Here is a 70,052-nt window from a genome sequence, read left to right as displayed (position 1 = left end):
CAAAGGTGAGCTATGGGAGTTCGAGCCACACAGATACAGGCATAGGTACAACCGTATTCACACACACCCGTTGAGACTCTTGGAGGAACTAGCTGTCAGAGATGCTAAAGAGGGAAACCAAAAATGCAATGGGTGGCCCCAGAACTGCTTGTCCCAGACCTAAAATCCTATTCTCTTGGGCGAGACCCCGGTTCCCTGCGGGATGCTGGGTGTAGCGCAACCGACGCGGGCCCAGACACCCGGGATGGGAGACCCCTCTGTGGGAGCGGCGAGTCTGGCCTTGCGTGGCCTGCCCCCAGCAGAGGGCGCCCAGACCGGAGCAGCCACCTCACTGCAGCCCTCGCTAAAGCTCTCACCAGGCCAGGCCTGCCTCCCGCGCGTCCTCTGCTGGCCACAGTGGGTACCGCCGCGCGGCCTCCTCCCCTGTGGCCACCAAATCAGCGAGTTCCTGCGCATCTGTGTTCCGCTGGCCACGGCCCCCGCTGAAGCTGGACTGAACCCAGACGTCCGACCCTCCAGCCAGGCCTGGCTCTAACTTTCGCTATCCCTTATCTCTGTGGAGGAGTGTCCAGCTCCTCTCCACCCCTCAGAAGTGTGGTGGATCAAAGTCCCAGGTTTCTTACCCATCTCTGCACCCACTGGAACTTGGTTAGAGTCTTTAACCACACTTATGGAGGCTTGAAATCCAACCTGCCCGCCCCCAGCTTCCTGGCCACCGCCAGATCCCAACTTGTCAGTCCTTCAGGATCCTCAGCCAGGACATGCTTCAGTCTTCTCCTTGGACCTCTGCTTACATTCTCTCCTCTGCAACTTCCATATTATCTTTCTAAAACACAGATCAGTGCAGGTCACTCTCCGACTTAAATCTCTAGTAACTCCCCACTGCCTACAAGTAAAGGTCCAGCCTCAGGCACAGGCTGTCTCCATCCTTTCTGATCTGGCCTCCAGTCTCATCAAGTTGCTTCCTTGCCTCCCTACTCACAGTTCTCCAAACACATCCTGCCCTTCCATGTCTTTGCACATACTTTTCCATTTTTACTTGGCAAAATCCTACTCATTCCTCAGATGTCCCCTCTCTGGGATTCTTTTCTCTGACACCCCCAGGCAAGCTGCTTCTGTGTGCCCATGGACTTTATACACACCTTTTTTACGGCACTTACGTTGAGGCATTATCTACTTACAAGTCGGTTTCCCCCCAAAGTACTTGAGCTCCTCTAGGGCAAGGCCTGATTCTTATTTGTCCTTGCACATACTGGCCGTCCAAAGGAGGTCTGCTCAGTGAATGACCGACCAGTGCCTCAGCCCTACACATGGAGAATCGGTGTCTTGTGTCTGCTGCTGGGACTGAAACATGGCAGAGATACCCCTGCCTGTGTAAGACTGACTGGACATGCCAATCATCTCCCTCCCTCACCACTGGGGCAGGCCTCTCCTTCCCTTCCCACCCCCCAGGAGATCAGCTGTCCCCTCTTTCTCCCAGTTAATCCCTACTGGGAGGGGTGTGCCCCAGACTCTCTAGGTTCTGGAGACTCAAGCCTAACTCCCTCCCAGGCAGAGCTTTATTTCTTGAAAGCCCAGAAACAGATGGTAGGGAGAGGCTATTCCTACCCACAGAGTCCTGGAGACACCCCACTGATTCTTGAACCCCACCCCAAGTCAGCCCACCCCCACCCCAAACTCACCCGGTCCTTGCTTGTTAGCCTGGGGCTTGGGGGCACAATCATAAATTTGGGAGACAAGAGGTGAGATAAAGATCATTTGTTGAAAATAGTGTCATCAATCATTTGCTAGAGAGAACACATCCAAGAATTCCCCAAACATGGGTGCTCAGCTACCCCCTAAGTTCCCCATTATGCTCTCCCCTCAAAAAAGTGTTCCCACCCCCACCCTGGGCTCCCCTGGTCAGCTCCTTCCAGGGCTTGAGTTTGCCTGGTCAGCTAGTTTCAGCCCTTTCCGTCTCTTTCTTAGAAAGCCCTCAGGCCCTCTCCTTCTGCTACCTTGGGAGGGTCTCAGGAGGGAGAAGTCCCATCCCCCACCCTTCCCTGCTCACATTAATGAGCATATTTCTGAAAGAGCCTGGAGGGGAGATTCCCAAACTCCTAGTTTCAGAGTTTCAGGCTGAGGATGAACAGATAAATAATGGCTTGCCAAATTAATTAATTATTTTATTAGCCTGAGTAATTATTAATCAGGTCATTAATCACCCAGCTGTGCACTATGAATAGTAATTGAGTGGCGGTGGAGGGGAGCAGCAGTGAGGCAGGTTATGGCTGTAAGGTCTGGCAGCGTCTGGACCATCTCCGGGTCCTGGCAAGATTTGGAAGGTGTATACGTCCCGTTTTGCCCTCCAGATCACACCCCTGCTTAGAGGTCAGGAATACAGCAGGACCCACCTGGTGCCTTTGCCAGGGCAGGCACCAAGTTCCTCCTTCTCCTTACTTCCAGGCTTTAAACGGAAGGGTTACTTCCAGGATGTGGAAATCGGGACATGGACACAGGTGAAAGAAAAATGAAGGGGACTTGCACTTGTGAGTGTGTCTGTCTGTGTGCGTGTGTGGACAGGGTGAGGACAGGGAGCAACTCAGCGGGGAGAAGCAGAGACACAGACAAGTCCCAAATGTGCCCGATTCGCCACAATCTCCGTCTGTTGATATATGAATGGTGCTGGGATCGACTCAGTTTTGCCTTTAAACCTGAGGCTTTAGGATGGTGTGGATGCCACTGGAGAGGAGGAGACATAGAGGGGTAGAGACCAGAGGAGGGGGAAGGGCAAGGTGAAATGGAGTAGGGAGAGGAGAGGAGGAAGGAGGGAAGGATGGACAGGACTCTTCATCTTTGGATTTGGGGCCCTGCCAGCTCAAGGATTCTGTATTTTTGTCTTGCTGGGGTGTCTGATGATTCCCTCTGCGCCCTCTTTCCCCCACACAACCCACCCTCAGGACCTCCTATGTCCTGAGGTTTGCAGTGGGCCTCAGTTTCTGCATCTTTCCTCTTAGCTATTTCCTAGGACTCTGTCCATTGCCCCGTGGGGTTGGAGGGGGGAGATGTGAGGACAAAAGGAGAAGGTGAAGTGGTGGCAGATTACACTTGCCCTTGACACAAGGAAGTCATTCTGTGAGTCTCATCTCCATCCCTCTTGCTATTTGGAGATCCCATGAGCTCATATCCTTGTAATAAGTTCTTGTCCCTCATGCTGCCCCTGTCCCCAGGCCTCCTTTTCTCTGGGCCAGGTGCTCTCAGGTCTCTTTTCTTTACTGCTTACATGGGGGGGGGGGTCAGTGATCATGTTTTAACCACCCTGGTCCCTCTGTTACAGCCCTTTCACTTTCTGTTTACAGGGAATTTCATTCTTTGTTTACAGTAGGTCCTGCTTTGTTTATGACCTGCTTGGGGTCAGTTTCATGTATCTCCGGTTCTTCTCCCATGCACTGTGTGTTTATTCCTCCTCTTGGCGCCCTCTTTGCAGGCTCTTGGCGCCCTCTTTGCATTCTCAGGGGCACAGGGGAGGGGAGGTCCTGGGTCTGAGAACCTGCGACCTGCAGCTTGAGCAGATGTTGGGCTGAGAGGGGGCTTGGGGTGGTGGTGGTGGCTCCACTCCTGGTCTGGGGAGGCTGAATGCAGGGATAACTACCCAGGGAGAGGAACGAGCTAGAGCTTGCCCCTGCATCCTGAGGAGACTGTTCAGGAGAAGAGGCCCTCACATATGCAGCCCTACCTGTTTGGGCTCAGGCTCTGTGAGAATATGGACCCCCACACCCTTCAAGCTCCAGCCCCTGCAGGGCCTGTCCACTGGGCATCCCTGTTCAGTGTATCCTCTCAGCAGAGCTCTGGGGGCAGGGCAGGGGGTCAGATGCAGGGGCAGCTTCTGACAAGACAGAGTCTGTGCTGAGATAAACAAAAACATGGGGCCTGGAACCCAGCCTTTTGTTTGGAATTCTTGACTGCAGCTGGGCGGTTGGGGGGGGGGTATTGGGTGGTGTACGTGTGTAGGGAGAGGGCAGTTGGTGGGAAAGGGGTTGGAGGGGGGAGAACAGACCTACTAGAGGGTCTGGGGTGCAGAAAGAGAGGACCTCAGCTCTGCAGCCCTTGACATTGCTCAAGGACTTGTTGCTCATGACTTTGAGGAAAGGTCTAGCATCCAAAGTCCCCTGAGAGTGACCTACCTGCTTATGAAATCACTCCGTGGTGGCCAAGGGTCGGGGAGCAGAGGATGGGGAGATCTGGGGATTCTCAGTGTTTGAGGGTCAGGAAAGGGAACGAATGCAGCCCAGTCTCAGCCATGTACAAGTTCTTCCTCTTGTCTGACTTCTACCCTCTCTTTTTATGGGATTGGGGGAGTGCCGAGGGAGGGCATGAGAGTGGAGGAGGCCAGGTTCCTTGCTCTTCCTTCCCGATTCTCTCTGGGAGTTGTTCATCTTCAGCCAGGTTCTGAGCATTTTCTGGAAGACACTCCAGGGAACCGGCTCCAGCCCTGCCAGAGTCTTTATCTTGCCTGCAGACAGACTCAGTTAACTCCTTCCCATTCTCAGGGTGTGTGGGGGTGCCCTTCTCCTCCCCAGTGGCCCCTTTCCGTGTGTCTCTGGGGAATGACAGACATTCCTCCTTCTCCACATCCTCCCTGTCCCCAGTCTTGGTCAGGCTGGGACATCTCTGGAAAGGAGGTGTCATATTTTCTCGCACTCTCTTTCCCTGAATTCTCTCTCCCTTCTCCAAGGCTTCCTGCATCTTTCCTCTTCTATTCAGTTTCATCTGCCCAAACTTTTCCTTAGAACACAGGTGGTCCAGTCCCTGATTTCTACTCCAAAACCTCTCGGGGTCCTATTGCCCTTGGTCCTTTTATGGATTCCATAGAGCTTTTCCCAGACTCTTGGAACACTGGAGAGAATTTTCTGGCCTTCTTGGGTCCCCTCTTCTTCCAAAGCCTCAGGTTTCTAGGCCCCAAAGAAGGGAGTATGCAGTTCTTCCCACTGCCAGCAGAGGGCAACACACACAAGCCCAGGCAGAAGGACATAAAGGCTGAGGGGTCTGGGATGGGGTGACTGGTGAGAGGTGGGACAGAGGAAGCTTGTAGCATAGGTAGTTGGTTACGGGCAGAATTAGTGGAAAGTTCTAGGACCACTAACTGGGGTGGGGACCTCTAGTTCTTTGCCTTATTTACAAACTCTATAATAGCTAATAATATCGCCTACATTTCGGGGCCAGCACTTTATATATAATATGTCAAATTCTCAAAATAATCATGAGGTACTATTATTTTCATTTCACAGAAGGGTATACTGAGACTAGGGAAGGCTAAATCATGTTATGTGCCCAAGGTCACACAGCAAGGAATTGGCAGAGGTGGGATTCAGTGGTCCTTGCGAGGTGGCTGGCCTATGCCTGGGGGGTCTTCCTCCTCCTCCCAGACACTCAGTAAGGAGCCTGGAAGGGGCCCTTTCAGCGCCCACCCAGCCCCCTCCTTCCGGCGTCCAGCAGGGTTCAAAGGAGGGAGTGGGAGGCTGGGCGGGGGACCCCTGCCCCCACAAGCCTTCCTCAGCCTGGCCAGATGCCTTTGGGGCCTGGAGACAAGGGCTGGAGAATGGGGCTGCCATAAACAGTGTCCGGCAGCACCACGAGGCTGTAAAACCAGCCCAGCAGAGGCTGGAATGTGGAGGGATCCAGGAAGGATTTTCCGGCAGGGTCTGGCCTGATAGCATCTTTGGGGCCCTGGGGTCAAAGGGGAGCCCGCCTCCCTTCTGTCCCTCCCCTCCCTCTCCAGGCCATCCTGCTGCCCTCTCCTCCCCACCTTGTCTGCCCCCTCCTCTCCCATATTTCTGTAGTTGTTTCCATGTGTCTCTACTCTACTTGGTACCTCTCAGTCCCTTCCTTTCTGAGGGGTGGTATAGCCCCTATATGAGCCCATTGGCTGTGTGACTTTAGGATTTCTTCATCTCACTGCTCTCATCTGTAAAATGGGGAATCATGCTAGTACCTATCTCAGAGGCTACATGAGGTGATATTTGTACAGCATTCAGGACAGTGCCTGGCTCACATAAAGTGTTATCTAATCGTCTGTTACTATAATAAATATCAGTGTGTTTGTTTATTCCCATTTCTCTTCCCTGCCCAGGGATCCGGGCTAGCCAATGGGCTTTATTCCCCTCATTTCTTCACCTGCATCCTGGAAGGGAAGCGGCTGAGAGGGAGGGTGGCTCTAAGAAGAGGGTTCATTCTGGATGTCCTACCTCCTATTAGTCCAGGCTCCTAGGCCTGGCTCTGTAGACCAAGCAGCCATCCCTCCTCTCGCCAGCAGGGGGCAGTAGATGCCTGGACTGTGCTGCGCAGCAAGGGGCACGCCCCAGCTCACCTGGCCCTGCTGAGGGAAGGGGCTGAGGAGCATGAGAATTCAGTGGTTGTGTGTCTGTGGCAAGGCCAGGTTGATTTCCAGGTGCATCCATCCTGCCTCTGTGCCTGTGAGGGTGCGTTGGGGAGGGGAGTGTCCTGTCCTGTGGTTACCGGTGTTGTGACATATACAAGGCAGGTGAATGTTTTACAAAGCACCAGAACCACCAAAGCAGCATGTTACAGACAGGAGGGACTCAGAGATTGTCTAACAGTCCAATCTTCTTCAGATGAGACAGCCGAGGCTCAGAGAGGGCAAGATACTTGTTCAGGCTTGCACAGCAGGTTTGTGGCAGAGCTTTCAGTCTCCTACTCTGTTGCTCTTACTAGTGTGTGTCTGTGTGTCAGCATGATCTAGGTGTTTGTATGTTTCATTTGGGAGCTTGGGTTTCAGAACAAGTACCTGCTCGGTCCCCAGCCACTGCGGCTGCCTACTGGAAGTGGTCCTGTCTTCCTGTTCCCTATCTTCTCTTCCTTTGCCCTGGTCTCTTCCTCCTAGCCCAGCTGGATGAAGGAGATTTGCCTTTTTCCCTAGAATCTGGGTCTCTAGAGATCAGAGCTCTTGTAATAACAACAGTAAACACATTTGTAGAGTGGTTATTGCCACATGCATCAGATCACTTAATTACTTAACCCTTCAACAACCTAGCAAGGGAGGCCTTCTGACTAGTCTCAATCCACACATGAGGAAATGGAGGCACAGAAAGGTTAAGGGCCTTGCCTGAGATCACACAGCTGGCAGGTAACCAGGCTGTCCCAAGGAAGCTCCCCGCACTAAGCACAATGTATGGAGCAATGGTGCGGGTAACCACTCTGAGTGCTTACTGAGTGCTTACCACGTGTGAATACTGCTCCTCCACATGGGCTCTAATCCTCAGGATAGCCTTGAGAAGTAGGTTTTATTGTCGCTTTGCGCACAAGGGAACGGAAGCTTGGTTAGTAAGCAGAGGAGCCAGGCCTCTGTCAATGCTCCGTGTAAAACCCACACCCTTAGCCATCTGCTGGCTTGGTGTTCTTGTTAAAACGCAGGTTCTGGTCCAGTCGCTCTGGGGCAGGGCCTGGGATGCGGCATTTCCATAAGCTCCTTGTGGGGGTGCCGATGCTGCTGTGCACGGATCCTGCTTTGAGCACTAAGGGTCTATGGCTCCTCCCCGTCCCCGCACGAGGGGTTTTCTCTGGGCCTCAGTGTCCCCATCTGTAAAATAAGAGGATCCCATGAGTCTGGATTCTCAGTTCAGGCTGCTTTCCACCCCCCGCCACTGCCTTATACTCTCTCTAAGCACTTGGCTTCATGGTCTCTCAGAGTGGAGGAGGGAGAGGGGATCTTAAATACCTCCTGGGGTGCCCTCTGGTTTTTAACAGCTGGGAAAACTAAGACCCTGGGGGGGGCGATCTGTTCTCAAAATGACAAAGCACATTTTTGGTAGATAAGGAACTGGAACCCCCATTCCTGACTACCAGTCAGGTGCCCTACGTTCTTCCTGAAAGGGCTTTGGGTACTATAGGAATCCACAGGGAGGCCCGGCCCCTAGGTAGTGGGAGGGCTGGGGGCTCCCATGAGAGGCTGCATGATGAGTTCTTGTTATGGGCAATAACGTCAAAGGGGAAATTGAGGCACCTGCAAGTGAGCTGCCCTCCTTGGGTTGGCACCATCCTGTCTGTCTTGGTTTCTCTCTCCTCCCCTCCCTTCGGTGCTTCTTGCTGTCCCTGCTCGCTCTGCCCTGGCATCTGTCCCCATCTCTAGTCCAATCTGGTTGATCCTATCTCACCTGTTCCCAGCCTGCCAGCATTCAGTCACAGGTGTGACTTTGAATGGCATTGACCAATTTGCATGGATAGCTCCACTCTCCCTTTTCCCCACTCAGTCTGATCTTCCCATGATCTGTGCCCTCCTGGTGTTCTGCGGCAGGAGCGCTTTGGAGTGGACAACCCTCCTGAGGCTAACAGAGGGGGGCCTGCCTGTCTGGGAGGGCCTAGAGCAGGAAGGTGGGTCCCACCCAGGTTGGGGGTGGAGCTCCTGCGGGAGCGAGGCTGGATGGTGCCCCCCCACTCCCACCTCACCCTGCATCCAGCAGCAGTGTTCAGGTTGATCTCTCTCCTGGCCTTCTTTAGCTGGGGGTGCAATGGAGCACCTATGACCCTTGATCATTTCATGCCACCGACACTGCCTGGCCTCCAGAGGGCTCTGCTGACCTCACGTGTTTACCTGGAGGATAAGTAAACCAGCAGCTCACCAAGGAAGCCCCTAGCAGAGCTGGGTCCTGCTGCTCTCCTGGCCCCAGGTGGGGCTGGCTGAGGAAGGAGTAGAAGGGAAGGCATCCAGGTCCCAGCTCCCTACGATGCAGACTGGAGGGAACAGGAGCAAGCAGCATTCCTCCTGGCCTTCTCCTAGGGACTCTAGGGAAGTTCCTGGCTCCTGGGTAGAGACCAGGAGGGACAGAGTGATGGAGTCATTCATTCTACAGATGCCTATAGAACATTTCCCTGGGGCTGGGATGGACGTCAGATGCTCAGGCCCAACTCAGGTCCTGGTGAAGAAAGAGGAGGGGTCCGTACAGGGGCCAGAGAGTGAGAGGGAGGACTCAGCCACATCAGGACTGAGAGGCAAGGCCAGGAAGACCTTTGCTGGAATTGGGGGCTGAGAAGACACAGAGCAGAAGTGAGCAGCCCTGTCTGCCTGCACGTGTGGGGTCCAGTGTGCAGATGGTGATCTAGGCAGGTTGCCCTGCCTCTCCAGCCTCATTTCCCTCCCCTGAAAAAGACAGCACGAGGCTACGTCAACAGTTCTCAGGTGCTGACACAGAATCACTGGGGGCTGGTTAGAATTCAGATTCCTGGGCCCCTCTGATCCAGGAGCTGTGGGGCAGGACTAGCCTTGTTTCCTAAGGCCTCCATGGTTCTGATGGATAGCCAGGTGACGGGTGGTGGTGCTGGACGGCTGGAGGGCCTCCTGCTCTGATTCACTTGCCCACCTCCAGTTTGCTTGACTTCTGATGGTGCCAGGCTCTGAGCTGCGTTCATTTAGACCCCAGACAGGCACTTTTACCCCCACCTTGGGAAGGAAACAAGAGCTGTTAAGTGGAGCACTCCTGAGCTGTTTCTATTTTAGGTCCCCAGCACTTCAGTTCTGGGCTTTTTTCTCCACTTGCTCTGTGTTGGTTTCTCTAATCTTTATGGATAAGGCACTTCCCTTTTTAATCTCCTCTCATCTTCCCTTCCTCTTCCTTTCCTCTCTCTTCTGTCACCCCCAGTTTCTAATAATCAAAAGTATTTTCAGAGAATGTCCTCATTAACCCTTTTGTGGGGAGTCCCCCCTGTCATCTGCCCCAAGTCCCTCTGCCAAGGGGAGCCCATATTCCCTGTTCCTTCTTCACAGATGGGGAAGAGAGAGGGTCATAAACATCACCTGTCTGACTGTCACCTGTCTTTCCTGACTCCCTCTTGCTTCCAACTCCCTCCCTGTCATCTATTGCCAGTTTTCACCCATCCTTCTTCAGGCTTCAGAATTATTTGTTTGGTTTATAATAAGGGCAAAAAGTCGGAGTAATCCCCAGGGAGAAATGATCTCTGATCCCAGCAGGGAGGATTGAGGTTAGATGCCCGGGAGATGTTCCAAATAGCCAGAGACAGCAGTCCTGAAAGGAAGGCTGTGGATCCAGGGAAGCCTGGTCTCCATCCAGGCTCATGACCCTCTTCCTCTCCCTAGTTCCTCTTCTTCACACACCCAAGCCCCTGTTAGGGTGACTCTGTACCTGTGCTCGGACCATTTCATGGATGCTGGGGGAGGGCCTGGTGATCACAGGCTCTTCGGGGACCCACTGATGCTGAAGGGTGGGCTGGGGCACCCTGCCACTTTGGCCTCTCCATGGTCCCTGCTCTGGAACCTGTGCTCTCACCACCCATTCCAACCATCCCTAAACTTCTCAGGATGGGGGTACCTAAGAGTCCGAGGGGAGCCACCTCCATCGGTGAGGAGATGTGCGTGTGTGTTGCTACATCTGTGGAGCCAGGGATGAGTGTGCCTGTGCGTGGGGTGTGTGCTCACCTGGGGGGTCCAGCATGGTTTTGCCTCAGCCCGTGTGCCAGAGCTCCAGAGGCCTTCTGGTCTCTTTCCCCACCTTGTCCCTGCGGTCAGCTGGTGGGTGTGATGAACTCGGGGCTGCCGACTGGGCTTCTCTCCAAAGGTGGGACCCCAGGGATTGTCTCTCCTGTATCAGGGCCTCCTGGCTGGCTCTGACTGCTGCGGCAGTTGGAGGAAGAGCGGCCTGTCCAGCCTCTGGGTGGCCACAAGGGGGCTCCGGGACCAGGTTTTTCTCCTTTCTGCAGGAGCTGCAAAGATTCCCAGCAGCCCTAGCACTCTGAGCTTTTCTGGAAGCGCGGGCCATACTCCTGCAGCTGCCACTGAAGGGTCTCTGCCAGGCTGGGAGGCCGCCAGAGGAAGATGCAGCCTTTGCCCTTCATAATCCTATTCCAGAAGTACCTCCCTTCTCTATAGGGAAGTCCTTCCAGCTGTCTACCCTCCATTTGTATTGCTACTAGGGGGAAGAGATGGAGCTGAGTGAGTGACCCTTTTTTTCCCTCATTAACACTCCTCCCTCCCTCCAGGCTTGAAGTGAAGTACTTATTCTCTTCCCCATCCCCTGGCCATTAGAACTCAGACTCTGCTTTCCCAAGGACTGGATCGGATGCAGCAAGAGAGATGTAAGCTAGACATTAGGAGGGACTTCCTGACAAAGAGCATCAAGAACCATTGGGTCTGGTATCTGAGGGAGGTTGAACACAGGAAAGTTGCCCGTTTATCTGGGGTGAGGCTCTGGCTCTGTGGGTTGGGGAGAGTCCTCTGCGATCCATGGCTGTCACCTGTACTTCCCTAGTGTGGGATAGAGAGGACGGCTGGGTGTGGTTACTTGCCACTGTGCATCTCTGAGCCTTGGAGACCCATGGATGTTGCTGGGTCCTTGGGCTTCAGGGATGGGGAAGAGATCTGCATGGAATCTTTCAAAGAAAAACACCTGAGCACTCTCTCCCCTGGCTGGGAGCAGTGGTAGAGGAAAGGACAGGGCAGTTTTCTGCATCCACTTAAATGTATCTTCAGAGTCCCTGTTAGGTCTCCAGATTAGGTTGCGCATCATCAACCTACTAGGCAAAGACTAAGTCAATGCGGGGTGGGGGCCCTTCCTGGAGTGGGAAATGACATCACAACTTCACACTCCTCCGTGGGGTGTGGAGGTGATTGGCCCGCCTCTGCAGCTCGACTTTCCAAGTGGGACATGAAATGTCATCTACCTCTCTTTCTGGTCTGTCTTCAATGCGGAGAGGGCCCTGGTTAGCGGAGAGAGAAGGTTTTGGAGTCAGACCCCACCTCATGGAGGCAAATGGCAGACCTGTCTGCTTCAGTCTCTACATCTGTAGGGTGGGAATAATAACTCTTACCTCTCAGGTGAACTTAATGAGATAGTGTGTGTGAAAGGACCTCAGGTCACTCACACAGCAGGTGCCTCCATCCTCTGCCCCACCCCGAGCCTCGCTTGTGCTTAGAGAAGGGGAGATGTGCTCGTTTCCCAGACAGGAGGATGGGGCAGGAATGATACTAGGCTCAACCTGGAGTCTCTGCTGGACGTGCTTGAGGATCAAAAGACTGAGCTCACTCTTCACCTCTCCGTTTCCTCCCTCCCTCTCTCCTCATCTCCCTTCTCTGACTCTTCTCCCTTCTGCTCCTCACCCTCTCTTTCTTCTTTTCCTTCTCCCTTTCAGTCTATTCCTCTGTTCCCCTTCCTTCCTTCCTTCCTTCCTTCCTTCCTTCCTTCCTTCCTTCCTTCCTTCCTTCCTTCCTTCCTTCTGCATTGAGTTAGGTGAAAGGGACTCTTTAGAAAACAAGCAATGTATGTCCTGCACTCCTGGACTCTCTCCTTGGACTTCTCCTCTTGCATATCGCCCCAACTTCTTGGTCTTCCTTCGTGACCTCTCCAATATGTGGGTACTGCTGTTCCATAGGCCTGGGTTGGGGAAGGAAGGTGGTAATGAAATCTGGTCCAGTGAAACCATGTGTGCTCTGGGGAGAGACCTGAACAGGACATGATGGTCCCTGCCCCTGGAGGGCTCATGGTTAAGGAGGGAGGCTGGGCTGTATGACACATGCTGCCTCATAGGGAGGTTTAAATATGCTGCTGGGGAGCCAGGAGGAAAATCAGGGAAGGCTTCCCCAGAGGAAGTGATAGCTGAGCTGTTTTGAGAGATGAGCTGGAGTTTTTCCCATTCATGAGGGGGTGGGAAGAAAGGCAGTCCTGTCAGAGGGACCACCATGGGCAAAGACATGTTGCTAGGAAAGAGCAAAAAGACTTCAGGAACTGCCAGTTGTTTTGTGTGGCTGGAGCCCAGGGAGCTTGCAGGAGACTAAAATCCCCCTAAATTAAGCAACAATGTCTAATGGGTGGCTCACAGACAAGACAGTCCAGAACAGGGTATTGTTCCTGGCCAAATGAATGACAAGGAAAGGGTAGGACAGGGGACATTGAGAAGAGTGCCCCCGGTACCTATTTCCTCCCTACTTACTTCCTGTACTGCCCTGGGAAACTTACTTTACTGATCCTGGGTCTCATCTATAAAATGTGGGCAGTGATGCATCATCTACCTGAAGACAGGTAAGACAAACAGTGTGGTTTCTGGAGATGCATTCCAGTATGGAGAACTGTAGTTTTATGATCACTCTGAGCTGTGTGACCCGGGGAGTCTTCAGGGAAGAGAAGGGCTTGGTGCCTGGCCTTAAAGGACGCTAATGTTGATCTAAACAGAGAGGGGTAAGGAAGGCTGGGGAAACAGGAGGACAAAGATCAGAGGCAGGACAAGTGAAAGGCATATCTAGAGGACAGTGTGTGGCTGGTACAACAGGTTGAGAGACTGGCTTTAAGGTAGGAGAGGAGGTGCCTCTAGCAGGGCAGAAATGTGACTTGTAGTGGCAGGAGGTGCAGGAGAAAGACTCTTGCACACCAGTGTGTGAACCCTCACTCCTATCCACCCTCTCTCTGCCCCCAACTCTCCTAGGGGCCAGACTGAGCTGGAGGGAGCCTAGAGTTGGAGAGGGCTGACTGGGAATCAGGGATATGCAAATGAGATGCAAATAGAGTGTAAATCAACCACTCCCCCTAGACCCACTGCCTGACGTCTGTCTTATCTGAGGTTGAGCCACAGGAGGGTGGGGCAGAGGGTCCGTTCACCTTCCCTGCCATGGATCCTCCTGCCTCATTGGCTAAGCTTGGCCAGTGTGGAGAGGCTGTCCTGCACTGCCCTTTCCCTTCTGCAGGCCTGGGAGCTGTCCCCTGAGCTAGAGCCCTTGCCCCGCCTGTCCATCCCTGCAGGATTGGCCCGATTCCTGTGGAGCCTCCCAAAGCCCACAGGAAGTGTCTGAATCTCCCTGAGAGGGAGAGTGAAGGGCAGGTCAGAAAGATGGCCTAAGACAGAAGGAGCTGCTGGGATGGGGCACAGACAGGGAAACTGATGGGTAAGGGACAGGGTATAGAGAGACCCAAGGAGAACACAAATTCCCAGGAAAATGGATAGATTCGGATCCAGTGAGCAAACAGCTCCAGAGGCCCTGAGAGACGCATTCCAGCAGAGACCCTGACTGACAGAGACAGACAGAAAGCCTTTCTCATGTGTCCAGCGCCCCTGTCGGCTTCCTCTCTCCTGTCTGCCTGTCCCTGGCTGATGGTCCCTTTGTCTGTCTAGCTCTTTGTTTGTTTGTCTCTTTGTTTGCCTGTCTCTCTCCCAGCTCCCTCTTTTTTCTCCCTCTGCTGTCTGTTGGTCCAGACTTCTCTGTCGCTGCCCTCTGCCTTGGCCATCTTTCTATAGAAAGAAAACTGGCTGCTGGGATTGAAAACTGGCCGCTCGGTCCTTGCTTCTTGGTCTTGGACAGGTTCTTGCCTTTTCTCCTCCTGAATTTGAGTCTCATTCCTCCCTTCTAGGGTGGCCCCACACTCTTTCTCCTATCATGTTTATAAGATTCAGGAGTGTGGAGAGGTGACTATATTTATGATTGCTCAGGCATTGGAACAAAGGGTTTAATTCATTTGAGAGGCAATACTGCTTTTCAACCTTCTAAGAACAAAGCAAGAAGAAAATAGTGACTGCAGCATGAGGCACAGTAGTTAGACATTCAGAGGGACTTCCCAGAAGGGAGGTGTGGGAAATATTAGTACATGCCAGCTAAAAGAGATTAAACAATCACCATCATAATCTCCTGTGGAGGAGCCCCATGGAAGGGGTGGGAGAGATGGGCAACATGACCTTCCCTAGTCTGTACAGTATAAGAAAAGGTCTTTTGATGTTGTGAGGTAGCAGGAACTTGCATGAAGAGGCTAGGATACCAATCCCTGCCATCTTCTACCCTAGGGTTCCACCTGCGACACTTCCCAGGTAGCTGGAGAGAGGGCCGAAGGGGAAAGTGGTGTGGAGGAAGTGCTATCTTTCTCCCCACCTCCACCCTATTTCCCCACCATCTTCCCAAGCTCAGGACCACCCCGCCCCCGCCCTTGCCCCCCCCCCCAATCCATGAGAGATGGCTGCTGGGGACGGAGTGATGTATGTAATGCAGATAAAATGTCAGCAATTCTAAATGGGTCCGGAGATGCAGCCGTGGGTGGGGGGGCGGTGAGGAGGGAGAGAGGGTGGAGCAGGGGGGGAGAGAAGAAGGGGAAAATGAGATGTGGGTCCTCACTGGGACCGCAGCAGGGGCAGACACCCCCCTCCCCCCAGCAAAGGCCAGAGGAGGGGTGGGCCCAGGCGACAGGAGCCCAAATGAGATTTTGAAGAGGGAGCTGGAGGGTGGGGGGGTGGAGGAGAGGAGGAGGCGGGCGGGGGGAGCGGGGCCGGAGCTGCTGATGTATAGCGGTTTCATAACTTCCTCAGTATTAAAGGCAGGTTCATGGGGAGGGCAGCGCCATTAATCACCAGGCTGAATGGGGCTGGGATTTGCTGAGAGGCGCGCTTGCTGTCTGCTGCGCCTGCCCGGCTCGGGGTGGGAGGGGGCAGGCAGGGATGCCCCTCCTGAACTAGGGCTAAGACCCCAGGAATCTATTCTGGGTGTTGGGCAAGTGGGTCCTTGCCAGTAAGGAAGGCGCACCCCCCTTCCCCGGCTGTGGACCCTGGCAGGAAGAAGGAAAAGGGTGAGGAGGGTTATGACGGGCTAGAGGAAGAGGGCTAGGGGCTGGAGGGAATGATGGGGGGCATTAGCTGAGGGGACGCTGGGGGAGAAAAACTGGGGCGGGAGGATTGTGCGTTTGAACATGAAATTGATCGCATGTAAATATAATGCAAATAACATGCAAACGAGCACAGGATTTCTCTGGGTCCATAGCTCAGGCATTCTCTTTCTTGGACTGAGAATTGGGGCCAATTTGCATCCAGTTCCATGCCCACTGCCTTGCCTCTTTATTATTAATATTTTCAGAGGGAGAACTCAAGGTCTCACTTGTTAAGGGGGTGAGAGGGCCAAGGTGGGGCTGGCTCTTTGGACTCCTTGGGAAAGGGGGAGGCCACCCCTGGAAATGGTAGCATCAGGAAAATTGACATGCCTGACTGACAGTGAGGAAGGCAAGTGGTAGGACTCTTGGGCTCTGCGCCTGAATTGATGGGGGTCAGAGAGGCAGAGGCTCAGCAGTGAGGCAGAAAGATGGAGAGAGACAGATCCCCACAGCTTCAGAGACAGACCCTGAACAGATAAGATGTGGCTGAGCCCCATGTGCTAGGAGGCAGGTCTCTTCCAGGTAAAGACTGAAATGATCCACCCAAGGTTCCGAGAGGCAATGATCTTCCTAATGTCACACCGCTGGTAAGGGGCAGGCCCCCAACTCCAAGTTTCCTTGAAAGTTCAGTGCTCTTTTCAACTCACCATAAGAGCATCTCTGAATGAGATAAACAAAAATAGAGAGCAGATATTCATGTTGTCAACAGGCATTTATTGAGCATCTAATAGGTACAAGGCAGTGGGCCTGTGCTCAGGAGAGAAAGGACTGAGCGTTGACCTCTCAAAACAGTCTAGCAGGGGCCAGAGGCATTTTAGCAATTAATGATACACTTAACAGTGGGGAACAAGGGTCACGAAGGCGGCACAAGCACCCAGAGGATCAGGGCATGTTTCTGAGGAAAGGTGGCATTTGATGTGGGCCTTGGGGGTGGGTAGGATATATTCAGTTGCAGTGATAGGGAAGGAAGAATGTTCTAAGCAAGGGAAACAAGATGGGGAGAGACATTCCCAGAGCTTCAGAGACAGACCCTGTGCAAAGGCAGGAGAGAATGAGGAAGTGGAGCTTTCCGATGTATTTTAGCACGGAGTGTGTGGAGAGGTGTGAGGGAGGTCAAGCTGAGATGGTAAGTGGGTGTCAAGATGTGAGAGGGTTGGGAGGCCAAGCCAGAGATGTGGGGTGTTACCTGGAGGTCAGCTGGAAGTAGAGAATAGGGTAAATCACTTGATCCTTCATTTGGTAAACAGACATTTATTGTACACTAACCGCACGCCAGGGCTGCCCTGGTAGCTTGGGATGCAAAGATCAGATGTGTCCCTCCTTCAGGAAGTTCAGTCAGCAGCAGTGTCCTCATCAGTAAATGGGGTACAAGAGTGGGTCCCTCACAGTGCTAGCATGAGGGTTAGATGGGAGAATCCACTCCAAGTACTTAGGGTGCTGTCTGGTGTAGAAGAAGCACTTAGTAAAGGTTAGGTATTGTTGTCATCCTTCTCTTTCTGAAAGGTGTGGAATGGAGGACAGAGGCAGGAAGAGGGTTCATCACTGCAAAGCTTGGGGAGAGATGGAGTGGGGCAGTGTGGGTGGGAAGGAGGGGACAGGTTCAAGAGGGCTGTAAGGACAAGAAAAGGCAGGTGACAGAGCCAGAGACAGGGGCAGGGAAGGTGTAGTGTGGGAGCACTGCAGGGGGAAGAGCAGGATTGGGAAGATTCGTCCTTGGTCAAGGCCCTGCTCTGTTGAGTGAGGGGCAGGGCAGGGCCTGCGTGGTGGGTCAGCTGGAAACTGGGGTTCTTGGGTTCCATTCCCACTTGGCTACTTGGCCCCCCTCCCAGAGTCATCTTGTTGACTCTTCTCAATTGCTTAATTCAGCTCAACCTATGGGCGATACCCCTCCCACTCTGCCAAACGTGTAATTTCCATCTTCCTGCTGCAGGACTTGAGGACCAGTCCAGTCCCCTTGGCTGTCTGTCTGTCTGATGTCTGTGTGGTCCCCTCAGGATAATTGCTCTGGACAACTCTAACACCACTCAGACAGATTGGTCGGCCTCCTGGCCTGACATCTCCCACCACTGCATCAAGCCAAATTATTCAGCCTCCCCCAAGCCCGGGGCTCTGGTGAAATCCGATTAGTGAGGAGAGAGCTTCGCTGAGCTGACAGCTTCTCCGATAATTGCTTCCCAAGTAAGCGATGCAAATCAGTCCATCCAGCCTGTCCCTGCATCTCTCCTTAGGACCCAGGCGTCCAGGCCCCAGAAGGAGAACACCTGAATTAGGGAGACTTAGAAGCTGTCACCTGCCTCCAGTTAAGTTTCCGTCAACTCATAAAGCTGGTCTTTGCTTCCTTGGAGCTGAGGTGGTGGTGGTGGTGTGGTGAGGATGGATCAGGGACCCCACTGGCTGTGCATTTCTGTCTTAACTGAGAGAGTGTCACTCTGCTTCTCACTCTTACCCTTTGGAGAAGAATCCTATGTACCCATTTCCCAGTAAGGTAGATGAAGGCAGAGGTACAGAAGACAGATAGACAGATGGCTGAATCTGTTAATAAACAAATAGATGAATTCACAGCCTGGCTTTCCTGGTTCTCCGGGTCTAGGATGGAGGTGGGAGTGGGACCTCTAGGACCTGCAGATAGCTTTTTCCATTTGTGAGTCTCTTCCTACCAGACTGGAGTAAAGACATTGAGGGTTAAGTTCCCACAGAGCTAGGATGGGGCTGTGATACATCTTGGGAAGCTTGAGGGGTTTGATCAAAGCCTGAGACTTTGTGCCTGTACTAAGGAGGATAGGTCCTCGGATGCAGTGGCCCTTGCTCATCCCCACACATCAGGGACCTTGCTCCACTTCCCTAAATTGGGGTCCTTTTAAAGGCCAGTTAATGCCTCTTCCTTAATGCCTTTCTTTCCTACATCTTTACCTCAAGTTCTTTATTTCTCTGACCCCCTCATCCCATCTGGTGATCTTGGAGACCTGAAAAGTACTTGCCTTGCAGTCCTGAACTTCCAGCTCCCAACCCTAGCCTTTATGGGTCATTGTCTTTGTGGAAATCGCCTGGGATGAGTTGCCCGCCCAGTCTTGTTCTCTGTGCCTGTGTGTCACATGGCCCTATGGCCTGGATCCTGGGTTCTCAGACTAGCATCTGCCTGAGACCCTGGCCACACGGTCATAACAACAAAAACCAACCTTTATTGGAGCACCAATTCTGTGCTAGACTCCATGCTAAGAACCTTATGTAATTAATTAATTTAATTATCACAAAAGACATGGATTACAATGATTATCCCATTTCACAATTGAGTTAACTGAGGCACAGAGAAGTTAAGTAACTTGCCCAAGGCCACCACTAGTAAATGGCAGAGTTGGGATTCATGTCTAAGCTATCTGGGTCCACAGCCCACACTCTAAAGGTCTCTGCTATGTCGTCTCTCTTCTCCGATGCTCTTTTCATGTTTATTGGGCTGATTGAGAGAGGGCAACTGCCTAGTGCAGTGGAGCTGGGGAACATGGCTACACTGAAAGTCAAATACAAAAACCTTCTCCAGGCCAGAGGTGGCAGGAGCTGACATGGATGATACCTGATATTTGGGGAAGGGGGAAACATGGCCATCACCTTTTCCAATCCCAAATATTTATTTCTGCACTGGATCCCGGAAGCTAGACAACTCCTCTTTCCTAGTCAAGGGAGCAAAGAGACAGGGGAAGGGCTGAAAGATCAGCCTAGAAGCCTAAGTGAGCTGGGAATCAGAGCTATGACCTAGAGAGGCCGATAGATGGCGCTCATGGCCCAACACAGCTCTGGCAGCCCTCGGAAATCAAAGGAAAACAAGCCCCAGGTTAACCCCTTACAGCCTGGTCTAGGGCCCCAGGAGCAGGCTGGTGGGTGGCAGAGGACCCTGTCCCAGAACTGGCTAGCTCCTAGGGAGTGATTCAACTCTCTAGGCTCTTTCCAGGCCACAGCCTGGGTCTGCTTCTCTTCTTGCCCCTAAGGCTCTATCCATAAATCAGTCAGCCAGTCCCTTGGAGACTTCCCAGAGGGCCAGGAGACTAAGACATGGACAAAGCAGGTTGGGAGGGCCCCGCCCCAGCCCAAGTTTCCTCTCTTAGGCTCCATCTCTTGAAAGTTTATGGGTGTCTGTTTCTAAGCACTCCACACCGTGGAGGTATGGAGCGCCTCACCTCCATTTTCCCTCAGAGGGTCTCATCAGGAGGGGAGGAGTAGCATGGACTAAAGACAGAGAAGGCCCTCAGGGGTCAGCTATAGGGACTCACTGTGGGTTTCCCAAGACTCATTTTCTTCCTATGTCCGAAATCCTTATCCCTGGGCTCCTTGGCGTGAATGGGCTACAGGGACAGAAACAGTTACGCAACTCTTCCAGGAAGTTGAAATTGAGGGTGAGGGTCCTGAGGGAGTCTCCACTTACCTGTCACTCATTTCACTCATTCTTGTCCTGCCAGAAGCAGACTTGAAATGTGGAGGGGCTGCCATGATGATAAACTGGAAGTGCCTGGCAAGCAAGCGGCAGAGGGGTAGGATGGGCGGGAGGGTTGTCTAAGGGGTGGCGAGGCTCCTAGAATTCTTAAGCAATGAGATGACACCACAGTGTGGTCCTCCTCCCCACTAATTTTTGTTCAGAGAAACACAAATGCATAGATCTACAGAGATAGACGAGCTGGGGGTGGGGGGTTGTCAGTTCTAGAAGCTCAGGATAATTTTATTTCAGTCATTCCAGAGAAAGAAGCAGAGCTAGGGAAATAGATGTACACACACACAGATTACAAGAGATTAGGGATAGAGATACATTTACATGGGCAGAGAGAGAGAGAGAGGCAAAGACAGAGGGGGAAAGAATCTGGCACAGATGAAAACTCAGGAAACAATGCACTTTGTGGGGTGTATGATTAATTCAGTTTCCAAAATCTTGCAAGAGCGGTAGCGGTTTCTTACCTTTTGTATCAGAGGGTCACTGCTCATAGTTCCCTGACGCTCCTGCTACACCCTTACGTTTTTGTCTGTTGGTAGGAGAACAGGGGAGTCTTGGGAAGGAGGTAGCATCCTTGTTCTCTCACCTATTTCTGTTCTTGGATTTATTGGTCTCCTTCCTTACTGCCTGTAGGGAGACCTTGCTTCTCCCTGATCTCAGTCATGGCTGTACTGAGGTGTGCAGGGGATAGGGCTGGGAAGCTACAAGATAACGGGCCTTAGGGGGCTTCCAATCTAATGAAAGTCCTATAGTCAGGGCACCAAAACAGACCGAGACAGAGGGCAAGAACAAAACTAGGTGTGGAACAGCTTTGAATATTGGTATTGGGTTGGGGAGGTGGGAGGGAATGGACTGTTAAGTGAAGCCATGGGATTGGAATTGGTCAGGGAAAGTGTCCTGGACGTAGTATCAGAGGAGGAGGATTGAGAAGGATAGGAGGTTATAGGGATGGGCAAATAGCAGGGCAGAGGAGTGAGAGAAGCCAAATGACAAAGCCAGGGAGACAGGGGCTTGGACAGTAATGGGGGATGGAAGAGTCGCAAAGCCATTATTAAGAGTTGTTAGGAGATGCCAGAAGTGCCTCTGTGGATGTTCTATCTACAGTCCTTGGTAGGCTACAAAGGAGGACTAAAAATGGTCTTTAGGGGCCGGCCCCGTGGCTCAGGCAGTTGGAGCTCCATGCTCCTAACTCCGAAGGCTGCCGGTTCGATTCCCACATGGGCCAGTGGGCTCTTAAACACAAGGTTGCCAGTTCAATTCCTTGAGTCCTGCAAGGGATGGTGGGCTCCGCCCCCTGCAACTAAGATTGAACACGGCACCTTGAGCTGAGCTGCCTCTGAGTTCCTGGATGGCTCAGTTGGTTGGAGCGCATCCTCTCAACCACAAGGTTGCCAGTTCAATACCTCAAGTCCCGCAAGGGATGGTGGGCTGTGCCCCCTGAAACTAGCAACAGCAACTGGACCTGGAGCTGAGCTGCGCCCTCCACAACTAAGACTGAAGGGATGGCAACTTGAGGCTGAACGGCACCCTCCTTGGCTGGGATTGAAAGGACAACGACTTGACTTGGAACAACAATAACAACAAAAGGTCTTTAGCTGTTGTTAATACCCTCAAGTGAGTTGAGAGATTGGGGACGTTTGAAGCTCCTTGATTCGCAATGCTTTTGGGAAGTGTTGTGAATGGATTTTTGTAAGGGTGATACACTATAGAGCTAGAATTCAGGATCTCCGATGTCCTTATAGAGTCTGGCCCTCCCCTTTCAAGTCTTCTTGATTGAGCCCTGAAGTAAAGAATAAACTACAACCCCCAGCATCGCTTAGTGCTTATTTAGCGAACCTTCCGGGGATTGGAGTATTTCCGGCGGAAGTGGCCGCGGCTACGCCAATCTCCTTTCCTAAACAAAGTGGACTACGACTCCCACTGTCCTCCGCGCTCGGGGGCCTGGGAAAGGAACCGGAAACCAGATGGGGAGCTGGACCAGGTGAGGACGTAGGAGTCTGGGAACGTGGCGTGCACCGGGCAAGCTGAGCGGTTTCAGGGCTCTCGGTCGCCTGCGGGCGGGGTGTCGGAATGTCTGTGTTTTGGGGTCCCTCGCACTGCCTGGGGCTCGCCCGGAGGCAGGGAGCGCGGAACCCACGAAACCGCCGGGGAGGCCTGCGAGGTCGAGGCGGAGCCCGTGGGCGAACGCGGAGATTTTCTGCCGAGCCTTAGTGTCGGCGCCTTGGAATCTGGAAGGATGAAGTGGTGTTTTCGAGGCCATGCTCTGTTATTTTATTATTATTGGTTTAAGGATTTGCTGATTGTCCCTGTGGATTCCTGGAATGCCCCCAAGGGACAGGGGAGTGGATAGTGTCTTCGATTCTTTCTTCACTTCCTGGATTTAGTGTCAGAAAAACTAGGTGGCCAGACTTATCTCTGAATCCCCATTCGCTTCTTCTGCACTTAATGTAATGTGACACTGTAATTTATAAAGTTTCCACGTTTCTTAAGTCTCTGGCTCTTGGTCACTTTCCAAGTTCCTCTTTTGGGCTCTCATAGTATTTTGTTCCAGACATTAAAGCTTGAATCACAGTGTATTAGAATTGTTTATCTGTCCTCTCACAGTAATTTATGACCCTGGCTTACGTTTTATTCATTTTGAATTTCTTCCTCACCAAGAGACTGACTGCCACAGTACCTGTCATGTAAGAGACTCATAAATATTGAAAAAATAAATTAACTGCGGGTGGTAGGTTGGGTGGAATTTCTCATTTTCATTTCATAGATAGGAGAGTCAAATGATTTGCTTAAGAGAACCTTAGAGTTGAAACCAGGACTAGAATTTGAATCAAATGATACCCAGTCTGTGGCTCTTGCTGTCAGATCAGGCTTTAAAACTCTGGGACACTGAAAATAAGGCCTTGTCATTTTGTGTACCCCCAGCCTGTCTGTCTCCAGCATAGGTCTCTAAAGTTAAAGGGTGGGCCCGATTTAAGACTTGACAGAGATCCTAGAGCTGGAGCAGCCAATCCACGGATGCTGATGCTGCATGGGGAGATGTTAAAGTAACGGCTCCTGAGACGTTTGAGTTCTCCGTCGCTCCTTCTCTGCTTGTGTTTGAGCCCAGTTGGCTCTGGGTAGCCACCAGGACAGAACAGTTAAAGATTTCTGAGCTCAATCTAGGGAAGGAGTTCCTGAATTTGGTCCCTGATACATATATTTTTTCTCTCTGTTCCTCTTGGCTAGGGTCAGAGAACAGGTTGATGGATGAAGCTGTTGTTTCAGCGAGTTGCCATCTTGGGGAAGAGGTCACTCTTGACTGGGCAAGGGGTTGAGAGGGAGAAAGAACCATGGTCCCTGCCGTATGGGAAGTCCATATGTGATGGAAACACGCCCAGAGCCTCACAGAGCCCTGGGAAGCAAGCAGAGTACAAGTGGGCAGCTGATCCGTCAGTGAACTCACAATGTAGAAGTGGAGAGGAGTCCATCAGGAAAGGCTCCTTGGTAGAAGGTAGTTTTCGACAGGGATGGACAGAGCTGAGCAGGTGTTGACTACCTAATAAGAGCTAGGACCTTAGAGACATGGAGGGAAATTGAACAATGACTGGCTTCTGATCTCAAGTCTATTCAGGGGCGGAGGGGCAATGTTTGAATTCACGAAGAAGCCACTAATCATGGTGACACACAATGGTTCCCAGCCTTCAACCATCAGAAACACCTGGAGAAGCTTGTTTAAAATACAGATTCTCAGGCCTCATGCCATGCTTACTCATGTGGGGTGGGGCTGGGAAACTATGGCAACTGTTGGAGTGTGTTGAGGGCGGGAGGGCTTTGCCAAAGGGATGGTCTGAGCTGCTTCTTGCAAGGTGGGTATAATTTGAATGTGTGGAGAGTGGAGTCACAGTCCTGGTTGACTCAAAGAGTATGGTTGGTTGGGTTTGTAGAAATGGTACGTGCAAAGTTTTGGGTGTTGGGGTAGGAAAGTCATTTTGAAAGTGGATGGAATGGTTAGGCTGGAACACTGGGTTTGCATGGGAGTGATGAGAAAGAAGGTTGGAAGGAATGGCCTCTGCAGGTTACAAAGCTCGCTGGAGTGTTCCGTCTGCCTCCTCCCCACTTCTTCCCTTTTTCTCTTCTGCTTCTTCCCTTCCGCCTTTGCTCCTCCCCCCATACATGTAACGTCTCATTCTATTCCTTATATTAATATTAAGCGGGTATTATTCTTAGTATTTCAGTGAGAAAATCAGAGGCTCTGGCCATGATTACATAGCTTGTAAGAGTCTGTTCTGAGGCCGATAATCATCCTACTCACCACTAAAGATTCGTGAATGTGGGCAAGAAGCTGGGCTGGGCTGTGGGTCAGGGTTTTGTAGAATTAGCGGAGTGGCTGATGGAACAACGTGGATGGTTACGAGTACAGCCTTGCCTCATGTAGTTTGGGTTCAGATCCCAGCTTCATGACTTGCTAACTGTGTGACCCTGGGCAAGCTGCTTGATCTCGCTAAGCCTCAGTCTTCTTACCTGTAACATGGGAGCAGTAATACCTACCTCATGGGGTTGTTATGAGGATCAGTGAGGTGTATCTGGCGCAGAGCACTTGCTCACCACCTGGAAGCTATTGTAATTAGCCCTCTGTAATTAGTCTCTGGGCTGTGGCTTTGCACCTGCATCTCATTCTTCCAGCACATTGGTTTCCTGGACAGAACCCACCCTGGCTGGGCTTGTTTTATTAAGGGTGACATTAAAGGTGCTGAAAGTTCGCCACCAGTAAATATTTATTGGAAACTTATCGTGTGCTTAGCATGGCCTAGGGACTAGTGACTCAAGACCTGTGCCTGATAGAAAAGAGGTTTGGAGTGGGGGCTGGCTGGTGGTTATGGGTTATTCTCACCAGGTGATGAATGAAGAATACTTGAAATGGGGAGGGAAGGAGTCCTTTTGTTGCCAAGAACTGAGATGAGCTCAGTCCTTCCTAGAGGTTGGGGGATGGACGACACATTCTCTTCTGAGCCCAGGAAATGGTAGTAGGGGCCACGGCCAGCCTGGATTGCTCCCACTCTAGGACTGAGGGGGGCCTCTGTCCATCTCTTTTCCAGGTGATGATGACATGGCTGTGCCCCAGGCTTTCCCACCGGGGCCTCTCCATGAGCCTGCAGGTGTCCTGATGGAGCCTCAGCTCTGCCCTCAAAGCGTGGCTGAGGGCTTCCTGGAGGAGGAGCGTCGGCTCAATGCTGAGCTGAGCCAACTGCAGTTTTCAGAGCCTGTGGGCATTGTCTACAATCCTGTGGAGTATGCGTGGGAGCCACATCACAGCTACGTGACACGCTACTGCCAGGGCCCCAAGGAAGTGCTCTTCCTGGGCATGAACCCGGGACCCTTTGGCATGGCCCAGACTGGGGTAAAGGGCTTGGCTGCCCCTAGAGGGTGGAGTGGGAGGCTCCAAGCTGGAGGCTTGGCTGCATGTGCTGTGCTCGTGCGGGTGTGGAGGCCCCCAGCCCCTCCCAGTACACACACTGGCTCCTGTGGTCTCAGACACTCCCCGGCCTCACTGCCCATAGTTACCAAGCACATTAATGGTAGTTCCGTTTCCCCTGTGAGCTGTCCACTAATTGCCTCTGAGAGCCCGGCCTTCCGCCAGCCCCACCCTTCCCTTACCTTGCCGGATCTCCCCTCTCCTTGGAATGTGGTTGGGATCAGGAGGGGGACCCGGATTCTGGGTCCTCAGGAGAGACTGGCTGACAGGATTGGGTGTGGAAGAGATGCGGGGTATTCAGGCAACCCGGCTTCTGCTGCTTAGCTGAGGAGAGGTTCAGAGCAGAGCCAGGCTCCAGGCCCTGCCTGCTTTCCTTTCAGACCTCAGGATGAGTGACTGCCTCTCGGTGGGGGTGCTTGGTAGGTGGGGGAGGGGAAGAGGCTTCAGGGCAGGAGGCTCAATCGCTTTTATTGACCCCAACTGGGGGATGAAAGATGATCAATGATGATCGATGGAAATGACAGCCTGAGGCTTGGGGCTGAGAGGGCACCCAGAGAGCAGTGGTCAGCCCTGTCCTTGTGCCGCCACTCACCCTGGTGGCCTTTCTGTCTCAGACTATCGGTCCTCAATACTGCTACTCATGCCCTGTGTAGGGCCAGATATCCCCATGTACCCCCTCTGTGTGGTCCCAGAGGTGAGTGGGGGTAGACACAAACACATAGAGTCTTTTGGACCACAGTCCACAATGAAAAACTGGAGAAAGAGGAACAGGATCAAACTCAAGTCCAGGAATCCTTGTCTCAGGCCTTTGGGTGAAGGTGGTGGGGTTGGGGCGGGGCTGTTGGTGTCCAGGCTACATCCTCATGGACGGTGGGGAGGGGTCAGTTGGTTCAGAGCCCAGGAGTCAGTCCTCCAGTTTGAGCCCTCACGTCTCTCTCCTCCACAGGTACCCTTTGGGGAAGTGAGTATAGTCCGGGACTGGTTGGGCATTGGGGGCGCTGTGCTGACCCCTCCCCAAGAGCACCCTAAGCGACCAGTGCTGGGACTGGAGTGCCCACAGTCAGAGGTGAGCGGTGCCCGGTTCTGGGGCTTTTTCCGGAACCTCTGTGGACAGCCCGAGGTCTTCTTCCGTCACTGTTTCGTCCACAATCTGTGTCCTCTGCTCTTCCTGGCTCCCAGTGGGCGCAACCTCACCCCCGCTGAGCTGCCTGCCAAGCAGCGAGAGCAGTTTCTTGGGCTCTGTGACGCTGCCCTCTCTTGGCAGGTGCAGCTGCTGGGGGTACGGCTGGTGGTGGGCGTGGGGCGGCTGGCGGAGCAGCGGGCACGGCGGGCTCTGGCAGGCCTGATGCCCGATGTCCAGGTGGAAGGGCTCCTGCACCCCTCACCCCGGAGCCCGCAGGCCAATAGGGGTTGGGAGGCATTGGCCAAGGAAAGAATGAATGAGCTGGGGCTGCTGCCGCTGCTAACAAAATGAGTGCCCTGGGGCCCTGCACACTTGCAAGGCCCCCCACTTCATTCTTGGGCCAGCAGATGATGACACGCCTCCTGGACTGGAGCAGCAAGGTCTCGCTGCCTGGTTGCTGGGACCTGCTCTGACAGTTTGACACTAATTCTGGCCTCCTGATTCCTGCTTTCTTCCCTTCCTTCGGACATCGCCTCTTTGGTCCTCTGGTGCTTAACTCCATGGAGACTCAGCGCCTACAAAGTGCTTACTTCACTGTTTCCTTGGGAGCCTCTAATCAGCTGAGTGACTTTTGAGGTTTGCTGTTTTAGAGAAAAAATCCTGCTGGGATCCGCACCCGTTCTCGTAGCACAGTGTCCTTCAGCGGACCCCTGTCCTCACAGGACCAGACAAAGCGTGGCGCGTGGGTGTTCAGAATGAACTTCTTATGGAAGACTGAGGCTGGATCAGAGAGAAAATTCAATGTGGCAGAGTGGGAAAGGCTGGAAGACCTGGCCTTACATCCCAGCTTTGAGACTTGTGAACGTTACAACTTTGGACAAGTTGACTCACCTCTCCAAGCCTCAGGACCCTCATCTTTAAAGTGGGGGTCTCTACCTCACAGGGTTGGTGTGGGGACTAATCGAGATAACACTTAAAGGGGACTTGCGTGGTGCCTGGCATGCGGTGCTTTTTATACCTCTTCTTGCTTGCCTCTGGGTGGGGAGTCACTGCACTACTGGGAAAGACCCTCCACTGGGCAATTGGGCAGCAGGGGTGGTCCTGGGCCTCCACCTGTGGCCTGGGTAAGGAGTAGACTCCTGCCCTCCCAGAGATGGACCAATGACTATGAAAAACCCAGCCTGTGATTTTTCAGTCTAAGCATTAAAATCTCCTAAATCTTTCTGTGTTGGTCCCTTTTTTTCTCTTGTCTGTCAAGGCTAGAAAGTGGTAGTTTAGATTTTCTCCTCTTACCTCTTCATTGTTTGCAAAGCGTTCTCTTGGGTAGGCTGGGGGACGGTGTGAGGCGATCTCCAATTGCCTTGCCAACGCTGCAGGGTCTCTGTTAGGGGCCTTCCAGGGGTTTATCTGTTACACAGGGCACTGTGGGGAGCAGGGGATGGGTGGGTGAGAGTGTGGTCTCTCCAGCTAACTCACTTCGCATGTCTACTGCATGGCTAGGTGGTGTGCCCCTTTGGAAAGGGCTGGGAGAGTGAATCAGTTTGGGGGTACAGCAGGTCCTGCTTGAGACCACCTTAATGAGGAATACAGGGGTGGACCCTATCTTCTGGGACAGGTTATCTCCAGCTTTCAAAATGAGTAAGATTTTTAGTTTAGCTTCCCAAGGCCCCCCCTCCTCCATTGTATAATAGAGAATTTGGCCTTTGTCCTTGGTTCTTTGGAGCGAGCCTCTAAATCCTTGGAATTTTCCAAGTGATAGGAATTTCTTTGTTATCCATGGTGGACACCTCAGACCACACCTGAGTTTGTGCTGAAGTTGGAGGATGAGGGCTGATCACGCCAGAAAGACCAGCCGTGTAATTAGAGGGTTGGGGTTTTGAGCCAGGTGACACCAGTCTGACCTCCAAGGAGGACAAGGGGGCTGAGGATTGAGTTCAGTCATGTGGTCAATGATTCAATCAATTATGCCTGTGAACTTAGTTGCACCTACAACTGAACTTAGGGTTCAATCAATGAGGCCCTAAGAACTCTGGATACAAAGCTTTGGTGAACTCCCTGGTTGGTGAACATATGGACGTGTTGGGGGTGATGTGTCCTGATTCTGTGAGGAAGGGACACAGAAGCTGTGTTTGGAACCCAGATCTTGCCTTATATGTCTCTTCATTTGGCTGGTCTTGATTGATACTCTATGATAAAACTGTAATTGTAAGTAGAGTGCTTTACTGAGTTCTGTGAGTCATTGTAGCAAATTATTGAACCTGAGGGGGTCATGGGGACTCCAGAATTTGTAACCAGTTAGTGGCCTGGGGTCCCCTGAACTTGCAGCTGGCATCTGAAATGAGGGCAATCTTACTTGGGACCTTGCCCTTAAACCTGTGGAGTGTGGGCTAACTGCGGGTAATTAGCATCAGAATTGCGTTACAGTTTTGCACCCCACATGCTTTAGACTTCTTTTCCTCTCTGCTGTCCGTGCTGCAGTGCCAAGTAGTCAGTACCGCAAGTCGCAGAGCACTGGACTAGGCACTGTGCAATAACTGCACAGAGATAGATGCCCTTACTCTCTTATGTATTTAGCTGAGGCAGTCAGCTAAAAAAGGGAAAACTCTCTGGAGGAGGTGGCATTTCATGTGGCCTCAGTGAGAAAGTTTTGGAGAGCTTAGAGGAGAGCATTGTTATGCTCCAGGGGTGGGAAGTAGATTAGCATTGACTTGGCCCAATTGGGAGGAAAAGCTGGAGAGGGAAGTTGGGGCCAGCTTCTGAAGGGTCTTGAATGCTAGATTAATCTTTGAGAATTTGAAGTCTAGTGGGAGAAGTGTGATACACAACGCCCACCTACAACACCCGGTAATAGGTGTACGCGCACAAATGGGATGAAGGGACAAGCCATATAAGAGGCAGTGTAGTTGCACTGGGGTCAGGAATGGAAAGGGGGGGCTGGTTAATGTGTAGGGAAGACGTCCTAGGGGGATAGCAGAGTCCGGGTGAAAGCCTAGAATTGGGGTGAGACTCATGAGATGGTGGGAGTAGAGTTGGGCAGTGCATAGAGTTACTTGAATAGCAGTGAACAGGGTGATGATTTGAAGACAGGTATGGCAGAGTCACTGCTGGATCTGGCTTCTAGTGGGGCTGTTGCCCTCAGTTCTTGGGGTGCATCTTGTCAAGGAGAGGCTGATTAGGGTCCCAGGCCTGCCTTTCCCCAAGCGGGCTGTACTAGTCTGCTAGCGATGCCATAACAAAAATCACCACAGACGGTGGCTTAAAGCACGGTAATTTATTTTCTCACTGTTCTGGAGGTTGGAAATCCAAGATGCAGATGTCGGCAGGTTTGGTTTCTCCTGAGGCGTCTCCTTGGCTTGTGTCCTCCGATGGCCTGTTCTCTGTGCGCCACTCCCTGGTATCTCTTATAAGGACACCAGTCATACTGGATTATGGCCCCACTCTATAACCTCATTTAACCTTAGTTACCTCTTTAAAGACCCTGTCTGCAGATACAGTCATATTGGGAGTTAGAGCTTCAACATATGATTTGTAGGGGGTGCACAATTCAATCCATGATAGGTACCTAAAGTCATGTCACTGCTTTTTCTGTCCCCCACCAGTTTCAACCTCTAGCTAATGAGGGTACTCAGGAGTGCCTTGTCTCCATTCTGGGGGCTGGAGGCTGGTGTGGTGGCTTAGCTAGCTGACAGGACTCAATTCACCAGACAGGCCCCTTCCTCCCAATTCGTTATAGAGCAGTTTCTTCAGTACAAATAAGAATCTCCTTATGCAGGGGAAGCTCATTGTTTTCTCCTGAGCCAAAGGGAATGGAGACTTTAACTGCTATAAAACAGTATTGTGAGAATATTTTAAAGCTGAATTGAAGTGATTTGGACCATCTAGAGTTTTGCAGTCCAATATAGGAGACCCTAGTCACGTGTGGCTGTTTAATTAAAATACATAAAACAAAAAGTTCAATTTCTTCGTCACCAGCCATATTTCAAGTGCTCGGTAGCCACACGTGGCTACTGACTACTGATTGGATGGCACAGATAGGGAACAGGCCATCACTGCAGAAAGTTCTTGGACAGCACTGATCTAGAGATGAGTGGCTAACAACCTTGTCTGTGAATCAGTTCACCAGGGGAGGTTTAAAAAAAGACAAGTGTCCCAGCTCCACTTAAGAGATTTTGATTTGGGATGTGTGCAGCTTTGTATCTATTCCTCGTTGGGCTACAGATACGCAGCCAAGATTAAGGCAGGATTGCTCTGGTGCATTGAAGGTAAGGAGTGGGTCTCTTATTTTCCTTTCCCCAATGTGAACCCCACACCTGGCACAGAATAGGTGTTCAGGACAAATGTGCAAGGAATGCGTGAATCTGGTCGTGCAGATTTACCAAAGCTGCCCATGCACGAACACGAGTGTCCCCGGAGTTTGTGGCTTTTGCCTAGGGATGGTGATTCAAATTCTGGTTCAGAGGGGTGATAGAAGCTTAAAAGGCCCATCCCAACACACACGTGCACACACACATATACACACTCAACTTGATAGAGGCCAAGCTGTGCTTGGGGTGGGGGTGCTTCTGAGACTGGGTGATGGAATGTGGGGAGTAAAGAGGCCCTTCCTACTCTCCTTTCCCTTACTGAAACAGGATAGGATGGCTTAAAGGAACATTGAGTCTTGAGTTGGACCACTGTGTGGTCCTTCACTTTCCTTTCTCAGTTCAACAAATGTTTATTGATGTTTGCTGTGTGCCATTCCCCACGCTAGGCACTGTAGGGAGTGACAGAGGTGAATTAGGTGGTTCTTTGCCCTCACGTTGCTCGCTGTCTGGTGCTGGGAGATACAGGCATATAATTATAGTATAAATCAAACCGAAAACGTGTTGTGAACAAGTTCTCAACGCGGCGCTCTGGGCACGCTGACTGAGGGAGTGATTAGCCCTCGGAGTGTGGGGAGGAGGTGTGTGCCTGTGAGACGGCAGTGGCTGGAGACTTCTCTCATCAGTTGCTCAGTCTTGCTACCTCCATGGAGTGGCTGCAGGAAAAGGGGGCCACTGTGTCAGATCTCTCCAAGAATTTCTCTGCCCCAACTGCAAGGGGATAGAACACAAGATGGGGGGGAGGGGCAGGAATTGGCAGGAACCAAGGGTTGGGTGTGGCTTTATGAGAGATGGGAAGTGAAGCTTCCTCTTTCATCTATTGTTCTGTGAACCTCTGAGATGGCAAACCCGCAGCAGGTTGCGTCAGGGTTGCCAAGTGCTGGACCAGAAAAGACCAGAAACCCAGCCTGGGTACAGCTGGGCAGAAAAGATAAGTAGAATGCAGGGAGGGAATAGAGATTGCGGCCTACCCCCGACTAAGTCTCTACTCTTTAATTTTCCCGTGTAGGAGAATGTAGGCAAGCTGTTTTCTATTTTTTCCTAATGCTTGAAAGAAGGAAATCATTTCAATTGGAGCATGAGATATTGAGGTTAGACACATGGGTAAACTTCCCAGCTATGACCATCAGATGATGCAGAAATAAACTGCTTTTGGGGAAGCTGAATTGCTTTCTTCTACAGAGACCTTAATGCTAGCCTGGCCCCAGCCCAAGCTTACCAATCAAGGTTAAATTATAATGAATTTGGGGAAACTTTTTCTCCTTTTTCCTCCCCCTCCCTGTGTTGACCCTCATTATGTCAAAAACAAAACCAAACAAACAAAACAACTGCAATAACATTTTCCTGCATATCTTCTTGCCCATTCATCTGCCCCTACATCCGGCTCGAGGAGCTCAGTCTGATGTCAGTCTCTAGGCCCAGCTTTCAGAGGGGTGGCTGAGAGCCCAGAATGGTCCTGCACGGTGGCCTGTGCCAAGCCGGGTTGCCATTTCCATTTTTCGTTAATTGAAGCAGCTTGACCCTTATCATTTCAGGCCAGCAATTTCCTGTCTGCTGGTTGGGAGGGTGTAGAGGACATGCCTCAGCAGGTCATTTTGTCCCTCCGTCTACCTTGATGGTGCTAACTCCTAGTCCACGCTGCAAAAATGGCTCTCGGATTGCAGTTGACAGGGGAGAAGCTCAGCCTCCCACAATTGTCCAGCTTCACCTCTCGCGACCCCAAACTTTCTGTCTTCTTAGGGAGGCCTTCCTGGTGTCTACCCTCAAGCCTACCTGTTACAATTTTGGCTGTTTTGTTTCTTTGCTCAGCTTTAAGAAATGTAATGATTGATGCAGAACCTATCAGATGGTACTTTCTGCTGTGGCCTGGGAAGAACAAGATGTCTTTGAAGGAAGGATTTGCCTCCCAATCCTGCCTGGAAAGGCACACAGTGCAGTGATTGGGGTGATGGCTTTGCTCCAGTGTGAGGGTGAATGTGTTTTGCTTCTTCCCCAGCTTTGAGGAAGGTCTGTGTGTCACCCTGTGAGGTCACTGAGTGAGTTAGCATGATCTTGTTCCTGTGTGTGGTAGTGTCACTTTGTAAGAACCATTCCAACGGGCAGTGTGATGTGTTCCTTCCCAGGTGTAGATCTCCAGTGTATTGCATGCATTTGTGTGCTTTTGTGATCCATGGGGATCTTTTTTGTCTGCATTTTTTAAATCTCCCAGATGGACACTTGTGTAATTTAGTGCGACCCATTTTTGCTACTGTTGTGTCTTTGCGTGTCTGTAGTACTTTTGTGTAACCTTTGCGTTTTCATGCATCTTCATGGGACTTGTGTCTTTCTGAGTGTCCTCTGGCTCCACTGGGGAGGGGAGAACAGAAGAAGGAGCCCAGACACGAAGGGGAGCCGCAGGGATGGGGGGAGCGTGTTGGAAGGGGGTGCACTGCAATCTGTGACTTGGAAAACAGATTTGTGGAGGAGGTGAGCAGCCCGGGCGTGCGGAGCGTGCGGGGCGGGGGCGGGGGCCGCTCTGGCCCCCAGCTCCTCCGCAATCCAATTAAATAACATTTAAATGCATAACCAGCCCGCGCGGCGATGAGGCTGGAGATTGGAGCGGGCTCGGCGGCGGGCCGCGCGGGCGGCGTTTTGTGGAGCTCAGCGATTCTGGCGGCAATTTCCCCGCTCCGCGCGGCTTTTACGAGCCGGCTCCCGGCGCCCGCCCGCTCCGCTGCACCCGCCCCGCGCCCGCCGCTTCCCACCACTCCCGCCTCCACTCCCCCCCCCTTCTTTGCAGCCTTCTGGTCTGTCCGTGCGCCTCTCTCTCCCTCTGCGTCTCTGTCTCTGTCTCTTTGGGTAGCCTCTGCCTTCCTGCCCGTCTGGCTGCTCCTCGTGTCTTTTTTCTGGTGTGTTTCTGACTCCCTCCGCCTGTCTGTCTGTCTCTCTCTCTGGGTGTCCCTCTCTCTTGCACGTCCTGTCTCCAGCTCCTGCCATCTGTCAGTATTTGCTTCTCTCCCCGTTTCTGCCTCTGACTGTGACCCCTTTTCGTGGCTGATGGCCTCTCCCCTTTTCTCAGAATCATCGTCTCATGGCAACTTCTGTTTCTCTTTGCTTCAGTTTCCTTGTGTCTCTGGCCTCGGCATCCTCCCACCCCCAAACCCTTCCACCCCGGTTTCCATGCCTTTCCCCACAATTCAGAGGCCTGTCGCTGGACGGTTGTGGCCTCAACACAGCAGCCTTCGCTCCTCAGCCTGTCTCCAAATGTGTGCTAATGGGAAGGGCAGAGGAAGGAAAGGACGCGCAGGTTAGGAAGAGGGGCAGCGTCGTGCCCTTGATGGGCTCAGGCCCAGCTGGACTCTGGTGGAAGTAAACCCATCCCGAGCGCAGGCTTGGAAGAGACCCATTCGCCCCGACGTCCTGTGGAGGCTGAGCACATTCAGCGCCAGGGGACCGAGGCGTTCCCTTTTCAGGAGTTCTGGGAGAGTACTGGAGGGATGTGATGCCATCAGATCTTGGGCCTCTTCAGAGGGTTGGATGGAGATTGGGGTCCTGCCTGAAGAATCAGGGTTGGGGCAAGTCCTTCATAAGGAGGAAAGCAGAGAAAGCAAGACAAGCCATTTTGTTTCTTGTGCGGGACCAGACTCCATTGTCTCCTCTTCCTCTTCACTCCCTTTCTCATCCCTGCTCAGGCCCCTCACCATATGGAGCCTGCCATTTGCCAGATGCTACAGGCCCAGGCAGATTCTGGGGGAGAGCATTCCTGACACAGAACAGCAAGGGGAAAGGCCCTGATATGAGCGTGTGTGGTGTGTCGGAGGAACAGCCATGCAGCAGAGCGAGTAAGAGGAGAGAAGTGACAGGCCTAGGAGGTCATGGGAACCAGATCACGGAGGGACTAAAACAGCGAGATTTTAGCTTTCATTCTGAGAAAGACGGGGAGTCACGGGCGAGTTCTGAGCGGTGGAGGGACATGATCTGCTCTGTATTTTTACGGAAAATTCTTACTGCTCTATTGAGACTAGATTGAGAAAACAAGTGCAGAAGCAGGGAGACCAGTTAGAAGCCTATGGCAGTACCAGGTAAGAGACGATGGTGGCATGGACTAAGGAGGTGACAGTGGAGGTGGGGACGGTGGGTCAAATTCTGGATGTATTTTGCAGAGAGAGCCAGCGGATTTGCTGATGGGCCAGATTTGCTGATGGAGGGTATGCGAGAAAGGGTGCAGTCAGGGTGAGACCAAGGGATTTAGCCTGAGTGCCCAGAATTGTGGCATCACCATGAATTGATATGGGGAATGCTGCAGGGAAGGCTGGGTTTGGGGGGAGTCAGTTTTGGACAACTTAGGTCTGAGATGCCTGTTAAGCATCCAAGTAGAGGTGTCTAGTAAGCAGATAGACATCCAGATCTGGAATTTAGTGGTGAAGTCCCAGCCAGAGATATAAATTTGGGAGTCATTAGCGACACAATGAGAGTCGTTAAGGAATGAATGCAGATAGGAAACAAAAGGACATTCAATCACCAGGTCCAGGCATTTCAACATTTAGAAGTTGTGCAGTTGCAAACAAAATAAAAAACAAAAACAAAAAAATGCTGAATCATCACAGCAAGGAAGATCTGGGAATGGGGTGAGGGGGTCTCTCGGCTTGATCATTCTTCATTCCCAGCCACCCTGGTGGGCAGACCCTCACTGGCCTAAATCTAGATGGCCTCAACCCACTCACTGGACCTCGGCTTTAGTCTCCAAACTCCACACACCAGCCAGACTTACCATCTCATGCCATCCCTGCTCAAGGACCGACATAGCCTCCTGCAGCTCAGCATTCTGGTCGTAGAGGCAGGGAAAGAGAATTGGGCTGAGAAAGGACCTGAAGATCTTGGTTTGCCTTTACTGCTTTGTGATTAGGGAAACTGAGGCCCTGAGTGACAGTGGCTTGTCCAAGGTCCTTCTGCCAATAGGTGGCCAGGGATCCTGAGACATAGCTGAATGCTATTTATACCGACCCATGCTGCCTTTTGGATCACTTCTCACAAGCAACAAAAGTTTACTGAGCACCTGATTACACCCACCATGTGCAGAATAGCATTGGAGGACTCTAAGGAGGAGAGTGGAAATAATTTGTCTACAGCCGTCTCAGCCCTCAAAAAACTTGAACAAAGGATCCCTGAATAATCTTCTGACTCTTTTCCCATCTCTTCACTTTCATTCCTTATGGCTTCCCAATATAGACCCCCTTTCCCCCCATTTTATGCCCTAGGTCTTTCCTTCCCTCCAAGCCTTGCTCTAACCCTTGCTTCTAGAACCCCCTCCAGATCACCTGGGGTTCCCCTAATCCACTAAGTAACTCAGGCCCCAAACCCAACCGTTGGGCATCTCCTTTAACTCTCTTTCCTCATCTCTCATACCCAATCCATAGGCAAGCTCTGTGAGTCCTATCGTCCGAGTAGCTCCCAAATCCAACCACATCTCCAAATCTCCACTTGTACAATCCTAGCCAAGACACTTTGTCTTTCCTGAACTGCTGACCACAACAGCCCCCTGGCAGGTCTCCCCTGCTTTTCCCCTTACAGACCGTTCTCCACGCACCAGTCACTGTCTCCTGAAGCCCCCACACCATGAGTCCGTGTGCTTCTTACTATTCCTGTGCCCTTCAAACCAGTCCACCTGCCTCAGTCACTCTTCTCATGGGTGTGACCTGTCCTCTTCCCTCTGAACCTCTGGCGTGGAGTGTGCTGGGGCGGGGGTGGCTGTTTTCCATTCCTAGGGGTGCTGAGGATTCCTATTGTGGGAGGCCATCTGCCAAGAGTCGGGATGGGGGGCATTGTGCTGTCCTGGAGGGGGCACTCAACGGGGAGGTCAAGAAGGAAGACAATGTGTCTCTGAAGGGGCCAGGAGCACTCAGGGCGTCTGTCTTAAACTCCCCTTTCCTCATTTCCATCTTCTCTGTTTCTTCGTATTCTGCGTTCTGCCTTGTTCTCATTGCTCCTTCCCTTCTGTCTCACCAACTGATTCTCTGTCTTTGGGTTGGGGGCTGGGAGGGATCCCTCACCAGCCTCAAGGCCTTGAGAGATTCTCCAGTCAAATGCACCCCTGTTCCTGACCTAAGCCTCCCTCCCACTCGGGGGGGCTGGGACAACTAGCTGGGAAATATTCATCTCATCTCGTCCGGCCTGGGCACCCAGGTCTGACTCATTCACCATGTTACCTCCAATGCCTAGCATGACACTTTGAACCCAGTAGGTGCTTATTAAATATTTATTGAAAGGATGAATGAATGAATGAGTGAATGAATGAATGTCTTAGGCATTCAGCTTCCCTGTCGGGCCCCTGGCCTGGCCTTTCTGGTTCTCTGAACTGGTGGTTTCAAACTTTAATGCATGCACGAGCCACCAGGGGATCTTGTTAAACTGGAGAATTGGATCGACCAGGTTGGAATGGGGCCTGAGAGTTTGCATTTCTAGCACATTTCCAGGGATGCTGATGCTGCTGGTTCTCAGATCACAGTTTGAGTAGCAAGGCTCTAAGTGGAGGTGTCTCTCAGGCAGAAGGACCCCACAAACAATTGAGAAAGAGAATGATGAAGACTGAGAGAGCCTGAGAGAGAGTAAAAAAAGAGAGGAGCCAAAGGGAAAAAGGAAGCCTACCACCACTGGTTACCAGCCCGCAAAGCCCCTCAGAAGGACCCGTCCACCTGGGAGCACCTGAAGTATCTCCTGCGGTGGACTTGTCACCCCATGACTTGGGGGATGGGACTCTGGAGACATCTGCCACCTCCATGTCCCTGAATGGCCCCTTACTTCTGAAACCCCCCTGCCCTGGGAGTCACAGAAAAGAAAGCTTGACAGAGAACAGGTTTGGAGTTTTCCTTCAATTCCATGAACATTAGCCATACTACCTCTCAGCGCCTGGCGTACAGGGGAACAAGAAGCAGAAGGCCCGTCCAGGGGGAGGGAGACAACTTGCATGAGTGAAAGAAGTTGGGGTTTGAATTTGGCCTTGGAGGAAGATAGGGAGAACTTTGATGAGCCTATGGGAGCCCCAGGAACTGGTGGAGAGGGCACTGCAGGCCAAATGGACTGGAAGCAGGATGGTTCAGGGCATGTTCCTTGAACCATAGGGGGACCAGCAGCTGGGGAAGGATGAGTGATGGAGGAAGGAGAAACTGTAGGAGCTCAGTGTGAGTCTTCATGGAGGAGGGCTCTAAATGCCGATCCGAGGAATCAGTACTTTGCTGTGCTTGCAGGTTTATTTTGTATGCATTAGGGAGCCATGGAATGGGAGTGTCATGAAGAAGTGTGTATTTAGAAGATGTGCTTCTGGAAAAGACCTTGTCTCCTGGTTTACCTGACCTACCGTGGAGGGCCCCTTCTCTGGGAACTGTCTTGTCAGCCTGTCTGTACTCAGTGGAGGTTAGGTCAGGTTTTAAAGATGAGAGGTTTGGGAGGAGCTGGGGGTGAGTATTTTTTTCTCCCACGTGGGAAAGAGCTCGTTTTGTTATGTAGGAAGTTTTATGAACGTCTGCCTAATTCAGGTTCTTTTACCCAGGAGTCTCTGATGAAGACAATCTATGCTTCAGGAAAGGGAGAGGGAGGGGAAGATAAGGAAGTCAGTTTTTCATGGCAGCTGAGCAGATAACAGCATGGCTGGTCCCCACCTACCTGCTCAAGATTATGCTTCAGCCTTCAGTCTCACCCACCACTCAGTACCCCCTCAACGTGTTCCAAGACCTGGGAGTGGTGCCCTGGGCATATCACCAGTGCCATGTGCCTGGATACCTCCAGTGCTGCCAAGCCAGGTGTCAGCCTTCCTAAAACCAACTTTTAAGTTTACCATGCACATATTTCACACACAGGCATGTATGGGTGTAGGCCCTTTTTCCTGGCCGCTGGGGAAGGGGCAGCAATTTTGTGATTGTGGGATGGAGCCTCCCCTGAAAATCTGGGGTTTTCCCTGACAGGGACCCATGTCTTTCCTCCCCGTATGTCGCTGTCCTCTGTCACTCTTTTACTGGTGTTTATTCCTCCTGCAGGTTGGAAATTGCGCCAGCAGGGAGGGCAGACTGTTTCTGTGGGAGAGCATGAGGTGTTATTTTCATCTGACTTATTCTGGTTCCTGATGATCCCCGTGCCCGTGTGCCAATGAGCAGGCGCAGCCGTCACCAGCATCACACAGCAGGTGGATAGATGGACGGGCAGGCCGGAGTGGGAGGGGCCTGAAGGACTTGCGGACAGGAAGCTGGTCCAAGGACCATCATACTTCAGCCTCGGTTTCTCAGCTCTGGGACAACTTGATGCTTGTCTTTCCTCTCCCTGGGTCCCATGGCCTCCCACCTTTACATTCCTCATTGCTCTTAAAGTCTGCAGCCCAGAGTCCTGGCAGTTCTTCTATAGCAAACACGCCCACCACATCTCAGGCAAAATATCCTTGAACTTGTAGAGTGAGGAGAAAAGACTGTGTCCTTGGTGTTGATCACATCTTTGACGTGTGGCACATAGTAGGTGCTCAGTACATGATCAATGACCAAGTGAAGGAACCTCCGGTGTCGGGGAGGAAGTTTTTTAGCTCCTACCTAGTTTCATTCATTTTCAGTGTTAGAAAAAGCAGAGGGCTAAGTTTTGGGTTTCTCTGTAATAGCTTTCCATCCTTAGGTTTCCTTTCCGGGGACATTTTCTCCACTTGTTTATCTGTTCAGTAGCTACTCTTTCATGGGTGTGTTACTGGTTCTGTTATGTCTGTGTCTTATATGGTAGATCCTCTCAGATCATTTTGGAAGGGAAGTGGAGGAAAAATGGCGTCTCTGAAGATACTGTCATATTTCCCTTCAGCCTCTGTGTGATCTCTTTTTGGTGGCTACCTTCCAACTGGCCCCCAAATGAAGGGTGTCAATCCTGTGCCATCACACCAGATCCTCCTGCTGGTCACTGGGGGGACTGCCTGGCGATGAACAAAAACACAATTTGAAGTTTGGCGAGGCAGCATGATTGGAAGAGGGGAATCAAGGGAGGGCGAGAAATGATGGGAGAATAGAAAGAGGGTCAAGCAAAGACAGGGGAAAGCAGAGATGAGGTGAAGGAGTGGGGCATAGGACCCATAAAATGGGGATAATAGCATTGTCAGGAATCAGAGAGTTAACACGTGTGAAGTGCTTGCAGGTAGTAAGCATTGTAACTGGTTGATGATAAAGGTAATAATAAATGGGGGTAATATATCACAAGGGGTATTGTCAGACTCAGGGCTTATAAAATACTTTGTAAACTGCAAAATGCTAATGCTTTAGCTGCTATGATTATTATTCCAATCTTGCAGTTCTTTCCCACTGTCCGTTCTTCATGCTAATGAAGAGGGAGTTGCCAGAAGGAGGCGTGGACCCCTGGGTTCAGTTCTGTTCTGCTTTGGGGACTGTTTCCTTCCTCCCCTTCCTGCTGAGCAGAGTCCAAGCCCCTCACCCTCCCTGCTGCCTCAAATGCCCTGAGGCGTGGTGCTGAGAAGGTAGAGGCTGGCTGGAGGGGTGCAGGCGGGAGGACCGGGAAGCCAAGCTGAAAATGGAAGCTGGGGAGGGGGCAGCGGAGCAGCGTCCTCCCGGAATCATTTTTGCGTAACAAGCTGCCCCAGCTCCGGCTTGCTGTTTTTCCAGATAGGGCTCTTCCTCCTTTGTTTCTCCGCCTATATTCCCGTCTCTTTTCTCCTTCTCTCTTAGCCACTCTATTTGTTTCCCTTTCCCCTCAATACTCCCCACAGCCCCCCTTGTCCGCCTTCCAGTTCCCTGACTCCTGCTCTGAGACTCCGTTCATTTTTTCTTCTGATCCCGTATGCTCCCCCCCACCATCTGCCATCCGGTCCTCTCCCTGTGGGGTTCTCCTCTATCTCCCTCCATCTCCCCCCAGCTCTCCCTTGACTTCTTCTCTGTGCCACTCCCTTTTCTCTCTCTTTCTGCCTCCCAGTCTCCTATCTTTCCTCGCCTGCTTCCATTTTCTTCTTCCATTTTCTGGCTCTCTCTCCGTGTTGTACCTCTGCCCCCTGCCCGCTGCCCCTCTGCCCCGCCTTGCCCCCAGCCTTCATCCCTGCTCTCCTTTCTCTCCATAAGCTTCACTACTTGGATTTAGGATTCACTCATTCGCGTGCTGAGATAACAAAACTAACATTTAGTGAGCACTTACTATGGACAAGGCACCTCTAAACACTTAATTTATATGTGATCTCATGCAATCTTCTCAATAACCCTGTGAGGTAAATATTATTATCAGACCCGTTTTACAGATGAGGACCATCAGGGTAGGGAAGTTAAATAACTTGCTGAAGGTCTCACAGTTAATAAGTGTTGGAACTCAAATGCAAGCCTGTCTGACTAAAGAGCCTGAGCTCTTAACCACAGGAATTGATACTGGCCCTGGGAGAAGATGTGCTCACTTTCTCTCCCAGTGGTTAAAAGAGCCCCCTTCCTTCCTTCTTTCCTTCCTTCCTTCCTTCCTTCCTTCCTTCCTTCCTTCCTTCCTTCCTCCCTCCCTCCCTCTCCCTCTCTCTCTCTCTCTCTCTCTTTTTATTATTAGTTTCAGGTGTACAAAACAATGTAGTAGTTAGACATTTATACCCCTCACAAAATGATATCCCCCTCTCCCTATCTGCTACCCCTCTGACGTCATCTTGGCACTCCTAAATTCCTTCAAAGGTCATTTGGTTCCTTCTCTCTCTGTACAAGACCAGACCTAACCGGCCTCGAGAGCTCATTCTGTGTGACCGTGCTACGAACTGTACATTGCCAGGCACTGACCTATGCACTTTGCATATCATCTCATTTAATCCTCACAATAACTTGCGAAGTAGCTACTCTTCTCTTCCTCATTTTACAGATGAAGAAACTGAGGCACAGGGAAGTAAGTAATTTGCTCACGGTTACCCAGTTCATTAGAGGCAGAGCCAGGATTTGAGCCCAGGCATTTTGGCTCTAGAGAGCCTGCCCTCCACAACAGAGACACTGCTTTACTTGGCTCCTGGGGAACAGGTTCCATCCAGCCTCCCACTCACGGCTACTAGGCCAGCTGCTTTGACAAGTTCTTGTGGTCCATCCCATTCCTCAGCGGCAGCCTGTTTCTGTGGCGCTGCCCTGCCGTGCTGGTGTAATCTGGTGGTGTAATCTCTGCCACCAGCACTGACAGCCCTCAAGATCCGGTCAGGCCACAGGCCCTAATCGGTGCCTGAGGGGATTTATTGGCTGCCGACCCCAGGGAGCAGGGACAAGTGTTTTCCTCTCTAGCCCTGCTGTGCTGCCTCCCAGCCCGACAGCTCCCTCGTTCCAGCCCATCGCAGCAACTGATTTACCTCTGTGGCTGGGGGATTTAACTGCTGTCCTGCCTCCTACTATAAATCCCTGGGCAAATAACCAAGCTCTGCATCAAAGCAGCCGACAGGGGAGCGAGCAGGAGCAGATGGCCACTTTGGCCATGGGGTGAGGAGGGCAGGGGCAGGTGAGGAAGGCTCCAAGGCTTTCTTGTGCATCCCTGGCCACAAGGCCAGGTGGCATCTTGCTCAGGCCCGTGAGGTTCCCCTTAACTTTCAGAGGACTTAACTGCCCCATCCTGGCATCTCCCCACCCTCAGCACCGCCGGGTTCTGGTTGAAATTGAGTCTCACCCCAGCTGCCCCATCTGAAATCTATTTGCCTGACATCATTGCAGAAGGAGAGAACTGACTGCCATCCCTGGGTTTGATTATGCTTCAAAGAGTTGAGCATTGTTTGGTTTCCTAGGGCCCCGTACAACACATATTGGATGGATGTACGTTCTGCCCTCCCGAGAGAGGCTCAAACTGAAGCAGGAAGTGGCAAGAACTTCCCAGTGGGAAGGAGTGAAAGATCCCAAATGCACGTGACCTAGAGTGGGGGCTGAATGGGACCTCCAAAAAGTAGATCTGAGTCAGGTTGGGTGAACTCCAAAGGTCCGATAGGGTACTTCCTAAAAGGGAAGGAGGGAGGGTTGTGGTAGCCATGGTCAAGACCCCAACACCGTCCACGTTGTGGCCCAGACTCAGGAGCGCAGTATGGCTGCTTTGGGGTCCGTATTGGAACTGAGGACAGGTGGCACTGCGTAGGGTCAGCCCTCTATCAATGCCCTTTGTTGTTTTGATTCTCTTTGGATCCCTATTTCTCTGATTCCTCCAATACTTTCTCTCTGCCGCCCCTGCCTTTCCATTTCCCATGGCGCCTGCTCTCCATACCCAGAAAGGACTTCTTTCACTCGACTGACCAGCCGGAGGTGGTGGGGTTGGGCTGAAGCTTGGGGCTCTGGGTCTGCTCCCCAGAATCTCACTCAGCCTGGATCCCGTCCCTGGTGTCCGTGCCATTTTGTTCTTATACTCCTCATCCATCTTCCATGTCCCCGCTTCCCTGCCCCCCGCCACTGCCACCTCCGCCTGGGAGATTAGACACTGAATCAGCAGCAGCACATATTCTGCTGACAGGGGACTTTCTGCCGCTGAGGGCTCCTTGGTAGGTTCAGGGCCCCTCCGGGTGGGGGGGAAGCAAGAAGGGCTGGGAGGACAACAGGTGGGTGGAAAGGGAGAGCTGAAGGGTAGAAGGTAAAGGAGAAAGGAAAGAGAATGGAGAGATAGAAAGGAGAGATTTGGAAGAAGAAAATATAGGGAAAGATGAAAGAATGAAAAGATGAAAGAGGGATGGGGAGAGAGAAGCAGGGGGTGGGGAGATGGGAAAGGGCACAAGAGGGAGAGGGGGTAGGTATGAAAATGAGGTGGGGATGAGCCTGCAAGCGCAGGCCTGCTGTCTCCCCTTCCCTGGTGCCCAACCAGGCAGGCCCCTAGGAGACCCACGTCCTTTGGGACTAGGCTGAGGGGTGCAGCCTGGGGCCCGCAGGCCCTGGGTCTGGGACTCTGCCTTGCGCCTCCCTCTCTCCTTCTCACGTGGTGGTTTGTACTTCATCTTGTTTGCGGGGCGGCTGGGCCTGCTCTCGGGGTTTAATGATCTGTGCCATTATTTATAGCTTTGCGCGCCGAGAAACACACTGAATTTATCGCTTGCTTCTATAAATAACCCTGGCAAACGGGTGCCCAGGGAGGAGGGCAGGAGGGGGAGGGAGAAGCAAAGAAAGGAGAGGTGGGGGGTAGGGCAGAGGAGGTGTCTGTAGACTTTGTCCCCAAAATGGGGTGACGTGCATGCTCAAGGACAGAGGCTGGCAGGACTGTGTAAGTGTGTGTGTGTGTCTAAGGGCAAGTTAATATAAACAGGACAGTGTGTGCCCTGTAATGAGGGGAGTGACTGCAGGTTTCTGAGGGCTTGTGCGAATTGTATGTGTGTGTGTGTTTGTCTCTGGTGCCATGTTGGTGGCAGTGAGGTTGGAAAAGTACAAGGCAGCCCTAAGGAATGGCAGGTCTATGCGTGGGTGTGCAATGAGGCTGAGAGGCAGTAGAAACTAGAATCAGGCTCCTTTCTCTGTGATTGGGGTGACAGAAAAGACTACAATGAGACTTTTTCTTAGGATTCAATGGCAGAGGTGGCAGGAGGAAGAAGTGAGGCCTAGGAAGCAGGCTGTGTATGTCTGTCTGTGTGTCAGCTGGGCCTGAGGAGGCTTCTAGCATCCTATGGAACACATACAAGGTCACCTGCTCCGAGATCCAGAGAGACCCTGGCTTTGGGCTTGATGGATGGAGAGCTGGTGGTATGGGTTGTACACTTGGCAGCAGCACTCCTCAAAGGGCCCTGCTGGCAAGTCCTGACCCGGTGAGGGCGTGGGGTACCACCTAGGCCTGCCTGCCCATACAAAGCCAAGTGCCCAGTGCTGTGGCCTGCCCCTGGCACTGCGTCTGTCCTTAGCAGGCCTTCGCCCCTGCCTCAGGCTCCTCACCCCCACCCCTCCGACTGCCCAGGACAGGTCTTGGGGAATAGGAGCCCTGGCACTGCTCAGCCGGAGGGCAGTGGTCCTGCCTCCTCCCTCTCCCGCAGCCCGCAGTCTCCTTCTGCTCAGCACTTCTACACAGAAACGACTGCAGCAGCGATTAGCTCCCGGAAGCACTCTGCATCTCTAATGAGGACATTTGCATATATAACGAAGAACCTTCACAGGTGTTGGAGAAGCTGCCCCCCTCTCTTCCCTTTCTTCTCTCCCACCAGCTGCTGCCCTGACCTGTGGCTTTGAGGGTGGAGGGGGTAGGGTCCCTGCCCACTCAGCTGGGAGACTTGCTGAAGGGGGTCACAGGAGCAGGCTAGTTGGGGGGGGTGTCCTTTTCTGGGTCAGAAACAGGCACAGTGAAAGCCCATTGTATCAGTGTGCCCCAACAGGCCCAGCGACACGTGTACATGTGTGAACATGAGCCTGTGCACATGCACAGATAGAAGGTCAAGGTCAGCACGTCCATCTCTGCCCAAGTGCACTGTAGCACGAGGTAATGTACCCAGGTCAGTGCAAGTATGCAAAACACGTCCCAGGCTGCACCCATGCGACACACCGAGCACATGGCTGCCAGCACACGCTCCTTCACACTCACACCCTGGCACCAACGCAGGCAATTAGAGAAAAATGCACCTGCACCAACACTTCCTCCATCCAAACAGGGCCTCCTCCCTCCCTCCTTTCCTTTCTCTCTCCTAACCACGGTGTTTCTCATGGAGTCAACAGCCCTTTTCGGGCCAGAAAACTCCCCCCGCCCCAACACGCATACACTTATTCAGACCTATTAAACACGCAAGACACCTTTTTTCTTTTTTTTAAAAAAAAGAGTAAGAGGGGCCCTTATACTCTAGAAAAGTGGCATTGAAGGGGAAGAGGAAATGCCCAGGCCAGGGCGCTGGTAGGGCTTTGGTTAGGAACTGGGGAAAGTGGAGGGGTATCGAGGGAGGAGCAGAGACTGGGGGCTAAAGTCCCCACAAGGTCATTCTCAGGTTATCCCCTGCAGCCTTGACTCTCCTGCTGCAGACCAGCCAATCCCCGGCCCTGAGGACTCCTCCTGCCCTCCTGTTGGTCCTGCCAAGCCACGTGACAGTCCCCCTTTCTGGCAGCTGCCCCCAATGATGGATGCAGCTGCTCAGCTGTACCTGTTGGGGGACATGGATTGCACAGCTCCTAATTACCTTCTCGAGCAGGGGCTGGGGGCTGGGCTGTGCAACGGCTCCCCCTTGCTCCACTGGGGCTCAGGCTGCCATCCAGAGCTAGAGCTGGGCCTGGAGGCAGGTATCCCCTGAGCTGTTCTGGGGTGGTGGGGGTGCGGGGGCACCAGCCAGGGGTGTGGAGATGGGGAGTGCTTCTGGAAGGCTGATAGAGGGGACAAAAGCGACCCGGGAAGCTGGGATAGGACTTTGAATAAATGACCTTTCTCCAAGTCCTTTCCACTGGGGGCAAGATTCAGGTTAAACGTCAAGGAGAACTTCCTAGCAGACACGAGATACACTTGAGCAAAAGACAGAAATGTAGAGGTAGAGGTTTGGAAGACTTCTTAGCAGGCGGATCAGATCATTCTTTTCTTGCCCAGTGGGAGGCTCAGGGCGAACAGCTGCAGAAGAAGGCAGCTAGAGGAGCAGGACATGAGGAATGGTTTCTTGGAGGGGTGGGATTGGGTGACCCTGAACTGAATGTCCGAGGAGGTTGTCACAGATCAGTGTGGGAGGCGCTCTCTCTGGGCTGGTTTGGGGAGGGACAGGAAGATCTCGGGATTGTAAAGATGGCAGAACTCCTCTAGACTTCTCCATATGGGCTCAAGGTCTTGGAGGCAGACATGTGCATTCAGCAATTCACCAGTGCAGTAGATGCCTGGGGGGGGGGAGGTGAGTGCCCAGGTGGGAGGTGGGCAAAGAGATGGTGATGAGGCAATGGGACCTCTACATTATTTGTTCTGATTCCAAGATCCTATGACTCCCTATATAAAGATTCTCCGTGGGTTTTAAGAAGGGAAACCAGGGCAAGGTGAGCAGAGAGCTGGTGAATAGCCCCAGGAATCCTGGCTGTCAGCCCCCTTTCCCTGGGGGCAATGGATATATGATTGTGGCTGTGATAATTCCTAATCACTATTCATACTGCAGGTCACAGTTATGACAGCCCCCCCAGGATTCATTAGTCACAGTGCTCCCATATTTGGGGGTCTCTCAGCCTGAGCCCCTTTGTCCCCAGGTCCCAAAGGAGGACAAAATAAAACAGCTGTCTCAGTAGGGCAGGTCTCCTCGTTACTTCAGTCAGTGCTTATAGCGAGGAGGGTAGTGGGCAGGTGGGTCCTTAAAGCTCCCCAGTGACCCCTCTTCTGAATGGTTCCCCGTCTCTACTTCTGTCTCTCCAGGGCATTTTCTTATCCTTTCCACGTTTACAGGGGTCTCCGTTGGTTGAACTGTCTTCACAACAGCGCCCCCTGTCTCCCACCACCCGACTTCGCAGTCTGTTTGAGCTCCGGGGCTGCTGGATGGTCAGCAGCCAGCCATCCCCACCCCCCCCTCCACCCCCACCCTTGCCCTTTCATAGCACCCTAGGTGTCCTTCACCACCAGCATGAGATTTGGGGCAAGTGTCAGGTGAGGAGATGCTTATTCTGTTCTAGGGGTGTGTGTGTGTGTGTGTGTGTGTGTGTGTGTGTGTGTGTGTGTGTGTTTCTGCTTCTAGGAAGGCTTTTTCATGTGCGTGCTGGGGTGCAGGCCTGCAGAATGTTGGTGGGTAGTGGCGACACTCTTGCCCACTCGGGGTGGTTATGAGAAGGAGACAGAAGGGGTGGGGATCTGGCTATCCATCATCTTCCCTCCCCCCTCCCTGGGAAGAACAGGGCGATTTGTGAAACCAAGCTCTCCTGATCTTAGCATCATGCTTATGCGCACGCGCACACACACACACACACACACACACACTATGCATAATACACACATTCGCCCCTAGAGACAGCACACTGATACTCAAATTGACATCCAGGCTGCCTCAGGTTTCCTCCCAGGTGGTCTGTTCTGTGAGCTACCTCCAGGGCAAATTTCCTAATAAACCTCTTTGCCTGGGTCCCCCTCCTACCCCAAATGTAAATCTCCCGGGACTCCCTGGTGGCCATGGGTGAGGCTCAGACTTCCTAGCCTATCTGATCTGGTCTCAACCTGACTTCCCAGCCTGGTCTCCCATAATCCTCCAACAGGAATATCTTCCTCAAGAACATGGGTCACATGCACTTACATTTCCTCCTCCTGCTTGGGTCACCAGGGGACATGTCCTCTTCCCGCTTAATCTCTACTGGGTTATGCCCTCCTCCTCCAGGAGGCCTATTTGATTGCCTCAGCTTACAGTAACTTCTCCCTTAGCTTGGTCCTTGACATATGGAGAATTAGTCTTTCTACATGTTGGGATGGGAGGACCCTTTCTCCTCATTTTCAAGCCTCTCAAGGCAGGGCCTATATTTATATTTATCTTTATTTCCCTGGTGCCAGTGTGGTACCTGGCAACTGCATGTGTAAATAGCTGAGAGCCTGGCTCCCAGACAGAGCATCCATCTGAACTGGATCAAGTCCCTGCTCTGGCTCTTTCTGGCTGTGGGACGCTGCCTGAGCAAGCAGCTGACCTTCTCTGGGCATCAGCTTCCCAATGGCACCATGAGGAGGTTAGACGTCCCTACTGTAAGATTCTGTGTTTTTGTGGTGGTGAGTATGGAGATAGATGCACAGACAGCCCCTTTCACCATAGATTGTGAGGAGGCTGAGGGTGGTAATGAGGTCAGTGGCGATTAAACTCCAGGGTCTGGAGTTCCCCCAGGGAGATGGGTGTCAGGGCGAGACAGAGCCATGTGATCATGGACCACTTCCTTTGCCTCTTGTACCCTCAGTTTATTTATATGAAAACTAGGATTAATGTTGCAGCCTTCTCTGGGGCCAGAGAAAATTCAGTAGGTGGAAGCTTAATTCATGCACACAGTCCATACAGGGACTCAGTTATTTGGGGAGTTGTGCCCAGGTCCCCTTCTTTTCTCCCTTCTCTTTGTGTGGGCTCTGCTCTGTCTCTTTTCTCCTTGATTATTGCCTCAGAGAACCCATCCTCATGTCTTCTCCAATCAGCCCGGGGTGGTGGTGGTGCCTCAGGCCTCAGTGGAGTCCCTGATCGAGCCTATTGGGAGGGTCTGGGCTGCAGAATGCCCCAGCCAGTTTCCAGTTGGTCCCTCTGCTGGAGTCGCCTGTGCAAATGCTGCTCCACAGGAATCACAGGATTTCCCACCACTTCAGGTTCCCATAGTCCCAACTTTCCTGCCTCCAGGATATCCTGCCCCCTACCCCCCGCATCTGACCCTGAACTCTGGGATCTCTCCAAGCCTGAGACATGGCCCCCTTGTCTCATCACACTTCCCTGGGAATACTGAGGCTGGAATTGTCCACAGAGGCCAGGGGAATTCCTCAGAAGTGTGAGGAAGGGGAAGGGTCTTCAGTGAGGGCAGACCCCTGTCTTACATTATGGCCTCGGGCTCCCCTTTGCTTCCCACATCACCCCTGGGAGAGCATTGGATGAAGGCCCCAGAGTGTACCTTGAAACCCCTGAGCCCCAGCCTCCAGAAGACCTTAGAGACAGGAAACTTGCTTTGCAGGGAGCTGAAGGGGACTTGGAGTATGTTCGGGGGATCCCAGAGTCCGCCTTCCCAGTCTCTTCCAGCTCTGTGATCTCCGAGGACCTCCGTGCATCTAGACTGGGGAGCAGCTGCTCTGTTTACAGTATGGGAGGTTTATCCTACTGATGCCTCTCAGCCCAGGGCTCCTGAGGGAAAAGCGGACGAACTGTGGGAAAATCAAGGGAGAGGAACCAAGCCCAGCTTTGGAAGGAGGCGGGTTGCTGACTTCTCCCTGGAGTAGCTCAGAGGATCTAGTAAAACCTAGCACTTTCTCCTAGGGAAGAAGGACCCTAGAAAAGAAGCAGGGGGATCAAGAGGGGGAAACTGAGGACAGAAGTGTCAGCAGTTTGGGGGGGGGCAGAGTTGCTGGAAGTGAGAATTAGAGTCAAGAGCAGAAAATGCCAGTCAGGACTCTGAAAAATTGTTTTAGTTATGAATACAAGTATTGGGATCATTGTGAATAAGTGTGTGAGGGCCCCAGAGGCTGGGACTGAGTCACAATGTTTCATTTTTATGACTAGGACTGGCCTCTGCTTGTGGGAGGCCCAGAGAAGGAGGAGAGTTGAGCAAAGTCACACAGCACTTGCCTCTGACCAGGAGCTGTCCTGTCCTGGCTTTCTCTTGCTCTTAGTTTCCCAGCCACTCTTGATCTGATTGAAAAATATGTACTCTTCACGCTCCACTATCTCCCAAGCTCTCTCCAACCCCCTTTCCCCCTAAATAGTTATATATGAACTTTGACCCCGGGAATCCGCTTGCAGGAAGCATTTTGGGAAAACATGATAGAGCCTCATAAAGAACTCCAACAGCTTGCAAACAGCCTGTGCTAAATTGCCCCTTCAAGTGAAAATTAAAGCAAATGTCTGTTTTATGGCCATGTTTTCTTGGGCTGCAGCTATGGCAGGAGTGTGGGTGGCTCAGAGCTGGGAAATGGACAGAGGATGGAGGCATTCAGGGTGATGTATACCTGGGCAGGCAGACAAGCTGCTCTAAACAGAGCCGCTCTGGTCCACTGTTGCATTCCTCCCTCCTGACCCCCTTTTCTGTGCAGAGAGGGTGTGGAAACAACCCTAGCCCCAGAAAGTCTCTTCAGGTCTCTTCCTCTCCCAGTGTGGTTTTGGAGAGTTCTTGCTCTTTGGGGGGGCACCACAAAGAGTGCCCGTGGTTGAAGCTGTGGGATCATCCTAGTCAGGAACTTGACCTGGGGTCTGTGACACCCCCAGTTTCTTTGGCGGGCCTCTGGGGTTGCTGCCAGGGGCAGGAGGAGAGACTATGGCTCCGGCTCCAGACCATTGCCTGCCCTTGCACTATTTTCTCCAGACTTAGTTTCCATTTGTGCATTAGGAATCTGAGTAAGATTGGTTTGAAGGGGTAGCCGATTAGCTCAGTTGGTTAGAGGGTGGTGCGCATAACACGAAGGTTGCCGGTTCAATCCCCGCCTGGGCCACTGTGAGCTGCGCCCTCCTTAAAAAAAAAAAAGGTTTGAAAACATATTCTAAGGTGATGATGATGATAAAGGTGGTGGCGGTGGTGAAGGAAACCACTTATCTACTCTAATTCCTTCTTTAAGAAACTGAGGCCCAGAGGGGACGTGTTGGGGAAGATCCTTGGGTTGGGTGAAAGGAAATCTGGGCTCTGTTTCTTACCCAGGTCATTTCTCCTCTCTGGGCCTCAGTTTCCTCATCTGTAAAACTAGATGATCAGAGTCCATGAACTCCAGCGTCTTTTCAGGTTTGTGAAACCTTAGGTAAATAATGATGACAATAGCCCATGTTTATTGACCCCTAGGATGTGCCAGGTCCTAAGTGCTATACATTTTCCATGGGTCAACCCATTTACGACTCAATAACTTTATGAGGTATCATTATTCCCATGAGAACCCTAAGGCACAGAGAAGTTAAATAACTTGGCCGAGGTCCTTCAATGGCAAAGATGGACTGTGAACCCTGGCAGACCCTCTCCAGGGCCTGGGCACTAGTCACTACTCAGATGAGAACAAGATGCAGACCATCCAGCTGGGGAGTGGGCACCCTGCCCCACTGACCCCTGGGCTGGTGCTCCTTACCCTGTGTCAGGCTGCCTGTCCATGAGGCATAACGCTCAGGGCGCGCCTTAGAGTAGGGGGCTGCAGGGCAGAACAGGGCTTTTGGAGGAAGCTTTTAGAGGCTGAGAAGTGTTAGATGTGTTGTGAGGGACTCCAGGAAGCTCTGAGGGTTCTTGGTCAGGGAGCAACCATACGATATTATGTAAAATGCCCTCCCTGCCCCTCACCCAGTGGCTGTCCATCTCGGAGATCCTGCAGTGGGGCAGCCGATTGGCTCAGTCGGCAAAGCTACTCGGTGACACCCCCCACCATACCTGTCTTTTTCACCCTGGTTATTCCAGCCTCTTCTCAGGGGCTTCACTGCTAGAACTGGATGTTGAATCTGGCTTCCTCCTCAGAAGACAATTTATGGCGACATGTCGGAGACTCTGTTTTAATGAAGTTGCAAAAGTAGGTTAATGGGCTGTGGGTGGTTTTCATTCCCCTCCCCCTGCCCCAGCTCTACCCCTGGGTGGATGAATGATGCTTCTCCCAGCGTGATGCAAAGTCGGGCTGAGGATCTCAGGCCTGGACTCATCTGCTCACACATCTCTCCCTTGGCCTTCCACTCCTTAGCACTCCTCCTCCCTGAAGCCGGGAGGGTACTCAGTGTCTAGCCCCAATCCCTCCTGCTGTTGCTCTGGCCCAGAACATGCTCCAAGTGTGCCCAGAGGGAAAGAGTATAGCATATTTGAGTGTCAGGGACCAAGGCAGGGGCTGGAGCAGGGCTGGGTCCTTGGGGAAGAAGGAAGCTAGAGTTATGGATAATGAATTTTTGGGGGGTTGGAGGGGGAGGGAGCGAGAAGCTTAGCTAATGTGCACCTGGAGAACTATGTGGTTTTGGGGAAGGAACTGAGTTTCTGGGAGCCTCTCCAGTTGCTGTCCCTGCCTCTCTAATTCATCTCTGTGTCTCCTGGTGCTGTGCCTGATACATGACTGCCTTTGCAAATGTTTGCTGAGTAAATGATGGATGCAAGAGTGAATGAATCTTCTTTCTCTACCCCAAGTCTCTGGGGCTAGAATTCACCCTTATCTGTGCTCACCTCTGAAACAGCCCTCATCCTGGTCCTGCTTTGGACCGCTTCTCTGCCCAATCCTTGCTCAACACTTTCATCTCTCAGGAAGTATTTCATGATTAAGCTGCAAGAACAGTTCTCCATTTGATTGCTGGGGTCCAAGATGACAGTCTGTCACCCCTGGAAGATGACAGGAGAATGGGCTATAACTTTTTCCTCCAGATTCTCCTCTGCCTCAGCAACACTCAGGCAGGGCTCTAACATAAAGGTGGGAGCTGAGCCTGGTTTTGGGAGACACACACCCCAGAGGACCATCCTGCTGCCGAGGCCTCTCCCTGATCCTTTCTCCCTATGGAAAGACCAGGGCACGCACAGTTTCTGGCCTTCAATCACTCCCCGGGGACCAAGGATCTTTCTACACTCCAATCCCTCGCTGTCAACAAATGCAGCTGGCAACCAGGGTTTGGTACCTGAATACTGAGATGGGGTAGAACAGGGCCTCGCTGCCCCACAACCTCACCTTATCCCCCACTCCTGGGCACCTGGGCACCTCTGTCCTCCCCCGACCCCGGGCTTTCTTTGACACATAGCCTGCTCCTCTCTCTGGGCCCAGGTAGAAGCATAGGCTTGTGGCCTTTTAGACTAACCCCATAGAGATCCCAGAGAAATCCTACCACAATCCCCAGGGCGACTCCATGGTAATCCCCCAAATCCTACCTCGGTATCCAGAATCTACAATAACACCCCAAAGCCCTATAGTAATAACCAGGACTACCCAGCCCAGGTAGTGCTGCCGTGCCACCCCAACATGACACAAGACCCCGCCCCTGGCCCCCCACAGGAGCACCTGAGCCTTCCAAGCTGGCCTTCTCGCGCCCACTGCACTGTTTTCTTTCCCAACCAGACAGGACATTCTCCTTGGAGACTCCAAAGCCCTCCCTACCCTTGCGCCCCCTCAGGTTCGCTGTGGCCACGGGAAGGGCGGGTGCACAGGGCTGGATGTGGGTCAGGTGGAGCATGGAGGATGCCAGCCCGGGTTTGGCAGAGGGACTCAGTTGTCTGCCACCTTGTCAGGGTATTTGAGGGGACCTAGGGGTTAGACCTTGGGAGTCCCTGCCTGAATTAGTCCGGTCCAGTTTTATTCAGAGATGGGTGAACAGAATGAGGCTGTGACTTCTCTTTTACTCAGTGCTGGCTGAAAGGCCCCTCACCTGAGATGCCGGAGAATGGGTCTGGGAGGACAACTGACCAGGTGGCCCCTCGCGAGCCAGGGAAACCCGGAAGCCATGATGGTTTACACCTGATGTGGGAATCGTGGGGCTTTCGGAATTTTCACTGACAAAGACAGACTGGAATGCTGGGTTCCCAGGACCATGGGAACCAGACACTGTACATAGTACATGAATCTACTATATAGATCTGTTTTGGGTCTAGATCAGGGGTGGGGTACAGGAGGTTAAGATGCGGGGAGGGTTAGGAAATGGCAGTTCAGAGGGAGGACACAGAGGCCCACCACACTGGTCTGATGGAAGAGGAAACTCACACCCAGGGCTGACTTACCGTGTTTCCCCGAAAATAAGACCTAGCCGGACAATCAGCTCTAATGTGTCTTTTGGAACAAAAATTAATATAGGACCCGGTCTTATTTTAATATAAGACTGAGTCTTTAATATGATATAATATAATATAATACCTGGTCTTATATAATAATATAATATAATATACAGGGTCTTATATTAATTTTTGCTCCAAAAGACGAATTAGAGCTAGGTCGTATTTTCTGGGAAACACGGTAGGAATAGCTGGAGGGGGTTGTTCAGTGCAGGGAAAAACAGGAAAGTACAACCAAGGGATTCAAATCAGGAGGGCTTCATGGAGGAGGACGATGGGCAGCAGGAGAGGAAAAGAAGGGAGGAGCGGAGTTGGGAGGGTTCTGGCTGGTGGCTCTGTGACTCCACAGAGGGTGAGGGCTCTGAGGCGGTTCCTGACTAGGCTGAGAGGTAAACCTGTAGTCACCAGAGTTTGGAATCTCTGGGTGTAAAACCTGTGAGGAGAATGAAATGTGGAATCAGGAGGCTTAGGGACTCCAGGCTCTGCCCTCAACCATTGACCTCGAGCAATTCACACACATGTTTAGTGTCTTCCTTGTCTAATCTTAGGGGATAAGAACATCAGGCAGTCTTGATTTTTAAAAAAGCTTCTGTGACAGGTGAGAACAGCACTTGGGAGGAGGCTCTTTGGGCCCATGATTTAATACGGAGACGTCAGTCCCTCTCTGGTATGTGAGCTGACATGTTCTGATAGGGGCTTGGGTAGCATTCCAGGGCCAGCTCTGCCACCAGCGGTTCCCTTCTACAGGCCTCAGTTTCCCTATGTGTGAGACAAGGGAAATTGCACTGGCTGATCCCGCAGGGCCCCGCCCTCCATTTGATATTTGTTTAATAATTTTCAAGGTCCTTGCGAGAATCAAATGAGATAATGAGCGCTGAGAAGCTTTGCCAAAGTCTAAAACATGCTCTCAACATGAGGGGTTGAGGGGTTGAGGGGCTGCCTGGGGCTGGGTGAAAGGTGCTTTGAGGTGGGCCATGGACCACAGTCCATTGGGGCTGGGACCCCTGCGAGGCAGATGCAGGGAGCCTGGCTCAGGTTGCTGCCAGCCCCTTCCCACAGCTGTGCCTCCCCTCTTTCCAGCCCAGGCCAGCCTCTGGGGACTAAGCCCTGCTCGGGCTGGGGGTGGGTCTCCCAGGGGCAGGGGCAGAGGGGGTGGGAGCCTCACTTCCAAGTGGCTCTGAGCTCAAGCACAGCAATTACGTGGGAGGATTTATGTCCCTTTGCCTTTAATCGGAAACTCCGTGTCAAGAAGAAAAATCTGCACTGTCCTCCGGCCCAGCTTCCTGCTTTATCATTATTATTGGAGGAAGGTTGATTTGGAAACTTAAAGAAAAGTGGGGTTGGGGGTGGGAGCCACCAGGGAAGGGGAGGTGTGGGGCAGAAGGGTAGCCTTCCTATTGTTTTTCCCGGTTTGTCACAAGAAGGGGACAAAGGGCAGAACGGGCTGGGGGTCTTGGAGGGCAGGTGAGAAGAGACTAGAGGGACACTAGGGGAATGGTAGGGGCTGGGGGTTATGGAAGGAAGGGATGTCCAGGAGCTCGGGGAAATACCAGGAGCGAGGGAAAGGGTGGGCGGCCATAGGGGACAACCAGCGGTTGAAGGGACTTGGAGAGACAGGAAGAAGAGAACTAAAGCTCATGGTGGAGGAAAGGACAGCCAGGTGCTAGAGGGACACTGGGGGGGGGGGGGCAAGGGGAGAAGGTAGAATAACCGGCGGGGTGGGGGGGCAGCCATGGGCTCTCAGGGGATGCTGTGGGAGAGGGAGAGTGTGTGATAACCAGAGGGACACAGGGTGGGAGGAAGCGGAGGATTGGGGGTCATGGAGGGAAGAGGCAGCCAGGAGCTGGGAGAGGGAGGGTGGTAAACAGAGAGCTACCCAGGGGCTGGGGCCTGTTGGGGGTTGGGCCAGGGACCCTAGGATTATTATGGTTGTCTCAGTCTTTACCCACTGACCTGCCCCAGAGAAGGCCACTCCTGTCCTGGCCCACCGCAGGCCTGTTATCTCCTGGTTTCCTGGGTGGAGGGGCTGGCTTCCCACAAAGCCCCAGGTTTTTGCCTTCCACTTTGGGAGCTATTTCTCCTGGCGATGGGATATAGTGACAGGGAATATGCTAAGGGGAACCCCTCTACTCTCAGGCTCTTTGAGGGCTGGAATTGAAGTTTCCGAGGGAGAGGCCTGTGCTCTGGGAAAGGGGAGGGGTCCAGGAGAGAAGCCATTTGTCCTGCATCTTTGCTGGAAGTCCCCCTAGTGTCTTACCTGTTTTCCCTCCTGTTGCTAGGATTTCACTCTGATGTGGGAAAGGCTCCAGCTCTGCCATCAGTCCCGGGCACTGATATCCACGTGCACCTCTGTGAACCTCGGTTTTGCGTTTGTAACATGGTGACAGTAATATCTACATGACAGTAATATCTACATGTTGTCAGGATTAGAGAGAATTAGGTAGAGTATCCAGCTTGTGGTAAGCCTTCCAAAGACACCATGTCCATATGGGGGCAGTGCCCAAATATATGCCACTTCTTTCATTTACAAAGCACTAATTCTCTATGTCTTTCCTTACTTGATCCTCATGACAACTTAACGAGGGAGACTAAGTGTCATTATCCTCACAGCACAGAGCACCTGAGTGACTTGCCCAAGGTCACACAGCACATCACGGGGGCAGCCCGGTGCGACAGCACCCTAATACCGCCAGAGGGGCCTGAAGACCTTCTCCTGGGTCTCTTTCCTCCATTCTTCCTCTGAGGGCCCCAAGCCCAACCCCTTATCCCTGAGATCTGGGTTGAGTTTGGGGTGCTGAGTGGAGTGGCTCTGCTTCCCATCCTTTTTCAGCCTGGGCTGTGCCCACCCTCATGCGCCTCCTCCCCAGCTCAACTAAGAGGTTTTATAGCCATTTACGAGCAATTTCTGTCCATATATCACCGGAGATATACAGCCAGGCAAATATTAGGGACCCAAGCGGAGGTTTTAAGAGGCAAGTTTTACTGCTGCTGAAAGAAGGCGTGATGGACAGCCTGCGGAGACCCACCTCCCTCTTACGCGCGGCCTGGTGGTGGCAGCATGGACTGGAGTTCAGCCAGGAAAACTCTCTGAGAACCTGAGTGTCATGCGGGCACCCAGAGGTGCCCTGGTGGCAGATAATGATCCAAGGGTGGGCTCCGCTCCCCCAGAGAGCCGTGGGAGTGGGTGGGGAAGAGACCAAAGTCACAGGCTGGCTTGGGCAGAACACCCTATCCAAACCCCAGCAGGAAGACCCTGAGTTCCAGTGGATTCCATCCACAGAAACGTGGATTAAGTGATACGCCAGGACAGTACAGCCCCACACGGGCCACTGGAGGAGACGGCCTTTAGCTGAAAGTCTTTAAAAACTGTACCTGAACAAGGAAACCCCTGGCCACAGGCAGACGGCTGTATAACATGGCCTCTGACATCTTGGGTCCTGCCTGGAGATGAAGGTGTGCAGAGGAGGTCGTGGACGTCCTGTCACTCCGTCCCAGGCTCCGGCTCACCTGGCTCTTGCCCCACATGGGCTGTTGAATTTGGGTGGCACACAGGGGTGAGGAATGCCTTCTTGGCTTACGGCATCTGGTGAGAAGCTGTCCCGGGGAATCCTTGCTCCTGATTTAAGCAGCTCCGACAGCTTTATGGTGCCTCCTCGAGTGAGCCCCCAACGTTGGCCGTTTAACTTTTTAGCGTCGTTTAACGCTTAGGCTTCAAGAGACAGGCAGGCCCCTCAGCCCCAGAGGCAGCGGCACTAAATCAGGACACTCTGAGGCCCCGATAAATAATTTTTACAGGGCACGAAGCCCATAGATCACCAGTGGGGGTGGGGGGAGAGTGGCTGTGATATTTCAACCAATTGTCATATATGACTACCCCGTGCTCTGATCCAGGTCGTCCCCACGGCAGCCGGCTTCATAACTACAGTCAGCTCCAAGGCCCCTGGCACAGGGCATGGGAGGGGCGATGGGGAGATGGCGCCTCCAGTAGCCCCACAGCCAGCAGACCCCTGCGAGTTCATGGGCTGTTCAACCTGCCCTAGTTTGCAGAGCACAGGTGCCCCCATCCAAGCTCCCTCCAGCACTGGGAGAAAGGAGGGCTGAGGGCAGGGTGGGCAGAGAGGAAGAGAAAGAATTTTCTGTAGCCCAAAAGCCACTTTTCAGACCACCTTGCTTGTTCCCCAAACAACTGCAAGCCTGAGGACCCATGCACACAGCCAGAGGGAGGGCAGCGCTAAAGGACGGACAAGTCAGCTCTGTGCCATTAACACTTTAGTGAAAGAGACAGAGCAGCAGAGAGACAGAGAGGTGGGAGTGGGGTGGAAGGAGAGAGACGGGAACAGCGAGAGAGGAAGAGAGGGACAGAAAAATGAAGATGGAAGACACAGGAAGACTCAAAGAGAAAAAGAGAGAAAGAGGCATGGGGAGACAGCAGAAACCCACCTAAAAAGGATATTCCGACAGTCTTTTCTTAAAGCCCGGTACCAAGCCCAAGAGACAGTGGTATGAGCAGGCCAGGGAGGGGGGGTGCCCATGCCCTCTCAGGATACCTTCCCGCTAGCTGCTGGCCTGTTTTCTGCTCCAGCTCTGTGTTGCTCCCTACCCCCGCCCCTCAGTGCCCTTGCCCTGTACCCTCATCTGTAAGATCCTGGGATTTGCGGGGACACTTAATCCATATGGAGCTGATTCATTCCCATCTAAATCATCTCCATGAGCCTCCCTAAGAGCCCTCTGATGTGCCAGCCGCCATTCCTCTCCCCCGGCGGTGGCGGGCTGGAAGCTGCCAGTAAACAAACCTCAGCTGCCATCCATCCATCCCGCCTCGTCCATCAGTCCAGCTGAGACCATTCATCTCTCCGCCCCTGCTCCCCACCCCACCCCCGTCCTCCAATCTCTGCCTTGGTCTGTCTGTCTCTCTGTGTGTCCCCTCCTCCTCACGCCCCTCTCCTAGGACCTCCACTGCTCTGCCTTATCCTGGGTAGGATCTTGAGGGGTCATCTCGGCCACCCCTCTGCCTGCAGACAAGAGCCTTGCTTGCCCCTGGCGCGCAAGACGGGGCTCTCCTGGTTCACCCCGTCCAAGAAGAGAGGCCTTCTGGTGATGTCACTGTACAGCATTGACAACGCACGCTCAGGGAAGTTCTTTCTTCTGTCTAGCTTGTGTGTTTGAGTTGCACATATGATCATGTGTCTGGATGTGAGTGAGGGTAAGATTGTGAGGTTCTGTGCAGGCACGAGAGCCTCCAGCATTTGTAATATGTGCCCCTATGGGTTAGTGTGGCATATGGAGTACAAGACCAGTAAAACCGCCCTTCTCCCCAGCGACCCCAGCAGAGTCCAGCGCAGCACATAGTGGGTGTTCCATGTGGATGGCTTGCTGGCCCTCATCTTATTTATCAGCTTCGAAGACTCCAGGGGCCTCGCAGACATCCTAGGGAGGTTTTCAGTGGAATGACCCAGTGGGTGTGATGCAGGGCCCACAGGGTGGCACCTCTAGCCTGGCAGGGTTTGCAGGAAACACTTGTGCCCTCCCACCCACACTTCTTAGCCCAGGCCTGGGGGTTGAGCTTGCGCAGACAACTCTGTCTTGACAATAATGGGACTGAGGAGGAAGAGGATGAGCCGCAGGTGCTGGTGTGGCCTCCATGGCATCGAAGCAGAACTGTCACATCTGGGGGAAGACTTTATGTTTCACACGCACTAAGAAGGGGGGCGGTGAGCATTACTGCCCAGGTCCCAGCTTTATGCATGTGGCCCTTCCCCTCCCAGGTCCTCATGTCAGCCTGGGAGTGGTGATTCTGGGAAAAAGCTGAGGTCTGCTAGCCCCTCAAGAGAGCAGACGGGGCAGATCTTCTGGTCCCATCTCAGTTTCTCCGTCCACAGCACCAGTTGGGGAAAACGTCTGTCTCTGGAGTGGAGAGTTTGGGTCAGACACTAGTAACCCTACAGGTGGATGATTTGAGCATGTGTGAAAGGGTTTAGGGTGGTGGAAGTGGAGTCACAGGGCAGTACGTGTGACTGCTATGTCCTCACTTGGGTTCCACAGTAAGAGAGAGTGGAGAGGCAGAGGAAAGGGAGGTGGAAAAGACAGGTCTTCAGATGCCCTGAGTGGCTGTGCCCCACCGCTGGCAGCCCCTCCCCAAGACCTAGGACACCTTGTTGAGCATCTGACTTCCCCCAGACCGGACCAGACCAAGCAGAGAATCCCACTGCATGAGTCCCAGCCCTCCACTTCCCCCCCTTCCTGCATGATTTCCCAGCACCTTTCCCCCTTGTCATTAGTCCTTTTCAGGGAGCCACTGTGAGTACACAGAACAAGTGGGGCTCTTCCAGCTGCCATCCAGCTGTGAGGATATCTGACCATGCCCCTCCCATCCCCCTGTAGAAGTGAAGGCTCTAATTCTAGTCCAAAAGATGAAAAGGGTGGGGTGAGAGGGAGAGGGGCCAGAGGGGGCCATGGGGAAGCTAACCACTTGCTCCAGTTGTGCGAACATATGTGTGGGAAAGGAGGGGCCTGCAGGTGGCAAGGCCCAGCCTAAGAGTGATGGACTGCTTCTTAGTTCTCTGAGCTAGAGACATATGGGGTATATAAGGCCAAGCAAAATGAGAAATTATTACCTAAGAGAAAGGGGACATGGGGGAATAAGAAAAATTCAAGCCAGGGAGATCCAATGCCACCTGCCCTCATCACCATGGTGACCTGACTGATCTGTATTTGACTGGATCAAAGTCCAAGGGGAAGAAGAGTCCTGAGAACTGACCCCCATGGCCTCCAGGGGAAAAGCTGATCCCCCAAATGTGCATTTCCCCAATGTTACAGAGAGCAAGCAGAGCAGGGAACAGCTACTCAAATGCTCCAGGTGCGACAGCCGGGAGAGCTTTTCCCATCTTCCTCCTTCCTCTCTCCATCCCTCCCCTCTCTCTAGTCCAGTGGGAACCCATGGTCTCTTCTCCCATTGGCCTGTCTCTCCTGGTTCTCCTCATTTCCTGCCTGGGTTCCTCCTCATCCACTCAGTGGCTCCAGCCCTCTCTTGTCTCCTCTGAAACTCCTCTTCCTGCAAGAAGCTTCCAGGCTTCTTCTCTCCCTATGTAGCACCGTTCACCTTAAAAAAAAGTCTGCTTATCCAAACTGTGGCTGATACAAGTCCTTTGGGATCCATTTGTGGGCTGGTGCCTTTGTCCAGCAGGGTTTGGAGTTTCTTTTGTCTCTCCCTCCTCTGTCACTCAACGTCCACGTGTCCAATGCAGGCAAGGATCCAAGGGTTTGTCTGGTCACCAGCACAGACAGCTCCAGGAGCAACCTGATTTTTTGAGTCGAGAGTCCTTCTTCTGACTTCATGCAGCAAAAGTGTCTACAAGGACGCCGAGGAGCCTTAGAAGACCAGGAGTGTGACTGAGGCACTTCCCCTGGGGAGGCCACCTCCTGCTACAGGAAGCAGTGACTGAGGCAGGAAGAACTTGGGAAGACGCTTACGAAGGAAAGACTGAAGGAAAGATTTCCAGGTTTCAGTGAAGCCTTTGAGGAAGGATGACCTTGACCTTACTAAGCTCTGAGGGAGCAGAGGGGCTCATGAGTCTGGAAAAGTTTACTTCCACCCTTGCAGGACTGACCCAAAAGAGGGAGGGCCACTTTCCCTTTCAAGAGCCCTAACTCATTCACTCAGTGCCGTCTCATTCACAATTTCTTAGATAACTGTTTGTTCCTTGGCCAGAAATCTGGTTCTTGAACTCCTCCTCTTCTTCCCTGATCTGGGAACCATCTTGAGGAACCAACTCCAGCTCCATCTGATGGAGCCAAAAGAACAGGGTTAGAGCCATTTCTGGACAGTGACGTAACAAACCTACCAGGAGCTAGGACTTCCCCTTCGGGGGACTGACCTCTTCTCTTCTTTGGATGTGAAGGGAAAGGATGTGATCCTGAGGGAAAGGGTGGGGTTGGCAAGAGCAGAGTATGATATCAGCTAGAAGAGCACCGTAGCCCAGCCGGCCCGGATCCAAATATGCACATGATAGAAATGTCTTCACAGCCAAGGGCCCCTCCCTCCCAAGGAGAAAATCCCACAAGTGGGGAACATCTGGATCAAACCGCAGCCATGAAAGCCCAACATCAAACGACGGTTTCGCAGCGACCCTCCCCGCAGGCCTTGCTCCAAGAGAAATTGCAGATCTTCCTGCTTGAAGCTTTTAAGTGTCACAGAACCCCTCAAGTTTGGGATCGCTCCTTATTCACGGAGACAGATGTCCCCGAGTGAGCCGGTTGGGTTTGATTACCCGCCCCCCCAGGCAAGGGTGTGTGTGACCGGATCCTGGCTGTGCTGGGGGCTAGCCTAGGATTGAAAGCTGCGATGAGGGGCTCCAGCAGTTCACGCTGGGGGCTGGGGAGAGGAGGGACAGGTGGGCCTTTTAAAACGTGCCTACATCAAAGGTTTCAGTAGGCTGCCTTCCCAGCATCGGCGCCTCAGGGCAGGAAAGCGGTGATTTCACCACATAACTGCACGTAGAACGGATCTCAGTCTGAGAACTTCTGGGGAATGTGGAGAGGGGAGGGAGGGTGCTCCCCAGAGGGGAGGAAAGGGCAAAGGGGGTTTCTCATTTCCAAAATAGCCTGCCTAGGCCAAGGAAAATGGGGCCATATGCTCTGTCCTTTCCACTCTGCCCTGTGGAGGGAGAGCTGGAGGGAGGGGTGCATTCTTCCAAGGTGGGAAGGATGGAGCAGCTGCAGCAGAGGGAGGTGGGAGCAGGATCTGGATGGAGAATGAGGGGGAAGCAGGAGCGGCTTCCCCAAAGGCAGAGGAGGAAGGCGCAGAGCATGTAATTCTAGGAGATATTGAGCTCTTTCTTCCCTGCGCCCCCAGGCTCCTTCCAGGCCTAGGAATCAGAGAGTACAGCCAGGGCCAGTCGTGTTGGTGGGGGGCATGGGCTGTGTGGCATGGACTAGGGAGGTGCCCCAGCGCCAGCTGCAATCCCAGTTCATATTTGAGTAGTCTGCCTGGGAAGGGGTGAGAGTGCTGGGATGTTGACACCCCATTGTGACCTTGGTTTAAGAAGCCAGTGGTTTACTTTAAGGTGGAAGGTGACCTTCGTTGGGAGAAGAAGAGGTACCATTTGCTTACAGTTTACAGTAGGCCCCCTTTTAGGACACCGTCTTGCCCCTCTCCTCTTCCCTTTCTCCGGAGGGCAGTTCCTAGCTGACCTCCTCTGGGAGGCTTTTGGGAGGACCCTCATTGATAGTACTTTCTCCCACCTCTGAAGTTTATTGTCCAAAAGGTTCACATTCATGGTCACGTTTATTGTTCTTACTTTTAAAATCTGGGGTGGATGTGTCTTTTTTTGTCATGAGACCCAATGCTCTTTGGGACAAGACTCTTGTACCTCTACTCTTTACATGGCCTCCAGTGCCAACACGAGGGAGTGCAGTCGACGTAGGTTGGCTGTTGACTGGTTGACCCTTTTCTCCAAGGGCTGGTGTCTCAGTCTTTGATGTGGTGACTTGTCTGGAGCTTCGATGGCTGAGCATTTGGAAGCTGTTTTGTTGGGAATGTCCTGGCGCGATGGGGTGAATAGGACACATGAAGCAGCACCTGTCCCAGTGAGGGGAGGACGCAGGGGGCCTGAATGTCTCTGCAGGCTAAGGGGATGCTTGAGGGGATGCTGTGGACATGGCAGAGATCAGTGGGTTTTATTCAGAAAGACGCTGGGAGAGGAAAGTATGAACGAGGTTAAAAGGAGAGAAGGGAAGGGCCAAGCAGAGGGTGAAGGACCATATCCAGCTGGGATGGACTTGGCATAGGGTGAGGATGCTAAAGTACCTTCATCTGCAGGTGAGGGCCCAGGTGTCAGCCTGGCAGGTCCAGGACGGACACTGCAAATGGTAACTATTCACTCTATACTCTGAGAATTGTACCCACCCCACCGTTACCGGCTCCCATGCCCCCCAAACTCTAGGCCAGAGGGGATCTTACGTTTCACTGTGAGTTTTAGGCCCAGCTGGACCTCTGCTTCCACAACATGGCCTGACACCAAGCCCAGGTCAGATCAGCTCTGCTCCACACCCTCGATGGCCTCCCTGGGGCAAGAACTGCCTTTGAAGTTGATGGAGAGAAGATTGGTGAGCTGTGTGCTGAGCCTAGATCTCCCAGCCATCAATGAGGTGGGGAGGATATCCACTTTGAACCCTTTTTTGGGGGCTGAGGTGTTGACACTTTAGTTGTCAAACCTTAGGTTTTTCATCCCTGAATGCTGTGTGAGGCTGACTGAGTTGCCAGGCATCTCTGGGCTGCAGGGTGGCAGCATTGCTCAGCTCTAGGGACCACCATTCACTGCACTCCTGGAGCACAACTCTAGGTGGTGCCATTCACATAGAATTCAGTGTGCATGGCAGGCTCTCCCACCCCCAAGTCGTGTGGGCTGCCATCATGACTTTTTTTGGGTCAGGGTTCTCTTTAGGAGCCCAAACTGGTCAACCTGAGAACCAGGAATATTCAAGTGAGGCTTTGCCTAGAGACAGAGCGATGGATGAAATGATCTCCAAAGTTAAGTCCTCATGAGAAGTGGGCACCAGGAAACCAGAGCGTCTCTTGGAACCACAGGACCAGGGAACGGTATGCAGTCTCAGAGTAGATAGCAGAGAAAAGAAAAGACAAATTCAATCCATCAGGGAAGAAACCCTGTCGTAAACCCCCAGATTGAAAAGGATAACCCACATAGAAGCACCCAGTGGGGTTGGCGCTTAGTAGGTATACAGTGAATACGGGAATGAGAAGAATAGTCTACATTCAAGCCTCCAGGTTTGGGGTTCTTGGAGGCAGAAAGGCATGGAAATTTGCTGAAACCTGCAATGGGATCCTGACCCAGATGGGGGTCAGGAATTCGTTTCCTTCCCTTTTTCTCCTTCTTAGGGAAAGCATAGTTCACTGTTTAGGATGAAAAATAACAACCAGATGAACGAAAGAAGGATCATCAGGAATGATAAATAACACACTCCAGATGTGGCTTCAGAGCGATGCCTCTGAACAAGCACTGCTGCCTCCGCTAGTCACCTTGGGGGGAGATCCCTTATCTCCAACAAGGCTGCAATGACACAAGATTTTGTAACTCCTCTTTTGGAATCGTCTCCAGGGTGTGTGACTCAGTTTTTGAATGTCCGTATTGGTGACAAATCTTCATCCTTTGCTTTTTGGGAATCAGTCGAAACATCATTCATAGTTAATAATAGTTATCCTGAATATTTTGTAAAATGGTTATAAAGTCCATTTGTAAAGGAGACTTTGCAGAAATGTTTTAATCAATAGAGGTACATAGGGGATAAGTATATGTCCTCCTAAGCAGACTGTCTTGAAGGACAACCCCGGTTTGTTCTCCCATGTTTGTTTAAAGAAGCTAATCACAGATATATATCCCATGTTGTATTCTATGTAATAAAATAATGTATTGTGATGTGGACGGCTGTATGCTAACCACTTCCTTCTCCTCCTCTTGCTATAATTAATGCCTCTGACGATGTATAACTGTATCAGGTACAACGCATTTGCTTTTGCCAAGGGAGGGAGGGAATAGCGGCATAGGGCACACCCTAGTGAGGAACCGCTACAGTTATCCAGGGCGAAGTTTCAGATCCCCAGCTCCACTCAAGGGTTGCCTAACTCTGTACTCCTCTCTGGACTAGTTCTGTGTTCATTCTTCCAGAGGATTTGGCCAACTGGGCAGTGTGAACAGCACTTTCTGGGGAAGAGTCATGTCTTAGCTGGGCTCCCTGTTCTTCACTAAAGTCTACGAGAGAGAACCTGCTGTTTCCTGAGTTATGTTAAAACGTATTTTTCACAACAATGAAGGGGGTGAGGACAAAATGAATGTATACCACAAACCTGTTTATGACAATTATGAGTTCGCCTAAATGAAGAACTCTCCAGTGGAAGCAGTTTCCGGGAAGCTTTCCTTTCCTGGGGGAAGACCAGGAAGAAATGGGCGAGCAGCACATCAGGGAGCCTGAGGGTCAGTCTCCGGAACACTTGCCTGCCTGGGGCAGTGGCATCTCTGCCCATTGTGGAGACTCCGGTCTCTGGGCTTGAGTTGGGTGTGTGTGCGGTGGGGGTGGGGATGATCGCCTGGACTGGGGGGCCACGGGTGGGGAGGAATGACCTCCAGGAGGCCTAACCAGGCAGAACGCTTCATGCTCCTTCGCTGATAGACCAAGCAGCAAATCAGGAATTTATTAGGAGCTGAGACTCATTTTCCCACCCTTTATAGCCCTGACGATTCCGAGCCAAACTCTGGCAAGGGGTTTCCTCGTGGTTTTAATTAGACAATTAATTTTTTATTGGGTCGTTTGATTTCCGGAGCCGATTTCACTCTCTCTCTTGTCCCCCACCTGCCCCCCAGCTGTGAACAGCCAAGGGGGACAGGGGGATTCAGGGAGGGTGCAGAGAAAATAAATGCTGTCTGCCTTTGAGCTGATTTAGGTGTCAGGGAGTGGGGGAGGAGGTGGGAATCCCTCTGCCACCCTCAGCTGGTCTAACATGAGACACTACCCAGAGCTCAGACCCAGCTTGCAGGGCTTGCACAAAGCTTTTCTGAGCTACCCCTCCAAGCTTCTCCCAGGCTGTCGGGCTAATTAGTAACATGGCAGTGGGAGTGGGGGCAGGGCACAGTGCCGAAATACATTAGCAGCATTTCTGTGGTTAATCCTGGCGTGCTTGGATGCTGTTTACCCTCTACCCAGGGATTAGGAACCTGTTTGAGTTAGAAGGGCAGAGAGAGGCCAGGGGTGGGCTCTGGCCCCCACCTGCTTTTAGGAGTGGGGCGGGGGCGCTGAGCCAGCAGAAAAAAAGAAGTCTGAGAAACCTGTCTCCAATCTATCTCCCTTATTGATCTCTCTGCCGTCCAGCTGCTGGCCTGCTTTTGAATCTTGATCCTCTCCATTCTTGCTTCACCTCTGGCCACTGCCCTTGTTGTCAAGTATCAACCTGGCTCTGAAAGGTGGGGAGGAAGGAAAGAGGGAGGGGATGCAGTGTTTAGCAGTGGGGCCGAGCCCAGGAGTGGAGGGGCCCCATGTATGTCATACGTGTTCTCTTAGAGGAGGGAGGGGAGTCACCTCCCAAGATTTCTGACCATCCCCATACTGTACCCTGAAAGGGAGAGAAAGCTAGACGCTAGGAAGAACTTACTTTCAGTAGCAGAAACAAGCAGCTCCTTCTTTAGAGTTTTATGATATGGCAAGACGGATATTTTATTGAGAGCAACATTGCTTAGAAGCCTTGGAATTGCAGGGAGTGAGAGGACTGTTTCCTCAGGTGTCCTGTTGGTGGGGACATTGTCACTTGTTGTTCCAGCACAAATATTCCTGGAAGTGTGCAGACACACACACACACACACACACACACACACACACACAGAACCAAACCGACAGGCGTCTGCAGACACAGAGGTGGTCTCTGAGGGGCCTCTGGGGACAGGGCTCTAGGGCCCTTGTAGGTTAAGCAAGCCCTCCAAAAGAATAAGCCAGGTTACCATTCAAAGAGAGCTCTGCTGACCCTCCTCGCCATCCCCATTCTCCTTCAGTGTGAGCGGAACACCAGCGCTGGTGACTGTGTGGGCCCACCTGCCCTGCCCCCGCTGAGGGTCTGGGGAGAGCATAAACTTCCCTTGGGGCCCAGGACTGAAAGAAACAGTAGCACAGATTTATACTGGATTGTGAGGGACACAAAGATAAAAGGACCCAGAGATCAAAAGGCCCCCAGAAGCTCAGTGCTCAGACCTTTGGATCTAGGATTTGTTCTGTAAACAGATTTTCTTCTTTTTCTGGGAAAACTCATATTGAGTGATTCCTCTGCGAGGGCTCCATCCAGGTGGTTCCATGTTGGGAGCGAGGGGACAGCCCCAGAGTGGGCCTTCTTAGGACACAGTCCTGCCTCCTGCTGGGGGACATCTCTGACAGCCTGTCTGCTACCTCCTAAGCTCTGTAGAATGGTATTCAGAAATCCATAGAAGAAACGAACAGAATGGGGGTGAAGGCAGAGCAAGCGCAAGATTATCCATTGATATCTGTGCTTCCATGTGGCTCCAAGGCGGAGTGAATTCACACCTTCCAGGCCTCGGAGCACTGGGTGAAGGGGTGCAGTACGTGTGTGTGGGGATCCTGAGGAGAGCAACTCTGGGATAGTGGGAACAAAGAGGCCAGGAGCGCAGGCAAACATCCGTCAGAAAGGTCATGTGTGTGTGTGTGGGAGGGGCGGTCAGTGTCCATCTGTAGGGAGAGGGGAGAGAAAGAGAAATGGTGAAAATAGGAGAAAAATAAAACGAACGCATTGAAACAGAGAAAAGAGAGAGCAAGCTAACAGATTCACACAAAGACAGGCTGAGAAACACTGTGAGTTTGGGGAGCGGGTGGCAGGCAGCAGGAGGCGGGGAAGAGAGAGCCTCAGGAGGGTCAGCAACCCAAACAATTGGCTAAGCTTCTGCCTGGAAAGGTGAGCAGGAAGGCACGGAGGGAAAGGGGCTGCAGAGAAAGCTCCCACTTGCCAGGCAGAGGAGAGGGGCTATGATGGAAACTGCCTCTCCCAGCTCCCAAGCTAACAGCATTTTCCCCCTGCCCTCTCCCTCAGCCCAGGGCTGAGATTGACGGGACTGCAGCTTCTCTGGGTCCTGGGTGGATTTGAATAATTAAGTCATCTGGATTCTTATGATTTACCATTTTCAATGATAAATAGACAGCGCCCAAGCCAGCCAGTTGGCAAAACTCTGGCTGCTAGTTATAATTTGTCAAGCTGCCAGCAGATTCATGTTTTATGCTAATGGAGAGAGACTCATTGAGTAGGGGGAGGCAGTGACCGGGTCAGCTCTTTCCTCAGGCACCCCAGAGGTCGAGAGGTCGGGGGAGAAAGGCCGAGGCCGGTATGGATTTTCTGTAAGGGTCAGTGTAATTTTATAATAATTCAGCGGGTACACTCACTCTTGCATACACAGAAGGTCATGTATGCAGAGAAATGTTCAGATCTGCATGCACGCCCAACACGCACACGCACATACACCTGTGCAGGCATCTGGGCCCAGTGCACACAAGTCTGGGGCAGGAGCCCTTCCCCACCCCTCTTCATCTCACATACACATGTGTGCCCTTGCTGTCACCTTCAGGCCGAGATTACAGCAAACCCGAAGCCTGCTCAGAAATGCAGAGAAGCCTACCACCCTCACCCCCACCCTCACCCCGGCACCCACAGACAATGCGCACCTCAAAGATGGGGAGGGACCTTTGGAGGGCCCCTGATGACCATCCCAAACCCTTTATTTCAGGGCTTTTCCCATCTGTCGAGACCAGTGCATGTCTCTCCCTCCAGTGGGGGAAACAAATGAGCCCCAGGGCAGCTCTGTTTTTCGAGTAACTGGGTCCGTCCGGGTGGCTGGAGCGGGAAAATAGGGGCTCTGAGATCCGGCACACGGGAGGCTGCAATCAAAGTCACCTGAACCCAAATTTTCTTTTCCATTGATTTGTTTATTTATATATTCGTCCACACTCATTGAAGCCTTGCACTGGCAAGAATCTTTTTTGACAGTCATGACAAACTGAGGTACAGACAATGCTTTGCACATAGTACATACTAAATAAATAGTAGTGGGAGGCGAGCGGAAGCTACTGATTCTCGATGGAGCAAATCGCTCATTTCCCTTCTAGTCCTCCACCTCAACAAACCTTTTACATCATTCCTGGTTTGGGAGGCAGAGAAGAGGTGCAGGCCTGGGAGAAGACCGACTATTCCTTGATACGGGAAAATCAATGACCTTGGGTGTGATAAG

General features: G+C 52.4%; 1 protein-coding gene across 2 annotated transcripts; it reads left to right on the top strand.

Moving 5' to 3' along the window:
- The first annotated feature begins 21,943 nt into the window (after nt 1-21,943).
- Nucleotides 21,944-27,893, top strand: SMUG1 (single-strand-selective monofunctional uracil-DNA glycosylase 1). Of its 2 annotated transcripts, none has more exons than XM_019724410.3 (3): nt 21,944-22,075; nt 25,170-25,471; nt 26,493-27,893. In XM_019724410.3, exons 2-3 carry the CDS (start codon nt 25,181-25,183, stop codon nt 27,018-27,020), a joined length of 819 nt encoding a protein of 272 aa, XP_019579969.2. In that variant the 5' UTR covers nt 21,944-22,075; nt 25,170-25,180; the 3' UTR covers nt 27,021-27,893. The 2 variants fall into 2 exon arrangements, with proteins under 2 accessions (XP_019579969.2, XP_019579970.2); XM_019724411.3 differs by lacking the exon at nt 21,944-22,075 and adding an exon at nt 22,082-22,778.
- Nucleotides 27,894-70,052: the final 42,159 nt, after the last annotated feature.

The sequence above is a fragment of the Rhinolophus sinicus genome, chromosome 1 (genome assembly GCF_057876585.1).
Source record: "Rhinolophus sinicus isolate RSI-liver-muscle chromosome 1, RSI-T2T, whole genome shotgun sequence".
Classification (NCBI taxonomy): Eukaryota; Metazoa; Chordata; class Mammalia; order Chiroptera; family Rhinolophidae; genus Rhinolophus; species Rhinolophus sinicus.
The sequence above is the reverse complement of the archived record's forward strand: the minus strand, read 5'-3'. Positions and strand labels throughout refer to the sequence as shown.

Bases quoted from the DNA above. Each gene is read 5' to 3' on its own strand.
- SMUG1 (XM_019724410.3), top strand. From the start codon at position 25,181: ATGGCTGTGCCCCAGGCTTTCCCACCGGGGCCTCTCCATGAGCCTGCA. The intron at 25,472-26,492 runs GTAAAGGGCTTG...TCTCCTCCACAG, and splicing joins TTGGCATGGCCCAGACTGGG to GTACCCTTTGGGGAAGTGAG.